The sequence below is a fragment of the Carettochelys insculpta genome, chromosome 10 (genome assembly GCF_033958435.1).
Source record: "Carettochelys insculpta isolate YL-2023 chromosome 10, ASM3395843v1, whole genome shotgun sequence".
NCBI classification, from domain to species: Eukaryota; Metazoa; Chordata; order Testudines; family Carettochelyidae; genus Carettochelys; species Carettochelys insculpta.
Genome location: NC_134146.1, coordinates 49,290,670 through 49,361,369, shown reverse-complemented (window position 1 = coordinate 49,361,369; position 70,700 = coordinate 49,290,670). Strand labels below are relative to the sequence as shown.

Below are 70,700 nucleotides of genomic sequence, written 5' to 3'. Positions count from 1 at the left end.
CCTGCACTTCCACTTATAGGGATACCTCAGCCATTGGGCAGTGTCTTAGCATGGCTGCTCTCTTACTCTGAACTTCAGCCTGGCAGTGTCCACTGGGGCTTCACTGAGTCCTCCCTGGCTGTGAGTTTTCCAAGGTGGTGTCCACCAGCCCCTGCTGGGGCAGCAAAACCTTCCCAGCGAACCAAGCATTTTCTTTATTCCTTCTTGACAGTCGCTATCCAGCCACAGAATTCCACAAACCCACAGTCCAGAACAGAACAGAACAGTTGTGCTTTATGTTAACTAGGCTGCCCCAGCCAGGCTGTGGGTGGCTGAGACTAGTGGTCAAAGCCAAAGTCCACCGGCATGAGTGGGGGGGCGGTCGAGCGTTGGCTGAGTTGGGATGCCTGGAGGTCAGGAACAAGATCGGAACTGGAGATCTGAACCACTGGTCAGAAACCAGAATCAGGCCAATGACGTCAAAGGCAGAGAGAAATTGGAGGTTGGAAGTCACAGGTCAGATGCCAGGAGTCAAACTGGGTCGGGAGGACAAGGAGTCACGCCTGGAAAGCAGGGGCAGGAAGCAGGAGATGATATCACCAGTAACAGTGAGTAGCAGGAAGCACAAGGCACAGTTATTAAGACAGCTTCCTTTTACTGCAGCTGCTTTAATTAGGCCTCGTGGGGTAATCAGCCACTCTGGGACTCTGCCAACTGGACCTAAGGGGATGGAGCTTCATAAAGGGTCTGGGTTTCCTGGGTCTTTGATAAGCTCTTGTCAGCAGTCTGCCTGGTGGAGAATTGACACATAGCTACTCCCATGACCCAGGCTTGAGACCCATGAATCATGAGGTGGACTCTCCATGCTGGTAGCAAACCACTCCCTAGTTCCCTGGAGTTTTCATTGCCTCGGACTTTTTTAACCTTCATCCACAGTGAGAGCAAGTTGCCCCCTTTCTTCCCTTGAAATGATCATCGCTCGCTTGGGAGAATGCTCTTCCACACACTCTTCTGAGAGTTTGATTGCTGCTTCCAGGGTCACTGGCTACTGCCTCTGGAGCCAGACATGGGTGTTTGTTGGGACAGCACTGGAGAAATTGTTGCAGTAGTGTCACACCTATTATTTCCCCCATACTTTGGGGTGGGGTGTAGCCTTAGCCAGCAGGTAACCAGAACTTTTGCACTGAAGCCCAGAACCAAACCCCTCTAGTCCTTCTAGTGACCTGAAATTTCTGTCTGTATCATTCCACCAGGAGAGTTTCTGAGTCACTTGTACATTGGCAAAAATTCTTTGTGTAGAGGCATGGGATAAAGTGCTTTTGCTGACATAACTGATTTGGTTTGCAGACCTGATAGGCATATTGGCCAATTAACTCTTCTGCTGGTATAAGATACATCTCCACTAGGTGGTTTGGCTGGTATACTTATACCTGCAAATCTTTTCAGGAGTCGACTACTCCACACAGAATCCTCACAAACCTCAAGAAGTTAGAAATGGAAATTGTTACAGGTTGAACCTCTTTATTCCAGCACCCTCGGGACCTGACTGGTGCCAAATGAGAGAATTTGCTGAACCACAGGAGGCTGATACTGTCTAGCAGCTTTACCAGCACTTCCACTGCTTACTGGGCTCTTAGAAGACATGTGGAGTAAATTAGAGCCAAATGACAGCCCAGAACACTGAGAACCAGGCCTGGTGGCTGGAAACAAACTTTATGGGACTGCGGGATGCTTGGCCACACTCATAAGTGGATATTCAGCTAGCTGAAGTTATACTGGGCTACAGATTTTGCTGGACGAAAGAATGCTGGATTGGAGAGGGTCAACCTGTGTTGTTCCTTAGATGTGTTTTGGTAGCACTTAGGTGCCCCAGCCTTGGCCCACTACCCAATGTGTTTGGCACAGTGCAAACACAGAACTAAAAGACCTGAGGATATACTGGGCCTTTTTGCATCCCTCAGGTGCCAGGCAGAATCCTTCTCTGGAGTGTATTAGTTCAGTGCTCTGTTCAGTCATCTTGTTTATAACTCAAGCAAAAAAGAATTGTGGATCTAGGCAAAATCTAAGATCAGCCTCGTAGTTGTACTACGTGTATTTAGCATGTTAAGCATGGTTAAATGAAGCCTGCAGCAAAATGCCTTTAATTTCTATGTGGACTTGTCTTCCAAGATTTTTTAAGAGCTTGCAGTAAACACAGCCAACCCGATCACTCAACAAATTGAAATTGCAGCTGTGTGAATGGGGTTACTATATTTGGAAGAAATTTAATCCTCATGACTTTATCTTGTATTCTGGCAAAGTGAACGGCTCAACAGAGAGCTGAGTGGACATTTCTCGAGTGACATCATTCCCGCTGGTCCTTTGATTTAATGTTCGTCCTTGGTTAATCCCTCATCTAGCCCAACACCCACAAGCTAACATTTCCCCTGACCCTCCCTGGCAGGTCAGTTTGTTCTGGGTTTAATAAGCCTAATGAATTCAATGTCCTTTTCTAGGGTTTGCTTATTAATCCCTTCCTTTGCTGCAATGGCTGCTTTGAAAAGGGTTAATATTGCATCTCATGCAAACAAAGGATACTGGTGCCAGCTCTGAGCTCCAGAAACATCCTCTTTCTGCTAGAGTGCCTTTTCTGCCAAAACAAGAAGTCCTGTGGCACCTTAGAGACTAACAGGTTTTTTGGAGCATAAGCCTTCATGGGCAAAGACCTGCTTTGTCAGCCACATGTGCATGTGCATCTGATGAAGCGGATCTTTGCCCATGAAAGCTTATGCTCCGGTAATCTGTCTATAAGGTGCCACAGGATTTCTTGTAGTTTCTGCAGCTACACACTAATATGGTGACCCCTCTGATACTTGCTCTGCCAAAGGATCTGCCTCCCCACTGCTGCAACAGACCGATGGGCATGTCCCACTAGTGGTTGGGTCCATAGGGACCCATTAGACAGAGTCTTGTAGGCTTGAATATGAAAGGCCAAGCATGTAAGTGATGTATTTTTATCCAGTATTTGGGTCTGTAGTGATCAGCACCTGGGTTTTCTTATACTGACCTGATCATTTGGGATCTGGCACCAAATAGCCAAAGCTTCTAGCATATGAGAAAGTGTGTGAGAGGGACCTTCCTCAAGGGCAGAAGGAGCAGCTAGACACCCAGCTCCCTGTGAAAGTCAGTGAGGCTGGGGAGGGCCCAACTCCTGTGTAAGGTTTTGAAAAAATCTCCCCCATGTGATCTGAAATAGTCAGAGTTGCATGACCTAGGCTGGTACACCAGGGTTTCTTAGTAAGCATGCATATATCTCCATGTGTCCTCACCATGATCATTAGATGGCGTCCCAGGTCTCAGCCCACAGGTGGACAATCTACATCACTGCCAAAATTTTCATGCACCAGAATCTGCAGCGACGCCAGCAGAGTTACAATACAGCTGGCCAAGTGAGCCAGGTGTGAGGGCTGAGCCTCACAGAAGTTCAGAAGAGTATTTATCAGCACGGCAGTTTCTCCCAATTATCCGAGTCTCTTGGAAATGTCAAGAAATGCAGTGCTTCAGCCAGATTGCCAGCAGCCACTCTTCAGCCAGGGCTGAACATGTTTTTGTTGAAAGCCCCTCTGGAAGTTTTTCACACCTTCACTTTGGGTCCTGACCACCCTGGGGAAACACAGAGGCAGCAGCAAATAGGGGGTGGAAAAACCCACCCACAGATTTTCAAACTTGCAAAAAGTTTTCATTCTAGTTCAGCTCAAGCAGGGGGCTGAGGTTTGGGTCAGTTTTAGGTTTTAGCTGAACTTAGATTCACCCCTCCCTAGGCAAAACAGTCAGCAAAATTCTGCACAATGGGGCCAACTATACATGCGGTCCGGGGGTCACCTTTGCATCACAGGGGAAAAGGGCTCAGGACAGGTGGGCTGGGAATGTAGTACCAGGCTCATTTTACTGCTTCTTTAAAATCAAATTGTACTTCTTACCCACTGTACCTGTGCAAGCTACTGACTTCTACTAAATAGGTGGGCCTAAAGGACAGGCCACACCCCTCTAGCACCCAGGCCACGCCCCCTGAGGACTAGGGCTCATTGACCAGCATAGTAGCTGATCTCCCTGCTATACAGAGGGAAACTGAATGCTTTGCAAAGAGTAGCACAAAGGCCAGGTATGATGGTGGGTTGCAAGTGATGCGTTGGCTTTGGCCTGTTCTTGCAGGCAGGTTTAAATGGCCTGAATTCTGCCCTCAGCACTTTAGCTCAACCACTTGCCTAGTGCTCTCCCCAGCAGAAGGCTGGAATTCTGTGTAGCTGCTGAATAGGGTGGGTCAGTGATAGGGCGCTGGAGCAATTTGTACAAAGGAGATGCTGAGAACCACCCTGTTAATCCTGTGTACAATGGAAACCACTTTGGGCCAGGGTGTGGTGGTCCCCCTTATCCAGCACCTACAGTCCGTGAGCACTCAGCACCTGCCTCTCCCCATTCATATATCCATGCAGCAAAGGCATGATCGGGCCTCATCCATATTGCTAACTTGCACATCCCATCACCTATATCCTACCCTTCACGTTAACAAGCACAAAGAGAACTGACCTCACATTTCTCTGCTCACTGCAGGGAATCCTTTTGAACAGAGTTTCAGAATAGTCAGAGCCTGGGTTGATTATATCACATAACAATTCCCCACACCTCTGGGCGCACCCCTCAGGAAAAGAAAACTGCTGGGCCTCTGGCAAAGGCGTTGGAAATCGCTCCCTTGCCTCACGTTCTTGCCGAGCTGCAGAGCTCACAAACACAAGGTGCGCAGGCAGGACAGCCTGGGGCAAAGTTTGTACTCTGCTTGAATTCGAACTTTTGTTTACTAAGGTAATAAACCAGTCTCCTCTTCCAGGTGTAAAAGCTCTTCTGAAAAAGCATATTTGTGCTGCGCCCCGCCTCAGCTGTATGGTATGTTCACCCCATCCCCATGGGGCGGGTGCTGCTTCTGAGCCGGGGGGAAAGTAAACAAAACCCCACAACCCTTGTCAGCACAAAGTGAGGAATGCAGCTGTGGGCCCATTGGAGTTAGGGAAACCAACCAGGAACCCCATGGAAGCTTAGTGCACCTCTAATCTAGTGCCTGTACCCCCACCTGTAGCCTTTGAGGCCCAGCCCTCCCCTCCTCCACACTGTTTGCTTCATTTGCCATCAGCTTTGCTGTGTAAATCCTAGTGGAGGATCCTGGGCGGGTGGCCCTCCCAGCCTGTTTGACAACTCTGTTTGGGCAAGTTACGCTGCAAACACTTCTCCTGTGTTCAGTTCTTCACCAAAGCAGGTAGGTGCTCACACTGGCTCCTGTCACATGGTACCCCAACAGCCCCACACATTCGATAATGTGAACAATTGGGTTCACACACACTGAATCTTAAAAAAAATGGCAATGCTTCTTACTCCTTCCCTTTCCCTCCCGCGTTGTGCTGAGATGGTAAGGATGGTCCACGGTGGAGGAGCAGACCTGCTTCAGATAAAACAGGAAATGGTACAAATGCTGGCCCATCCCTGGCAACCTGGCTGTTGGGCTACCATCTGAGCTCTAGAGGAAAATGCCACTGGATTTTTTAATGAGTGAGAACCAAAAGATGGCACACCCTTCAACCTGTACTCACCCATGCTAAGGGTTCAGTGCTCTCATAGGCCATGAGTAGACTGCAGGCTTCGGGAACCCTCTGCTAACATCCTGGTCATCCTCGTTCCACAAGCAAGAAGGGATGTCTCGGCGGAGGGGGTTTTCGCAAATGACGGGCCAAATGTCGAGAAAGCCTATCCCGGCAGAGCTGTCAGCAGGAGATACGCAAATGTGTTGCACAATTTTGCTGGCAGATTGCAGCCATCTAGCCATAGCCATGGCCATAGGGAAGAGTCCCATCTATGGAACAACTGACTTCACTTCACGCTGGGTTTTCCATGGACAGCTCACATTCAGCCTCTGCCCCATTCGGCTTATTAACTCTGTGAGATGCATCTTGCAGGGCTAAGCATTAAATGTAGGGCTTACCTAAACTCCTGCGTGAGTACACACATGGGCTGCCAGTCAGCAGCATGCTCTCCGCTGGGACCTTGTACTCCATTAGGGACAGACTTGAGAGAGCTGCTACCATCCGAACATTTTTATATTGGACCATTTATTCAGTGCAAACCTGCCCACCACCGCTGTGCCTAACATCCAAGCTGCAGGGAAGAAGATAAAGTGTCAGGAACTTTATCGGCTCCAGGTGCTGTCATCTAGCAGGCCACTGAGCTTGGCTGGGTTCAATAAACCTGCCCTGAAGGACTGCCTTCCCTGATTGGACTGAAGGGTCAACAAATCCCTATGACAGCCTGAGCGCAACAGCAGACCAGTGGCTGATCAGTGCATTCCACTCCTGCAGCTGCATCAGGTCTTCTTCTGACTTCCTGTCCAGCCCTTGCACTGTCCCTTTGCCAGCTCTGTGCCAGGCCCTGCCTACCTTGGCATTCTTGACTCCTGGCTTCAATCACTAGGGGTAACTGTCTACACCTCAGTATGTGACTGGGCAGATGCTAGGTATGGCATACAGGAGAAAGGCAATAATCTCAATATACAAACAGCTTGGTAATGGCTAAAGTAATTCAAAGTCAGAAGGCCAGTTTGGTTAAATCAAAGATTCTCCTTTGGACAGAGAATCAGAACCTCCATCACAATCTGAATGAAACTAGATTCTAAATCTTTTGTTAACATTTTAAAACATTAGTAGAAATTCTTACAATTTTGTTTTACCCTTTATTTCTGTAATGTTCCCCCATGTACCCACACAGCCTCCTCTGTGCAGGCCTGAATTGGACTAGAAGAAATGTCCAGAGAAAGATTATTCTTGTCTCTTAAGAGCAGGCGGAGCCAGCACTCACCTCCGGTAAGAGGACCTGTGCTCAGAAGAGTTCACCAGAGCCAGGCAGTTCAGCGGCAGCTCTGGACATGAATGCAGAGTGAATATTTCCACCGTTGGTGGGTTAAGGCAGGATCACTGGAGCAACAGGATCTGTGCTTGGAGGGAGCTTCTGACAACATTGCCATGGACCATTGGATTTTAAGGATCCTCTGTCTATACAGTGAGAACAGCTTCCAGCTGTGTCTGCTCCAGGTCAGAGTGAACTTCCTGGCACTGAGATCCTTGGACAATGAGTAGAGTAGGCACTGGGAACTGATCACAGATTGGCCAGCTTGTCCAAAGACCTGCTGGTGGTTTGAAATGGCGGAGATCCCCTCACACATATTTGAAAGTCTGCAGGAATGGGCCCCATCCAGAAATGATACCCCTGCAATGGGAATGGTGCCCACTTCTCGAGCTGGGAAAGATGGACCCATGGCTGAGCAAAGGTCCAACCTGGTACCTTTGAAACAAACAAGATGTTGTCCCCCCCCACATTGGCATATGGCCATTGAACAGCAAGATCACTTACGAGGGTAAGAGGCTTGGAACTGCTTCTATACGGGTTGTCATTTCATGCCGGCTCAGGGAGTACATTCCCTATCTCCCTTTACTGCTCCAACAAGGCAGTGGCTGAGCCTGGCCTTCCAGTTGTGCTCGTGTAATACATTAATTGGAGTCTTTCAGAAGAGGTTGGGAGTGGCTTCTTATGCAATGTTATGTCACCGGCAGAGTCGATCAAGTGCATTTTTTGATTGCAAAAGTTTGAAGCAGACTTTATTGGCCCTAATTAGAACTGGTAAAACAAATATTTCTGCAAACATCGGGGCACTTTTTCAGTGCATTTGCTTAACCCAGGCTTCTGCCGTTGCGCATCCTCTTTCTGCTGCAGAGATCCACTACCACCAATACTCACCCAAAGGGTGAAATTTGCCCCGGGCAAAAGGCCAACGTAAGGACTGTGGGTATCACTTAAGTGGATCCCATAATGGGCCTGAAAGGGACTTACGTGATTCCTTTCGCTTCCTGTCTGAAATTCATTTTCAGTCAAAGTCACCCCTGTGCAAAGTCACATGGACACAAGAAAGAATAATGCAACATGTGTTGATTTCTTCCTGCTTCCCTGCCTGGGGGCAGAGCCAGGCCTGGGATGGCTCTCAGCTCAGCCAGGCCTGGGATGTCTGACCTCCCCTCCATGTTTTGAGAGCCTGTTGCTTCAGTTTGTTCAAACAGGAAGTGTTTTGGGGAAGTTCTATGTCCTATGTTACACAAAAGGCAGAACTAGAAGCTCAGAGAGTTCCCTTCTGACCTTGGAATTTCTACCCCTGTTCACAGAATGACAACTGCAACGGGATACATGTTGCGTTATTGGAACTACTGAGGACCAAGAGTAGTTTTGGGCATAATTCCAGGAAATGCAGCTCCCGTTCAAATGACCAACCTGGGTGCCTAAGGTGAAGGGCGAAAAACACAGGCCTGACTCTCCAGAGTCCTGAACACCCAGGGAAGGAGGTTGATTGATGCACATCTGTGGTCAGACTTTGGCCTGTGGTGTCTCTGATGATGCCAAGACTTGGGTATGAGTGCAAGGATTTCCATTGAATTGAATCACCCCTGTGAGCCCAATGGGACTCAGGACAGGAGTCAGGAGCTAATTTATCCCTAGGTTCACTAACAAGCACAAAGTGTACATCTGGGCAATGGCAGGGTGCCAGAGCTCTTGGATGGATGCCGTCCCTTTATCACTTTACCAGTCTGAAAAAAATAAATGAGTAAATAGACAATAACCTAAAGCAAGCTCTGATGGAGTTGCGATTAGCAAATGGCTTCTGATAAAATAAGGATCTTCTCAGACCTGAACTCAGTGATTAATTTGTCCAAGACTTGTCAGGACTGAGACCTAGTCCCTCTGGGCCTGGCAGTTCAGATCTTGGCACCTCCGGGCCTGGCAGTTCAGATCTTGGCACCCCTTAGCCTACCAGTTCAAAGCTCTGGCATCTATAGGCCTGACATTTCACAGCCCCAGAACCTCTGGACCTAGCAGTTCAGAGCATGAGCAACTCTGGGCTTGGCAGTTCATAGTCCTGGTACCTCTGGGCCTGGCAGTTCAGAGCCCAGCACCTCTGCATTTGCCATGAAAGTTTAAAAAAAAAAAAAAAAGCCTGATCCCTGGCACCTACTAGTTTTCACCTTGGCAGCTTTTTTGTTACAATTTGAGCACTGTCTGAACCATCGCGCATTGTAAGAACCTGGCTTGAACACAATCAATATTTAAGATTCTGAATTCTTTAAATAAATGGTGGTTGTTTCCCTCCTCCCATTTCTGGCTTCTGGTTGAGACCTAGAATTGGCAAAACACAGCAAACAAAGCTCTTCTGGTGCTGTTTCTGCCTCTTACTAGAAGACAGCCATCCCCTAAGGTGAACTGGGGAGCAGGGATTCCTGGAAGTGGGGAGACGCCAGTCACTGACCCCCAGATGGTGGGTAGGGAGAGTCGGCCTATGTGTGTGGGGGCTGTGGAGGAAAAATGGTTGATGGGCTTCCCTAGAATAAGCTACTGGGGGCAGTACATGAGATCTTCCCTAGGAAAACTTGCAGACTGGTGAGCAGAAGCTGGGGTCCATTGAGGAAGGGGTTTATATGAGACTGGGGAGACAGTCAGGGCCCAGACACAGCTGGGGAGAACACAGGCTCTGAACTCCAGTGGACAGGAAACTGAATCCTCTGTTTGGACGAGACGGTTCTAGGTGTGCTGAGGAGAACCTTGCAAATGGAGAGAGGGGTGCTGAGGCGGGTGCTGCTGGGGAAAGGGCTGTGTGAGCATTAGGGAGGGAGAGAGGTAAATTGGGCAGTTTGCAGTCAGGAAATCTGGAACACCCTGGTATACCCAGATAAGCTTTGGCTAACGAGCCAGGGTGAGTTCGTTGGCTGATGTAAGTTGAGGCATCTCTGTTGGCTTTCCCCAGACTCCCGAATCCTTACCCCTACTGCAGCTGGATTCTGACATTGCTGAAATGTGCCCAGCCCGAGCTGAATTCAGTTTTGTGGGTGTCACGGGAGAGCCACAGCTGTGGGAGGCCTCGTTGAGGGGGACGTTCCGCTTTATGCTAGTCATTTCTCATCCCGCAGCCCCTCCACTGAGCTGCCCCACAAGTCAAAGGGAGCCTGTATGCTGCAGGAGGACGGAGGGAGCAGTTCAGGGATAACCCTTCCAAGTGGTGTAACATACTGAGCCGTAGGTACCATTAGTTGCCGCCTCACACGGGACCCCCTCCTCCAGGCCCTGTGACCATTCCTGCTAACCCCTGGTGCTGGTGCCACAGGAGGGCTGGAAGAAGTGCACAGACATATTGGGGTGCCTCATTCCATGGGCAACAGCCCTGTTCTCATGGTCATTTCCCTAGCCTGCACCCAGCCAGACAGTACCACATACTGATGGAAACAAGGTCCAGCCATGACAGCTCCTGAAAAGCAGTTTGACGCCGACAGTTCCCATTGACATGACCCAGGCAACACATAATTTTCCAGGAAACTGGTATGCGGGACAGTCTTTGGGTGGCCAGCTCTGTAGTGCGAAAATGAGGGACTGCTTTCTTAATCACCGGGGTATTTCTCGTTCCCTTTTGCAGCCCTTGACAACTCCCGGTCTGATTGTACTGAGATGTAATATGAGAGAAGGAATTTTCTATTTAAATCATGGACGTCCCTTGCAATACAGGACTGTTGGCAACGCTAGGCCCACATGATACAACCCTTAGTGCATGAATAGGTAAGAATTCCTTGTGATTCCCATTATGCCATCCAGAGGACAGGAGGAATTCATAGTCTGGGTCCTCCAATGCTTGGCTGTCTGGATACTGAATGGCCCAGAGAGTGGACATGTCTCACGTGTGTTTCTCTCTAGTCGAGGATCAAAGGCTGAGGTAATGCCTTGTATGCCGCTATCCTGGAAGCCAGTTAAGATGAGTGAATCACCCGGCAGGACTGATGGATCTGACTGTAATTGTCAGATGTGTCCCTTTCTCATTCAGCATCTAAAAGTACATACCTTGCTGATGTGACAAATGGTTTCTTTTCAATGTCTTGCATATGTAACACCAAGGCCATGTCTACATGAGCCCCAAACTTCAAAATGGCCACACAAATGGCCATTTTGAAGTTTACTAATGAAGCACTGAAATGCACATTCAGCACCTCATTAGCACGCGGGCGGCCGCGGCGCTTCGAAATTCATTAGTAACCTTCGAAATGGCCATTTGCGTGGCCATTTCAAAGTTTGGGGCTCGTGTAGACGTAGCCCAACAGACCCAGATTGCTAGCACCAGGGATAGAACCTGCAGGCATAGGGGCTAAAGCCCTGCACTCTACCACATGAGCTAAAGGCCAGCTGGCACTCAGTCAAGGCTTCAGAGCAGAGACTTCACTCACCCCAGATGAGGTCTCAGTGCTGCTGGGTACTACACATAGAAAAGGTGAGTGTGGGATTGAGCTGTCACCTAGAGCACTCTGTACCCATTTAGTGCCAGCCCTGACACAATACCATTTGATGTCACTGCATCCTCCCATTGCCAGACAGCGTAATTTAGCAGAGGGAGTGCCAGGCCTGTTTCCCATTTCATTGTTTTTTTCCTAATTTTACACTTGTTTTTGAAAAGCAGAGAGGGCGGCAAAGGGGAATTAACAGGACTAATAGGTGTTAATTAAACCCAACTTTTTAAAGATAAAAGTTTCAAACAATTCTTTAAAAACATACCTGACTTTGGAGTGTCAAAACACGGATAGTACCATAAAGTCTTCATGGAGGTTGGGATTAGGGTTCACATTTATTGAAGTGATGAAACCTGGGAACCTATTGTTTTGAGCTGGGCTTTCATAATTCCTCTGACATTAGTGGGGACCAAGGGCATCTCACAACGAGTCAAAGGATCTCCTCTGTCTCTTTGTAACCCAAACATGAAGACTTGGAGATGCAAAGGCCATTTATGCAAGATGCTGGGTGTTGATTCTCCTTCCCCATGGGAGTATCTTCTAGAAAGTCAGTCTCGTGTTCCAGAGTGAGGGTAGGGAACATTTTCTAAAAATCCTTTGTAAAGATTTGAACTAGATCAGCTACAGCTCAGCCTAAAGTGGATACTTGATGATTGACTCGCTGGATGAAATTCAGTGGACTGTCTGGTACCAAGGATTCATGCTAGACGATTACAATGGGCCCTTCCAACCTTCAAATCTACAAATCTCTGAAATATAGGGGCCAGGAGAGAGCTGGGGTCAAAACATTCTCTGCTGAGAAGATCTGACTGTGGAACAATCTTCCAGAGATCAGTTGAACCTGGAATCTGCCCAGCTTCAGGAAATTTCACAAGGCCCTCCTCCTTTAGAGATCATTTCCACCCAAGGTGATACTTGCAATTCAAATGCCCCTTTTATTCCCAACCTACTAACCTCCCTACACAACCTACTCCCAAAACCTACTCAAACACACTACATCAGTTCCAGAGATTCCCTTATGGACTTCACTATTGCTATCGATTTCATGTGGACGATGCTTGGGTACTGCAGCCATGGGCAGCAGTATACAAAACCCTAAGATATGCAAGATAGATAAAGCTAGTAGGCATCCTTCAGTCTGCATAGACTATGGATCGCACCCTTGATAGTTTCAATTGAGGACTTCATTTACAGCGTCTACTGTGACTATGAAGACCCACACGAGAGTGACAGTCCTTGCTGCATCTCTTGCAGATGTGGTGGGTGTCTGGCAAGTCCTTATTGTGCTTTCTGTGTGCTCGCTTCTCCTCTGCTAACTGTCTGATCCTCATCTCGCCCTTCTGAAGGCCCTTGTGTAACCCCTGACTCCATCTGCTGCGGTCGTTTCATGCTTCATCATTGTTTAGAAATTGTTGGATAGCCACCTCACCTATCTTTTTACTGCTGGTCCAGGCGACCCCAGATCAAGATTTTCCCAGTCAATTTGCTTTTACAAAAGCTGGGGGAGAGAAATACAGACAATAATAGCAATTGCCCTAGGTGTAGAGGCCACCACACTGGAGACGCCACAGCAACAGTCAAAATGGCAAGGTAGTTAACTATTTCACTGCCGACTATTTCACCACAAATATCCAGCTGATATGACTAATGGATTTAAAATGGCAGGTGGCAGCCAGCTTTAGAATATTAAGGGGATTGCAGCTTTTTCCACCCTGAAAGCATCTATGGTCAACTGGAGAAATAATAGGTTTATATCACCAGTGATACCAAGGGGATGGAACCTGGTCTAACTGAAGGGAGGTGTAATTTTTATTCAGTCTTCTTAAAGTGTTGGGTTTGGTTGTTCTGGTTAAGGCGGCCTACTGGACTCAGGGCCCTGCCATTCACCCCCTCTGTTTTGGAAAGGGTCCATCCCTCATCTCTGAGTGGGCCAAGAAGTTTTCCAGCACAAATAGGAAGATAGAACTTGATGTTCCTTGTGTTGCTAAGGCTAAAAAACAAGCAACAAAGGACCTTGTCAAATCTTCTAATGCACCCAAAAGGTCCCATGATTTTTTCTTCACAATTTCCCTGGCCTGTAAGAATTCTTCTGAGCAGAGGAAAGCCCTTAGCTTCAGCTCAACAGAAGAATGACACATTGCCTTGGATGTGCATGGGACCTGAACTGGCAAGGACACAGACTGTGGATACCTGGGAAGCTGGGTGATTCCATTCCCCCCACAGCAACACTATTTCATGGCAGAATAATGAAAGCTCTTTGCATTTGCAGAGCAGGATTCTGAAAAGCAGAACCGTCAGATACTGGGTCTCCATCAGGACGCCTATCTTAACTGCTCTTTTTCTTTTCACGGGCTGCTTCTTGGACAGGAGTCAGCATATTTTGATTCCTGCATTCCTGTTCATTCATGCCAGGTTCAAACAGGGCTGTTTCCCAGATGTTGCAAATGTTACATCAGTCTCTCCCTTTATCTATTTACTCATAAATTTTGCCTGTGCTTAAGGTTGGTGCAGCTGGCATAGGTAACTAGTTCTGCCTTGTGCTGGCAGCCAGCTTTCTAGGTACACTCACAGCTTCTGGAGTCATTTGCTCAGTGTCCTGGGGCATGATCCTTTGTGCTGTTCGGGAGACATAGCACTCATTGACCCCCACTGGAGTATGGCAGGGCTGGCAAGGAAGAAGGTGAATGACTTGTTATTGTCCATGCACTGTGATGATGAAAAATGTCCCCACCCAGCAGGGAACTGACAGCTGCTCTCTTTACATCCTGGAGTTACCGAGTGAGGCCAGCCTCTCTGAAACTGGCTGCCTCTTTCTTTGCAGACTTTCAAAAATGTTGCAGCCCAGCTGAGCTGTTCCCCTCTGGCTCTCAAAAGACCTTTGAAAGGGTTGGTGAAGCGACCCTCACTCCATGTTATGGGGGGAGGTTACCCTATGGGTTAGAGGGAGAATCTGAATGCTAACCACCTACCTATCAGCCCTGTGTGCAGTCCTTTACCCTGCAGCCTTCACTGGCCAACCTGAATGGAGCTGCACTGATTTACACCTGCTGATTTACACCTGAAGGGCTTCCAATCTGGACTGAAGCCATGACACAAGAAGTTACTATTTATCCGCAGTATTTTGCTATCACATAGGCTACGTCTACACGTGCAGCCAACATCGAAATAGCTTATTTCGATGTTGCGACATCGAAATAGTCTATTTCGATGAATAATGTCTACACGTCCTCCAGGGCCAGCAACGTCGATGTTCAACTTCAACGTTGCTCAGCCCAACATCGAAATAGGCGCAGCGAGGGAACCTCTACACCTCAAAGTAGCACACATCGAAATAGGGATGCCAGGCACAGCTGCAGACAGGGTCACAGGGCAGACTCAACAGCAAGCCGCTCCCTTAAAGGGCCCCTCCCAGACACAGTTGCACTAAACAACACAAGATACACAGAGCTGACAACTGGTTGCAGACCCTGTGCCTGCAGCATAGATCCCCAGCTGCCGCAGAAGCAGCCAGAAGCCCTGGGCTAAGGGCTGCTGCCCACGGTGACCATAGAGCCCCACAGGGGCTGGAGAGAGAGCATCTCTCAACCCCCCAGCTGATGGCCGCCATGGAGGACCCAGCAATTTCGACGTTGCGGGACGCGGATCGTCTACACAGTCCCTACTTCGACGTTGAACGTCGAAGTAGGGCGCTATTCCTATCTCCTCATGAGGTTAGCGACTTCGACGTCTTGCCGCCTAACGTCGAAGTTAACTTCGAAATAGCGCCCGACGCGTGTAGCCGCGACGGGCGCTATTTCGAAGTTGGTGCCGCTACTTCGAAGTAGCGTGCACGTGTAGACGCAGCTATAGAGACCCCAGTCTAGACTGGGACCCCATTGATCTAGGTGCTGCACAACTATGCAGAAAGAGATGGACTGGGCCCCAAAATGCTTGCAGACTGTTTCAGGACAAGCTGCCCCGAGTGAGTGTGACAGTCGAAAGGAGGGTGGGGTGAAGGTAAAAGGAAAACGTGAGACTTTAAACAAGCAACAGGAGAGAGAAGGAGCATTACAGCACTAAGATCACCTCCTCACACGGCATGAGGCTGTTTTGTTTATTAACTGTGACGTGGCAGAAATGCATTTGCAGCTAGAACAGGTTGGGGAACAGGTTCCCCCCTTAAAAGAGTAACCAAAGCAATTGTTTATTTTTCATCCAAAGTTTTCAGCACTTTCTAGGTTAGGGATTGGAATGCTGTTGAAAAACCGAAGGTTCTTGAACAGCTTTTGGTTTCTGACAACTGAAAACTTCCACTCGGTGGGGTGAACGTTTTTCAGGACAAACAAACAGTTCAGTTGGATGGATTGAAACCAGGCAAAAAAAAAAGAAAACAACCTTCTTCATGGGTTTTTTGTTTTGTTTTTGTTTGTTTGGGGGGGATGTTTTCTTTGTTTTTCTTTTTTTTAGGAAAATCACAAAAGTGGTGTTCCAAATGGCTATTTACCTAAGAAAATTCTGTTTCACAAAAAAAAAAAAAGAAAAAGCCATTTTTGCAAAAAAAGCCAAAAACAAAAACAAACAAAAACATTTTGTACATGTCAACCAGCTCCGTCTGTAGGTTATATGAACATGAGATGGAGAAGGTGATGTGGAGAATGGGCATGGCGGGGCAGGGTAGCATGGGCGAGACAGGAGTCTGGGGAGAGAAATGAAGGCACAAAGTTACTGGCACAAAGAAAGTTCCTGGGCAGCGTTCCCTGTAAGCTGAGCACTTGGGCAGCTGCCCTGGAGAGCTTCAGGTGCTGCCATGCTGATTAGCAGAGTTCCCACAGCTTCCCACAGCTGGCAGCATGTTCTTCCATTGGTGGTGCACATCCCCACGTGCCTTAGTGCACATGACAAAATTTATTCCACTCACAGATGGCAAAAATTAGAGGGAACACAGTTCCTGGGGACAGGAGACAGGGCAGGGAAAATCCACAAAGCCCTTCAGCCTTCTTTGTTGTAGGTCAGGCACCTATATCACTGTCATATAAATGAAATAAACAAACTACAATGCACAGTGATCTTTGGTGTCACAATGGGAGCTACGGTTGAGGCTGAGACAGAATGAGGAGATAATGATGGATCTTTATTACAAAGAGCAATTTTCAGGCAGGAATGTATCTTAGTATTTGCAGTCTTAGAACACCGATTGCTTTGGGCTTCGTATCAGTGTTGGTGCTGGCATACTGATTTGTTTTTTGTCCACTGAATCTAATGGTTCTGAGTCATCAAAGGGCTTGAATCCAGTCTCCAATTTGTGGGGCTGTGTTATTACACTAAACATCCTACTAGCTGATTCACCAGGATGCTTAGGTTTTGCACTCTCAAAATCAGGAGCCACTTCTCAAAAGCGGCTGAAATTCATCTGGTTCAGGCAATTCCACCTTAATTTTTGCACGTACGTCCTAGAGGCACCCACGTACCCACACAGCCACCCTCGAGCACACACACAGATGTGCCACAATGGTGCTAATTACATTGGCTGACCTCTCTGTCCCAAGATCCAGGAGGACACAATGGCTCGGTTACACTACAGCACCCTGTCAACAGAAGTCACTGTCGGAAGAGATTTCCTAACAAAACTTCTGTCAGCCACACGCAAAACCCAACTGGAAGCAGGCTGGGCTCTGTTGACCGAGCGGCCGGACTGCCTGGCTGCTCTCTCGACAGACAGGCACCTGGAAGCACAGCAGACAGGGCTGCCCATTGTTCTGGATGCCCTGTCTGTTGAGAGAAGGCCCCCACCCCTGAGCAGCCACACAGCTTTTTTTATCAATGGAACCTGTCGACAAAGGCGCTCTTCCTTGTTTGCAAAACCAGTGAGAAGTCCTGTGCACCTTATAGACTAACAGATTTTTTGGAGTATAAGCTTTCGTGGGCAAAGACCCGCTCACATGTGTCTGACGAAGCCGCTCTTTGCCCACGGAAGCTTATGCTCCAAAATATCTGTTAGTCTATAAGGTGCCACAGGATTTCTCGTTGTTTTTGCAGATACAGACTAGCCTGGCTACCACTCTGATACGTCTTGCTCTGGAAGAGGCAGGAGGTTGTTGGCAGAAGTGCCGACTTTTGTCGACAGACTGTCGACAAAACGGATTTTGTGTGTGAATGTTCCACCAGTTTTGTGGCCAAACCCAGGGTTTTGTCGGCAAAACTCGCTGGTGTAGGCGTAGCCAATGTGTATTGCCAGCCTCCTGATGCAACATACCTATTTCAGAACACTGTAGATTGGAACAGTCCTGGCTTCACTTCTATTAGCCCATCTATGATCCAGACTCATAAGAAGTCACAGTCTAATAACTCGCACAGGATCATTTATCCACCATCCTCTTTTCTGGAGGGTTTGTCCTTTTGATAACACTCCCCCTCCTCCTCCCCCAGACTGCACCTACCATCTCTCCCTTTTGTTGGCCAGATACAATTTCTCCCCACGCCTTAGAAAAATGAACTTGGACTCCAACACAACACATTCCAGGCTCCAACAGTTCAGAACCCCTCCACTCACAGATCTCCTACGCAGTGAGACAAATTATCTGCTGGCATGACGTCTTCCCTGGCTTTACTGGAGCAGAGAATGTGGTCCCTTATCTGAAGCTATTTATACAACCTACAACTGAAATGCATCTGACTCTGGTGTAGACCACAGCAGCAGTTTTGCAGCCTTGCAACCGTACAGCACAAAATTCTAAGATAGAAAGTGAAGACTAGAATATTAAATGGAGGTGGTTGGTGATCGGGAGAGAAATATTCTCTGTGGACTATGGCTGTGGCATATCTTACACAAATATTGACTGTCTTTTGATGTTTCAGTCAAAATGAATTGTCTTGAAGGCTGAGCAAAGGAGCCAACAATGGTTTATAAAGCCAGAAGGTCAAGGTTAGGAGCCCAATTGTTCTCTGGAGGTTGGTAGTCTCACCAAGAGGAAACAGTCTTCCGTTAGAAAGAACTGCAAAGACAATACAATAGTTGCCTGGGTTAACACTTTCAGGGCGGAAAGGTTTTATGATGACTTTGACGGTTTCTATTAATCCTTTGGAAGACTGAAGAGTGACACATTGTGGGAAGCATATATCTTCATGCCTGATTTAATGAGGCCACATTAGGGTAGTTTAGGCCTGAATTGCACTTAAAATTTAGGTTGATATTTACTTCTCTCATGGAGGGTGAATGCTGTACCCCCATGACAACCAAACTAAGTCCAGCAATGGATATCACTTGGTCTCTTCCACTGACCTAGCTATCACCTTTCAAAAACAGGGAAGTTCAACCTGTGACTGTAGCAAGGGTCTACACTGTGGTGGCTTGGCTGCTGTGCTGCTTGTAGTGTAAACACATTGTTACATGGGCTACATTTTTTTACATTAATAGAAATAACTCCCTGTGCCAAGGGCCAGCAAAGGCCCTGTCCTCAGGGCACTTAAGTGATCTGTAGGTCTCATCCAAGGGGGCCAGGCGTGTCCACTCCTGAGTCAGTGAGGGGGGGTCAGTCATGCTGTGCCGTCAGCCCAGGGATCTAACCACCTGAGGCAGACGCATAGTCCGGGGCACCGGCTGTTGTTACTGTGTCTTTAGGGATTTGTCTTTGCCTGTATCTATTGATGTTTTATCATAAGCCTCCCCCAAATGCCCACCAGTCAACTCAGCCCTTCCTCTCCCTGCTGCCGCCACTGCCTAGCATGGAAAAATACCCAACACAAGGCCATGCCACCTGCTTTTCTGCATCCCTACCAGGGAGAGGTCACCTTGGAGTCCAGGTGCAGCTGCATCTCTGCTGAGGCTGCTTTCCAAGGGACCTGTTTCACACCAGGCAAGAAGGTGGTGAGGTTGTCTTCCTGTGGGGACAGAGGCTCTAATGCTCAGACTGATATAGTACCCAATTGGTTTCCCCAGTCTTCTGCTGGAAATTATTGGAGTCCAAAATGCAGACTCCAGGAACCAAGGTCACAGGCAGGGCCAAAGCTGAGCCTTGCTGAATTCTGTGGTTCCTGGCTGGATATTCAGTTGTGTAACCCTGGTGGGAAGCCTTTGTCCTGCATTTAGGCCCTGGAGTGGAGAGGATAGAGAGATATGCACTTACCCACTAGAGAGCAGCCTGGGATCTGCCAAACTCACTGCAGATGGCCAACCTATCTGCTGCCAGCTATTTTAAAAGCCTCCCCATTGCTAACTATCAGAGCTGGATTTGAACCAGTGTCCTAACAGCACCACAACTTAGTGCACTCAGTGACCAATCCTTCACTCTGCTGCACCCTTTGCAAATTCTGTCTCATCTGCCAACCCACTGAGCTCCTGGGGCATCATAAATACTCAGGTGTCACTGTGCCAGGCGGAGAAGCTGCTTTGTAGGAGCTGCTGAAGACATATGCACCCCCACTCCCACAAAGCTCAGACAAGCCATTGTACGCCATCACATAGGGGTGGCCCACAGCAAGGAGCCATTGCTCATTTTTCCTCCTGTCCATTCTCCTGATGGTAAGGACAGTGTAGATTGGCTGTAAAATCCCTGGAGTAGATCTGCAGCTTGCAGGAGGTGGATTCCCTACCCTTTTGCCCTAACCATCCTTGGAGATGCCCAGGAGATGCCTCATACTGGGGTTAGGCAGTGCAGGGGAAAGCAGGAGCCCATGTGCTTTCTTAGCTGAATCCCTCCTGCCTGGGAGAAGGCTAATTACTCAGCTCTGGGATCCTGGCATCACCCTAAAGTGAAAATATTTTTTGGCAGAGGAGGCAGTCACAAAATTAGCCTCTGTATTAAACTGCCAAATCCTCTTTACTCCTTTATTAGCTGCATTTGATGATGAGAAGTGAGGTATTAGCCAGTCCACAATGGATCAAAGAAACTATTACATTTCTTTCTCTTTGTGGCAGGGAGACGGAAATATATTTTATTACTGAGATTCCCTTGGAGGTTTGCATTTGACTTTGGGGCATCAGAGATAGAAATGAAATAACATGCAGAGCGCTTGGTGCAATAGAGGAGATTTGCTGGCAGATAATAAATAGACAAGTATCTGGTGAATTGCTAGCCTGAAATATGCCAAGGGCACTTGTTCACAAACTTTTTATATTGGCAACCACTGTCACACAGCAAACCTCTCAGTGTGACCCTGCACTGTTAAATTAAAACCACAATTGTTTTTATATTTAACACCGTTTGGTATTTATAACTCTGTGGTTGAAAATGAATTTACCTTTTCTCACCACTTTTACATTGACTAAAACACGTTTTTATCTAATTACCATTATAAACAGAAGTTATTTTCAACAGTTACTGTTTAATACTGGGGAAAGACTGCAAAGATACTTTGCCAATATCACTTTTCACTGCAGACTTAGTACCCCTTTGCCACCCGGCTGGCATGAAGTACTGCCTTCAGAGATGGGTGGCTAGAGAAGGGTGGTTTCCGGCTGGGTGCCCAGCTCTGAAAGCAATACCGCCAACAGCAGAACATAAGAACGGCCACACTGGGTCAGACCAAAGGTCCATCAAGCCCAGTGTCCTGCCTTCTGACAGTAGCCAATGCCAGGTGCCCCAGAGAGAGTGAACAAAACAGGGAATCATCAAGTGATCCCTCTCCTGTTGCCCATTCCTAGCTTCTGAAAGAGGTTAGGGACACAGTTCCTATCTATCCTGGCTAATAGTCATTGATGGACCTATCCTCCATGAATTTATCCAGCTCTTTTTAAACCCTTGTTTTAATGGTCAATTTCACAACGTCCTCTTGCAGGGAGTTCCACAGATTGACAGTGTGCTCGCTGCATGAAGAAATACTTCCTTTTGTTTGTTTTAAACCTGCTGCCAATTAATTTCATGTAGTGACCCCTAATTTTTGTGTTTTGGGCAGGAGTAAATTACTGTTCTTTATTCACTTTTTCCACACTAGTTATGCCTAAGATACAGCCTTTCTATCAAATGGCAAGACTGGGTCACAAATGAGGAGCTTTGGAACAGAGCAGGTCAAGAACCACTTGACGTTCCAATCAAGAGAAGAAAGTGGGGATGGCTGGGCCACGCTCTCAGAAAACCATCACCCAGCATTGTCTGTCAAGCTCTTCAATGAAACCTGCAAGGGAAATGCAAAAGACGAAGACCTCGGACAATGTGGAGGAGATCTACTGAGACTGAAGGACAATAACTGGGTTACTCCTGGGGTCGGCTGTCCTGAGACAGAGTGAAGTGGAGGAGATTCACAGATGACCTATGCTCCACCTGGAGTACAAGGGTTTAAGTCAAGTAAATCATGATTTTAGAGACCTCTATCATATCCCCCTCAGTCATTTCTTTTCCAAGCTGAGAACTCCCAGACTTATCAATCTCTCCTCATATAACTGCAAGAAGTAAGGGTGGCAATGCCATATCATGGCCCCCAAAAGCTAGCCCTACACCACCCTGGCCTGTGGGTCTGATTAATAAATAAATTTCCTGTCTGTTTGTTTCTTGCTGACCTCAGCATTCAGATTGGTCTGTGATTTAATCAGCTCTTTAGCTGCTGAACAATCCAGATCTTTAATGCTGCCTCCGTCCCAGGGCCGGCGTTAGGGAAAATAGCACTCAAGGTGAATAAACTCTTTTGGAACCCTTGCTTTAGGGATGCAGTGGGGTTGGTGGTGGGGTGAAGCTGGGCTGGAGGCCCTTAGGTTGTCGCCCAAAGTGCCACTACCATGAGACCAACAGCTCACTATCCCCACGTAAAAACCGTGTAGCCCCCCAGGTTGGAAACCCCAGAGGTAGGAGATTGAATTTTTGAATTGGGGTCGAGTCTTTGGTGGTGGAATGAGTTGTTACAATGTCAGCATCAGCCAGAATATCAATTGTGAAGGAGGACACATAAATCTAGACCTACAACCTGGTGGTGACGCACATTTGTGGATCAGTTTAATCTAATAACAATTCTCTTGGCTTCTTTTTAAAATAATATATGGAGACTTTTCTCTTCCTCCTGGTCACAGGTTGAGCTCCTCCTCCAAAATCAGAGCAGGGCCAATTCACCCCAGTACAGGATCTGGCCTAGTTTTTAGTATATTTATCTGGCTTTCACCATGATGAAAACAATGTGCTACAGCATCTCAGAACAACCATAAGCAGCAGGGCTGTCTGACCATCCCAAGGAGAAGTGGTGCCCTCCCAGGCTGATTCAATGCAAATTTTTAGGTCAAACATCCTTCACCCTAAATGAAGTAAAACAAAACAAAACAATCCCCCCAGCTAAAGCAGGCTGCATCCACAGAGCCTTTCTCCATGGCCTCTTTCAGCCTTTCCCAGTTCTTCATCTCTAACACCTTCCTGCACCTGACTACTCAACTCTAGCCAGCCTTTGCAAGGACAAAATGCTTATTTGAGCCCTAACCCCCAAGTCTTGCTGGGAATCAGAGACTTATGTTGTAGCTGGGGCTCCCCACCACCCTTTTACAGTCATCCATGAGTCAAGAATGCTGGAGCAGGCTCCTAATTTTTGTGTAACTCCAGTTGGCCAAAGTGCCAGATTTGGTGCCTCTCTGTGGAAGTTTATCCTGAGTAAGTCCTGCCTCATTGGTGCTTATATCAATTTACTGTTTCTACTTCTGGGTAGCTTATTATAAGATATCTTCCCTGCTGCAGAGTGAGGACTCTCACTGGTTTCGTCATTGTAATATAATAGTAATTAGCAATACTTAATAAAAAGTTAGGTCCACACAGGTGGAATGCTGAAGACAGGTGACATTGAAAACGTATATCCTGCAGGTCAAGTGAGTCATTTTTCTCTGGTGAATTGTCTCACTGGCTAGGATCCGTTTGAACTTTTTTTCCTTGCCTCTTCTTGTACTTTATTTAGAAATAGGATGTTTCTCGTTTCATATGTTTCAACAGATTCAATTAGATTCAATTTCCATAATCCTGCACTTCTCTCCCAGAGGTCAGCATTAGAAAGCAACAAGCCTCAAGGTTTTGTTTAGGAGACTAAGGAGTTCAGTTAGATTGTGTGGCAATCGGCATTGTCAAAACAGCAAAAAGAGGGCAGAAACCTGCAAACCAGAGGCCATGCAGCTCTCACTGCGGTGAGAAGGGCTTTGGCCTGCAGTAACACTGCTACACCAACATAATGAAAGAAGAGACTTGGGTTTAAAGAGGGATGTCTAATCCAACAATTAACGTAATGGGCTTAAAAACAGGCTGGACATCATGTGGTTCCAAATGACCAACAGCAAACCCAAATAGAGCCTGATGGCTGTAAGCTGGCAAATTAAATGATGGTCTAGCAGCTTCAGGGATGCTCTCAGATCTGGGATCTTTCTTGCCTGTCATTACTCACTACTTGTCTCCACCTAGTTGGGCTGTTTTAGGGTGCCTATCACTGCAGTAGGTGGATGCCTGCCAAAATTGCAAAGCATGCCTGGTGCTCTCTCTCCCAGCACCCTGGCCAGCAGGGACTGGACTTCGCTATTTTGTATGTGGGGAATTTTAAATGCATGCCGTTATGTTTTGAGAGATAATTCCCCTGACACCTAATCAGCAAATCAATGCTTTCCCTTCTGCCTTAGCACCGTAGAAATGTCAGGCTGGAACGGAGGTTGAGAAGTCACCAAATCCAGCCCTCTCTGCTCAGGCAGGGCCACGTAACCCTAGACCATCCCTGGCAGCTGTTTGTCCATCCTATTATAACTCTCCAAGGATGAAGATTTCACAACCTCCTTTGCAAGCCAATTCCAGAGCTTAACTACTTAACTAACTACTATAGTTAGAAAGTTTTTCCTATTATCTAACCTCAGTCTCCCTTGATGTAGATTAAGCCCATTGCTTTTTGTCCTACCTTCAGTAGACATGGAGAACAATTGATCACCTTTCTCTTTGTCACAGCCCTAAACACATTTGAAGGTTATTGAAGGTTATTAGGTTCCCTGTACCTCAGTCTTTTCTCAGCGTAAACCATGTCCAGTTCCAAAGCCTTCCCCATAGGGTCAGTAACAGAGAGTAAATCGTGCTAGTCTATACACTATCAAAACAAAAAGCAGTCAAGTAGCACTTTAAAGACCAGCAAAATAGTTTATTAGGTGAGCTTTCGTGGGACAGACCCACTTCTTCAGACCATAGCCAGACCAGAACAGACTCAATATTTAAGACACAGAGAATCAAAACCAGTAAGCAAGGAGGACAAATCAGAAAAAGATAATCCAGGTGAGCAAATCAGAGAGTGGAGGGGTGCGGGGGAAGGTCAAGAATTAGATACTTGACTCAATCTAATTCTTGATCTTCCCCCCCACCCCTCCACTCTCGGATTTGCTCACCTTGATTATCTTTTTCTGATTTGTCCTCCTTGCTTACTGGTTTTGGTTCTCTGTGTCTTAAATATTGAGTCTGTTCTGGTCTGGATATGGTCTGAAGAAGTGGTTCTGTCCCACGAAAGCTCACCTAATGAACTATTTTGCTAGTCTTTAAAGTGCTACTTGACTGCTTTTTGTTCCCATAGGGTCAGGTTTCTAAACCTTTGAGCATATTTGTTGCTCTGTTCTGGATTCCCTCTCATGTAGTCACATCTTTCCGACAGCACAGCGCCCAGACTGGGACACAGGCTGCCAGCTGATCCCTCACAACTGCTGAGTAGAGTAGGAGAATTACTTCCCATGACTTCCATGGTGGCATGTGTCAGAGAGGTAGCTGAGTTAGTTTGTATCTTCAAAAACAACAAGGACTTCCATGGAGGTATACACATCTCGTAGAGCAGGAAGGGACCTTGAGAGGTCCTTGAGTCCAGTCCCCTGCACTCACAGCAGGATCCATCATCATCCCTGACTTTTTTTAAAAAATCTAACCTGCTCCAGGCCCTTGGAATGCTGCCTCAAGGATTGAAGTCACTACTCTGGCTTTACAAGGCCAATGCTCTAACCACTCCTCTTAATAGGCCCAGAATGACATTAGCCTTTTCACTCCTACATGATATGAATAACTCCTATTCAGTGTATGATCTGCGATACCTGCAAATCCTTTTCTGAAGCCATAGACCCCTTTTCATAGCTGTGGGTTTGATTAAGCATAGACTTTTGCACCTGTCTTTATTGAATTGTATGATGTTGATTTCAGACCATTCATCTGTCCTTCAATTTTGTTCTTTAATTCTAATCTTGTCTTCCCAATAGGCCTGCAACTTCATCCAGTTTGGTGGCATTCATTTATTTTATAAGCATTAATTTCACACCATTATCCAAGCTATTAATGAAAATCTTTGGCATACTGCCTTCAGCCTGACTCCTGCAGGGACCTATGAGACCTTCCCAGTTTGAGAGAGAACCATTGATAACTATTCTTTGATTAATAAGCACAGTCTTTCCACCAGTTGTGCACTGAGCTTGCAGCAATTTAATCTTTTCGTCCGGGGTCAGCAACCTTTCCGAGGCAGAGTGCCGAAATTTGATCTTTTGACCTCTACGTACTGGCCATATGCTGGTGATACTTTTTGAAGTCACTAATAGTCCCACTGACAACAGCTTCATGAATAAATAAATAAAGCCCCTCAGAGATACACCTCTCAGTTCAATCCTGTCTCCTTGTGACTAATAAAGAGAGAGGATTTAGAGAGGGGTCTCCCACCGCTCCAGAGTGGGCTCATATCACTGGGCTGTGGAGGATTCTCATGTGGGGCTCCAGAGCTCTGCTGTTGAAGCTGTTCATCTTGGATAGACACACAGTGGACCAGGAAGACAGAGTGACTCATTAGTTCAGTGGTTTGGGTACCCCCAGAGGTGGGAGACCCAGAGTACTCCTGCTTTGGTGACAATCTAATTATTGATACAATTGGAACCACTCCAGCCCAACATCAGAGTACCCCATGGAGAAGCAGGACTGATGAGACACTTGCCCAGGCCCTGTGGGGAGCCACCTCCTGGAAGGGGCGGGACCTCAGGTGGAAAGGTCCTAAAGGACAGAATTTGCCAAACCAGAGGAGTTCCAGGGCTTCTCCCCCAGATGGCCCCAGCCTCCCATTCCCCAGGATCTCCAGGCTCTGAGGGCTGGTATGGGGCTCCAGCACCATGCTCCTGGGCTGCCACAAGTCTCTGGCAAGTGGGGGCTCTGACTTCAGCCACACACTCAGTCGGGGACTCAGGTGGCTCTGGCCCCATGCCGTGGTGGGAACATGTAGCTGGGGCTCTGGCTCCAGCCCTGTGGTGAGACGGGGGCTCCATGCCCGGGCTCCGGCCCCAGCCCCAGACTCCAGACCCATCCCATGCTGTAGAAGGGGCTGGCAGGGACTCCAGCTGTGGCCCCAGCCCGTCACATGGATGCCAGTCTGGTCCTAGCCCCGGGAATCTCTGCATTCAGGGAGGAGGGGGCAGGGCTGAGCTCCCACCTCACATGCCAAGGTAAATCAGCTCACGTGCCACTCTAGGCATGCATGGTGGGGGTTGCTGACCCCTGTTCCAGTCTATGACAATGCCATGTAAGACTGTGTCAAAACCTGTCCTCTCCCTGACCATAGCACTGCCTAGAAAAGAGAGTTACACCCTGCAAAGCCCTGTTGGCTAAGGGGCTTGGGAGCTGATTTCAGCAGATGTGAGCAGAAAGTGGAATGCGCCTTAATTCCATAATGTTTCGATTCCTCCGTCTTTTATTGCAGCAAAAAGCTGAAGTGTGCATAAACAACCTAGGAGCAGGAGGGATTACACACAGTCGTGTCTTGAGGTATAGGTAGGAGTGAAATTAATCTATGGAATAATTTTACTTGTAGTAGGAGGCATCTAACTACCACACTTGTATGACTCACATTATGAACTATCTGAGCATCCTGTAACCTTTAATGTAGTCTTCCCCACAACACGCCTGGGAGGCAGGATAGTGCTTCTGTGCCCATTTTACAGCTATAGAACAGAGGCACAGAGGGACAAAGGCCAAGCTCTTTGAAGGCATTTAGGTGACTATCTCCCATGGGCATTATGCACCTACAAATCTTTGAGGCTTGAGTCCAAAATGACCCGCCTGAGGTCACTTTGAGACCATGTAGCACAGCACAGAATTGCACCCACAACTCCTTAACGCTATGGTCATTGGATCATCCCACCTTGTTGTGTCTGAAGAGCTCAGGTACAAACCTGAGTTATTTAAAACTGGACTGGGAAAAATACCAGAAAACATATTAGGAATCTTCTTGCTTTGGCAGCCCTGGATATACTAGATGACCTGAGTCATCCCTAACCTCTCTCATTCTCGTATGCTACCATGTCTGCTCCCTGAAACCAGTGACATGACAACACAGGGTGGTGTCGACACCGCTTGTGGATCGCTCGCACCCCAGGAGGGGAAAATTTCATAGATAATGCTGGTAATGTGAGCCTATCGACTGGGCTAACCCCTTGCATGTCTCACTTTCCATGTGCAGCCTTCTGGGTTCCTGCAGGGAATGCTGCAGAGACACCCGTGGCCACTCCCTGATGAGTGAAAGGAAGGAACTGTGATATGCACGCACGGAGAGCCTAGGACAGCAGGGAGAAAGCAATCAAACTGTGGCACTTTGCTTGAGCTACTTCCTCTGCTTTGGGGATGCAAGAGGCTGTTTATTAAAAGGACCAGACCAAGTTCTCTTCCTCACATTGGCGTAAATCAGGAATAGCTCATGTAATGTCTGTGAAGCGCAGTGATTAAAGGGAGATCAGAATCAGGCCCCTTTACTCTACGGTAGCCAGGATAAAATGAGTCCCAAGCACAGCCCAATACTTAAAGCCAGCCTACTGGCTATTTTTCTGTACACAAGGTCCTGATTCTGCAACCCTTAGTTATACATAACATCCCTTATTCAGGCAAGTGGTTCCCACCCCACGGGGTAGGCTCTGAAACTCATGGAACTGTGTATGTGCCAGGGTATCAAATTTCGCCTTTTTTGTCCTGTGAAGAGATTCTTTCCATTCAGTGAAGGTACCACTTTGATACCAGGCAATCCAGCAATAGTGTAGTCATGGGGCAAAGTTTACCTACTTCTCTTCAGGAAATATGATAGCTACGTCTACACTAGAGAGCTTTGTCGACAAAACCGGGGTTTTGTCGACAAAGCTCACGGAGCGTCTACATCTGTCAACAAAACTCAGCACTTCCGCCGACAGTGTAGTGCTTCTCCGCAATGAGGAATAACACCTTTGTTGACAGGAGACAGTTGTTCATAAAAAAGCTATGTAGACAGCCCTGTGTCCAGCTTCCAGCTGGCTGTTCTACTGAGAGAGCGACCAGGAAGCCTGGCCGCTCTCTGTCAACAGAGTGCATTGCTCTTTCCATCTGCTTTTGTGTATGGATGTGATCTGTTGACAGAAGTTTTGCTGGAAGATCTCTTCCAATGGCAACTTCTGTCAACAGATCACTGTAGTGTAGATGTAGCCATAGAGTTTAGTTAGGTTCATTCTATCCCATTCTCTTTTTACCACTACACCACTGGGATCTGGTAAGCAATGGCCTTCTGTGCTGGAGAAAGTGTGTGAATTGTCTCTTTAACTGAAATCTGCAGTCACATACTTCAGCTGTTTAATGATTCACCTCCTAACCTGCCCACTTGCACCTTGGTAATATTTTTGAAGATTAACTCCTTGATCCAACCTTGGAGTCTTGCAGAGGCAGAAGATTCTCAGAGACTGGAAGCCAAAGTGGGACACTCTTTTGCACAAGTCACTTCACTCAACTTCCGGGATCTGGGGGAAACAGAAGGGAGGCTTGAAAAGGGAAGGGAAAAATGAGTGAAACTTATACCAAAGAAAGGGAAGAAAAAGCACTTGCATTTTGCTATTTTATTCTTTGGATACAGCTGGATTTTTAATTCTGTTTCAAAAGAATTGATAGCTGAAAATAAGCCTATAAAGAAATATTTTGGGACATACGGAGTTAAAATATGATTGATAACAGACAAACCCTGCTGGAAATATGCATCTTAAAATTAACTTATTCTTATCCCAGCCATTTTACATTCCATCACACAAAAGGAAGCAAATTCAAATCTTTATCAAGCACTTAAAAGGTCTTCATGAATTTCTCTCAATACACATGAATCACTTCATTTTGCTTTACTTAATCACTGACAAACTCAGAAGAAAAGGAAAAAAAACAAAAACAAGCCCCACAGACTTTGGTCTGTAATTGGTTAAATATTGATTGGGGGCAGAGAGGAGAAGGGATAATTTTCTGTGAATGATTAGACACTCATTAGTACTTGGGTTTGAAATTTACCTTTTAAAGATCATTTACTTGTGGCATATATATATATATATATATATATATATATATATATATATATATATATATATATATATATATATATATATACACATACACACACACACACACACACACTGGGTAATTACTATTTCTGGCAGAATTTGCAGGGATAGATAGATAGATAGACAGATACTAGTTACAAGCATTCTACTCTTACACTTACCTGGGTAAAGTAATATTTGACAGACGAGTTTCACTATGACTGTCAGAGTAACGATGGAACAATAGATCTGTCAATTAGGACAATTTCTCAATAATATATGAATGCCATTTTTCTGATAAAAAAATCCTATCCAATTCTTCAAGTCTCATTATCTGAATAGTCCTGTTGCGTGACACTAAGTCACATGCCTTCGTTTCCTTGTGATTACTTTGACAATTGTCTTGATTATTCAGACCCTTGGTAATCATTCTAGATATAGTCTCCAGGATATCTAAAAACCGAGGTTGTACTTAGAAAGAGAGAGAGAGACAGAGAGAGTGTCTGATATGGTGTGTGAAACCAGTAAGACAACTGTTGTGTGGTTTCTTTTTAGGTGGATGAGTGAATAATAACTTCTCCGCTTGAAAGCAAAGGGAGATTTTTAGGCAGACAGACTGAAAAATCTCTCCTGCTCCTCTTCTGCAGCATGTGTCACTTTGTTGACTTCAGGGAAGAGCGTGATGATGACGGGCATCTAAGTCAAAAGGTTGCTGCATGACGGATGAAACAAACAAGCCACACCACCGTGGGCATGTGAATGGAAAAGTACCACTGTACTCCCCGTGCACATTCTTGGACTGTGAGTGAGCTGAGGAGCCTTTTGGTCCACTGTACAGAGGGTGTGTACCTAAAGCCAGGCCTTGCCATGCAAATCAAGTTTTTCCACTTCCAGTACTTTCCCCAAAAGGAAGAACCTTGTCCCGTCATGAATACTCCACTAATAAAACCACTATTTAACTGAATAGGTCCCTCCTGTAGCTTACAATCATCAGGATGTTTCACCCACTTCCTTCCACAACTCCAGCTGCTGCCTTCCTTACTACTGGTACTAGGGGGAAAAAGAGTTTTAGGCATCGGAAGTTGAAATTAACAAATGATCAGAAACAGGGGAAGTTTATTCGGCTCTTGGAGTTTATTTTAATTGCAAGATCGTGTTGTAATGAACACGGCAGTTGCAGGGCAAGTCTGCTGGGGTCAGGCGGAGTGTTCTGTGGGTTTGCCCTGTAAAGAAAAACAAAAAGATCTATATTTGAAACAGTACACTAAAACAGAATGAGATGCAAGACCCAGACGTGTTGGGCTATTTGGTTCTGAAGTTAAACTGTGACACTTATTAATGAGGTTTGCTGTTGTCACAGGATATAATGACAAAAGCGTTCATCCTTTTGCAAGTGCTTCATTAATAGATCCAGAAAGCTGCTAGCTCAGATGCAGCAAGAAGTGGGAAAGATGCATTCGTGCTGACAAGCAGCAAGCAAAAGCAAGCTGGCAATCTGGAGTAGTTTGTTATGATGATGCTGAAAAATTATGACTGGGTGACTTTATGCAAATCAAGTGAATGGACGGTTAAAAAACTAAATGTCAGGTAGATAAGATCTCATACACCTAGAGCAGTGTCATGATAGGCTTTGAATGTTACATTCATACTGGAAACCCAAATGTGTTACAGAAATCAGACACCCACAAAAGGGCTCAGAGATTGCACTAAAGACAGGCTCCTGCAGAGCACCAACCTCTGACAGAAAAGTAGGTTAGATTAGAAAACCAGATAACGCAGCTGAACCAGGGAATACACAGGCTCCCTGCAGTGTGCATTCCACTTTTATTTTATAACCTTGCACACACAAGACTGCCTTTAAATAATGTGTGTTGTGTGACATAAAACTCCCACAGCCTTGCTGACGATCTGACTGTAACTGCCAGAAGAAAGGCATCACAGATGGAGTGTCCTTTCTTAAGGGCCACTTTTCTGTCTCTGGCCCTTTTCTTTAAAAAAAAAAAAAAAAAAAAAAGGTGGCTTTGTCTCTATTTGGGTAGGGAAGATTTATTTCCCAAAGGAGCTAATTTAAAAAAAAAAGAATTTTAAACTGAGATTTATTTAAAATATATATTTATCAGAATGTTGGGACATCCTTCTTAAAAGTGGTGCTTATTTTAGAACATTATGTACTTGCCCATAAAGTTTATTTGATATCCCAGCAGACCTAAGTCTGTATTAAGGGCCTTCTTCCCAAATGCCTATGGCCTGACTTCTAATTATAGAGGGGTATCATTAATAATTATTTACATCTATGTGGTGCCTTTCACCCCAAAGTGGTTTAGATAAGGAAATCAACCAACCCACCTGTGACTTGCCTCGGACTGGTAGTAACTACTCAGCAGTTAGGTTGCACCTGCAGAACTGCACAGGAATTTGGTAGGAGAAGAAAGTGAAGAATAAACTTTTCCCAACCAGAGGAAGATTTTTAAGTGGGCAGAATTACCTGCATTCCAATACAGACTGGAATGCGAGGTTAAGATCATACAATGTGGAACGTATCAGACAGAAGCAGTAGTACCAATATGATGGGTGAGCATATCTTCCTCACTGGTTTGCAAGCTAGGTATTACTGACCTGACACACTCCAGAAGGAGCTTTCCTGCTCTTCCATGTAAATCTCATCTTTACTATTATATTGACATGGAGCATGGACAATATACATAGGTTGATATAATGAGGAGGGCTTCTACATCCTTATATGAATGTAGGGACCAAAAAGGAAATGCTGAGGGAACAGATGGTTGCATGCATCAAATCTGAAGGACTGGATCCAGATTATAAAAGAAATGAATGCACGTGCATGGAAAATGAAAGCGAATAACTTGGTTGTTTATATGTTTTATATCAACTCCCTTGCCTGCCAGATTTCCTGTTAACTCCCTGCTTCAAGGGTCAGTGTTGCCTTCAAACACAGCCAGTTTTTGCACAAAAGGCAAGACATAATATAGTCAACATTATTAAACTTCCTTGCCTTTTTACATGACGTGACTAAAAATCTGGCTGGATGTGTTGTGAAGAAAGCAAAGCTTCCACTACCCAGCAAAGACAGACTTGCTCTGTGGTGAGCCCTCTGGCCAGTGGCTGAGGGGCATGGATGGGATCTGAAGGATATTCTGCTTTGCCTTTCTGCGCAGAATATAGCTGTGCGCTCAGAACTCCCATTTCACCATATGGGGAAGAAAGTTCATAGAAAGTTAATGGGGAGTTTAGTTACACCAGGGATACCCAGGAAAAATGAATAAAATCTGTTCTTTGCTTCCAGGCTGGGAACCTATACCCAGTTCCCGGCCCAAAAGGAATGCTCATGGCTGATTTATAACTTCTTGTAAACAGGGGGCTGATAATGGAAACTCTGATGCAGTCTTCCATTTGGCAGGATAACTGCATGACAAGATTTCAGCTCTGTAAAATGCCATTTGGAACAGCAATCCTGATAAATCTTCAATCACGAGATTTTTTTTAGCTCCTTCCTAACGTTCTGCAAACATTGCATTCAGCCAGTCAATCAATACGTGCAAAACCAAAGATTCAGCCTGCAGAGAGGCACAAACAGAATAGAGATTTTCCTCATGAAGTCCATCTCGTAGGGAAACAAATGCCAATGCCAAGTTGTTATCATCACTGTATTATTTGTTATGAAGTCTATATATCTAGATCTAATCTATATCTATATATAAGATATATATATATATATATATATATATATATATATATATAAAACACCATTAGTTTACACTGCTCTTTGCAAATACAGATAAACAAGATAAACACAGATAAATATGTCTTCCCTGGCCCTGAGATCTTACAGTCTAAGTTAAAGCTATGCACATTCACTTTGAATTATGTATTACTTTTTAACTACAGGGAAGGTGTTTTTAAAGCACGCCCATATCATTTCAAGACCTGACTTGTGATTGGACTATTTTAAATAATAGATAACTAGTGGTAGCAGCAAAGCTCGTCTTTTTTTTTTAACTGTATACCAAATCTGATCATTTCAGCTTAGAACTTTGCTGGAAAAAAAAAAGAAACTTCCTGTGTACAATAATATCTTTGTGTTAGGTTTGCACCCTGCTTGGAATTCATTTGTAATTTAATAAGTAGTTCTAAGTAATTACATTAGCTGCAGCTAGGGCACTGTGACCCTGTGATAGTTACTCTTGTGAACAAATTTCCATTAATTGTTATAAATATGAAATACCATCACTCAGCCACACACTGACTCTTCCCCCTTTCGCTCTGTTATGTGGAAGTACCCAGAAGAGATACTAGACCCTCTTACCCCAAAATGATCAGGGGAAAAATAAATTATTGCAATAGTAATCAGCAGCTATGTTTACGCTCAGAGCAGGCCTGAGTGGATTCACAGAGAAAATAAATATGCTTTCGGGTCCTTATGCTATCTTCATAATCTGCCCCCTTCCCCTCCCGCACACGCAACCCATACACCAGCAGCTCTATCAGGAACACAGATTGGAAAGCTTTACATTTTCACTACCGGCTGAATCTCCAATGGCAAAAGTGGGCCTTTACAGTTCCCCCTGGAAACCGTCTACTATAGTTCCTTAAAAAGAAAAAAAAAAAAAAGAAAGAAAAAGAAAACGCACATCACCATAGCCACACATCTACAACCACACAGAGGCAGCTATATATTGACAGACTGTTTACAAGATATTTTGCAAGAATCAGCAACAATGACAACAACTGCAAAGAATTAACCCACCACTTCAGAGTCCTGGAAGGGGAAGGTTAAAGAAGGACCAAGCGCAAACATAATCCTTCAAGCATTTTTCTTTTCAAGAGCAAAGATACTCCTCACATTGAAAACGCAACGCCATAAGAAAAAAATTAAAAAGAAAAAAAACCCAATAGATCGGCATGGGGAAAAATAAGCTTCTTTCACCAACAGTAAATCCCTCGTGCGATCATGAGAGCCAGAGAGAGGTGGGGAAAAAACAAAAACAAGAAGAGCTGTTCGTTTTTAAAGGATTCCAAGGCGGCAGGATCCCGGGATCTTTTTAAAGGAGAAACTTGCCAAAGCAGATGCAAAAATAGCGCTAGAAGGAGCCTGTTTCTGGTCTCCCTACTGGCTGCCTGGGATTGGCTCTGCCTCCTCCTGCCTTTAATTCGGGATTTTGTTGGGTTTCTCGCTCCGGCTGCGCTGGGACCACCTCTCCCCCCAACACCCTCTCCTGGTCCCTACACTGGCAAGGCTCGGGCCGGGGCTGAGGGGCTGTGGTGTGTTGCGTGGAGGCCGGCGGTGCTTGTGGGGCTTTCACGACCGAGAGCGGGGTGGCCTCAGCCCCGGATCTCTCTTATGTCACCGAATAGCAAATTAGTTCTCAGAATTCCAGGGGCCGAACTCTGCAACATTGAAGCCGCCCGACGTCACAGAAGGCTGGCGGCCACGTGACTCCGGAGACCGGCGCCTACCACTGGCGGCGGGGGGAGCCTCCGGCGCCCGCTGCAAGCCCCCGCTGCCCGCGCCGCTGGCGGGTGGGCGGGGGGACCCGGCGGAGAAGGCATCCGGAGGCCCCCACGACCGGGCGCAGGGGGCGGGCCGGCGGGGTAATGGGGCGGCGCGGGAGGGATAGGGAGGCGGGGCCCGGAGGCCTCCCCTGGGTTGGGCGCAGTGGTAGAGTCCGCAGCTCAAATTCCGAGAATTGAGCGCTGCTGGATTCTTAGAACTGGGGTTCTTAGAAGTGGTGATGCAAGGAGTTTCTAGGAAAGCCCGGAGACCAGGTGATTGCTGCCGCCGCCGCCGCCGCCGCTGCTTCTCTTGCCGCCGCCGCCGCTGCTATTGATGATGATTTTTTTTTTACCCTTTCACGCTGCCGGGGCTGGAAGTTGCCAATGGCCCCGGCGCCTCTCCGGCCCCGTTCGCCTCCCTGCCTGCCTGTCTCGCGTGGCAGGTGTTCGGCGGGGAGCGCCGGGGCGCGCGCGCGCGCGTGGGGGTGGGGGGGTGGGGGTTGATTTTGGGGGGCGCGTGTGAGTTTTTTTTTGGGGGGGGGAGGGGGAGGGGAGGGCAGAGGCATCGCGGCGGAGGGGGGGGTGGGGAGCGGGAATGTTCGCCTGAGGGTGACAGGCGGAGCTCGCCGGCTGGGCTGCGACGCTCTGGCTGCACGTAGGGCTGCTCGCCTCTCGGGCGGCTCTTGCACCGAGCCGTGTTATTATTATTGTTGTTGTTGTTATTACTCCGCGTTGGCTCGCTCGGGGCAGGCTGCCCTTTCTCTCCTCCCCGCCTCTCCCGGGCTGCTTTTCCCCCGCCGCCCCAGACAGGGAGCGGAATCTCTGCGTTGCTGTTCCCTCTCTGCTCGCCCTGCTTGGCAGAGGCTTCCCCTGGCCTGGCGCTCGTCCACCCCTAGCCTCGCCGATTAGATTCAGTGACGGGGGGCAGGGAGCAGACGTTTGCAAACAACAAATGTTCCAAGCGAACACGGGCCGCTGGGCCAGGGCCCCGGCGCGCCCCTGCCTGTCACCCCCTCCTGCTGGTGGTGGTCGGGGGTGGGGGGGCGCTTGTGTTTTGCGTGGCCGTGGAAAGGCGATTTGTCAGTAGTTTCGTGCGTTGGAAGTATTTGAGCGGTCGCTGTTGGGGGAGGAACCTGTCTGCCTGGGTTCTGCACCTGCAGCCGCCTGGATGGAGGGTCGGGGAAACAAGATAGCGGCGAGGAGGGGGCGAGAGAGCGAGGTTTTGGGGGGCGGCAGTCCTGTTGTGGTGGTTTGGGCTCATGCGTTGTGTCCTGACGGCTGGGTGACCGCTGTGCATTTTGTTTTGCTTTTCTCCACGTTGCAACATCCCCGAGGCGGACAGATTCACACGCCCCAGGACTCCGGCTAGACAGGGGTATTGCAAAGCGCAGGAGCAGGGGCTAGAAACAGCCCGACTTCTGTTGCTGTAGAGAAGGTGGTGACAACACAACTCGTGTGTTTGTGTGTGCGCGGTTCCCCCTTCCCCAGCCAGTGCGACTAGATGACTTTGCAAAAGGGCTAGCCAATTTTGCAACCTGTGGCTCTCCAGCCCCGCCGAGCCACGCGTTAGAATGAGAACAGCTGATCATGTTTTCAGGGGGACCCCAAAAAGGGTCCGGAATCCCCCATTCTTGGCTCGGCTAACTCTTTAATTCTGCCTGAGCGGATCACCTGCATTTTTTTCAATGAGTAATTCCTTGGGGAGCGCGGCTGTATTTCCTAGAATAATTGCACCATCCTGGGTTTGGTTTTTTCCAGCTGATAGGGAAATAAAACCTCCCCTTTTTTTTTAACCGAGACTTAAGTGCTTGAAGGAGACTTAAAAAAAATCTGGGTACTGATTGTCTCTGGCTCTGTCAAATATCCGGGTACCCCCCCCCCCGCTGGAGGCGGGGGGACACTCCATCCACCAGCATTCCCGAAATCCTCCTGTTCCCCCAGCACTCGGGTGGGAAGGGAGCAAACACCCCCCATTAGTTGATGGTCCCCCTGGAGTGTGGCGTGAAGCCCCGGAACGGCGAAGAAATCGCTGCTGCGGAATGTAAACACACCAGCCGCGGCTCGCTCCGGAGCAGGGGGGCTGTCTGCAGCGCCCGTGGAGACGGGCTGCCCTCTTCCTGCGGATTGCGGGAGGGGAAGGAAATTAAAAATAAATCGGCAGCCAGGGACAATCCCCCTTGTTTTCCTCGCCGTTTACTACCGCGGCTCGCCTGGCGTGGAGGCAGGCGCTCGTAAATCTGCAGCCCTGGCTCACGTCCACACGCTATTCCTGGAGGGAGCAGCCCAGCAAAGAGAGGAGCCGGAGCAGGCGGGGGTTGTTTAAAAGGGGACGGGAGGGGGAAGGTTAGAGGACAGGCAGGAGAAATCCCGGAGCTTTGCAAAGGTGCACGCCCCCCCAGCCCCCCATCCGCCGTGGTCTCCCCTGTCAGGTGAAATGTGACCAACCTTTTGGAAGGGGTGGGGAGGGAGGGTTAGAAATCCGGGCCTCGGTGACGCATGGGCCGGGGGGGATCAGTCCTGACACGGTGCTGCTGATGTTTTAACCTAATGCGCGAGGAAGCTGGTGAAGGACCAGCAGGAGGAGACAGTCAAACTCCAGGGCCAGCAGGGGGGAGGTTTCAGTTTCCCTCCCACCTAACCGTGTTAATTTCTTTAAAGGATGGCTTGCTCCTTAATGGCAGGAGTGCCTTCTCCCCAGGCGCCGGACCCAAGAGCAGACCTTCCCCTGGAGGAGGCCGGGGAGCTGGGAGAGAAAGTGACCAGTGCAATCCCTGTGTGTTTAGATGGTTTTTTTTTAATTGACGAGTTCCAGTTCGTTTGTTGTGTAAATGACAGCTGTGACTTGATGGCAAAATTCGTTTCCCCTCCCCCAAAACGCGGGGGGGACTTTGTTGTGAAAACTTCGTGGTTTAAGAAGTCGTGTGTGGCGTACTAGCGACCTCTCTCGGTTTTAAGGGGAATTACTCGCTTTTTGGTTGTGCAGGGCTTTGTTGTTGTTGTTATCACAATATTATGAAATAGCTTGGGCTGTTTGGAAGGAAGGGAGAGAAATAAAAACAACCACAACAGATTCCTACATTTTTTGAAAATGTGTGGCTTCTCTTCCATTCTTTGAATAGGGCTTTTAAAGGCCTTGGATCCAAGAGCTGGAGATGTTTATACGTAGGAGGTTAATCTGATCTAAAAAGCAAGTATGCCCCTGCTCCCCCGCAAAAAAACCCCAAAACTGAAAAGCCCCAATCAGTGAGTTCTGCCATCCGCTTCACTGGATGCAGGGTCAGCACTAACCTGGCTTAGGAGTGGAGAAAATGTACACTGATCAGCAGGACCTGCAGCCTCCAACTGGAGCAAAATTCTCAGCAGTATCAGAAGAGGTTAATGCTGAGCCCTCCTGACTCCAGGATTGGGCCCTGAATCTGACACCTGACTCATCTGGATGTTTGTCCAGAGGTTTTAAACCTTAATTGTTATTCACAATATTGTATTAAAGGCTTAAGGGCAAAGTGCTTTCAGCATAAAGACAGGCCATAAGGGTTTGTTTTACGGCTAAGAAATCCCTTCAAAAATATTTGGAGGCAAAACATTTTCTCATGGGGTGAGAACTGTAGTCTGCATTGCAACTGTGTTTTATAAGCTAGCAAACTATCATAGTAAAAAAGCCTTCAAATTTTCTTTTTGTTGAGTAATCATTCATTCAAATATTCAAAGGCTGTTTAAGGATCTTTTGGAAAATTAGGTGTTTTCATTTGTCCTGGAAGAACAGACTTCTTGGCTAGGGAAGTGTTCAATATTGAAGGACAAAATTAAGCCAAAGGTCCCTTGTAATATGTTTCTATTCCAGTTCCATCCTTCCCCGCTCCTGTTTTGACGGTCTGAGTCAATCAGAGAAGAAATAGCATTTCTCTGGTTATTTATTATCCTAAAGAGAACGAACTCTGGAGGATGATTCTCAGAGACCACCAAAAATAGTCAAAAACATGTATGATTTTTTTTTTAATTGTTAGAGTTCATAGCTTGCCTAAATACTGAGGACTCTGAAGACTTCTGTCTGAGTTCTAAAAAAGCCTAGCAGAAACATTTAAGTTTGGATGGAAAAAGGTCATAAAAATCATAATGTTGTTCAGACATGTTTTAAAAGAAACAATTTACATTGACAAAATTATATGTTCTCCAGCCTGGTTGTGGTGGTTTATTTTCCAAGGGAAAATTAGATCTCTACAACACAGCTAAAGTGTGCCATCTAGTGGCTTGCTTTAGAAGTTTTTGCTGACTGGGTGCAGCTAATATTTCAAGCTTTGACAATGAAAAACATGTTGAATACAGCGCCTTTTAGGGAAAAAAAAAACGCTAGCTGGCCAAAAATCAGCGATGAAGAATAGGCACACATCTAGTGCCACAGAAACTAATTGGCTAGCCAAACTGAAAACAAATAAGTACATAATAAAATATTCTTGATACTTCCATATGGAGCTCTGTCTACATATTTTCATGAAATCATGTGTAAAATATTTCTTGTCTGTGGTGTGTTATGTGCTATTCCTGAATCATTGTCTTAATATAGGTTGTCTTGTATCACAAAACTATTCATCCACTTAAAAAAGTTTGTCACCCTACATGGCAGCAAACCTAATTTTTAAGAAATTTGCTATATTGTCAGTGTTATCCAAACACCAGCATGAATGCAGGTGGCAAAACTTAATTAAGGAAATAATGCCAAGTTTGAAAATCCTATTTCAAACAAAATTTTCTTAATGTGTTACAAGCACTTTAGACGAGGAAGATAATTTAATTATCCGACTTGCATGTTCCCATTTCTCCTCTCGGGCAATGAACAATCAAGATGAAATAATTTTTCAGGTCCCAGCACTGCAGTATTTGGGATGTCAATGCTGCCTGGGAGTGTTTACAGTTGTAGTTAGAACTTTAAAAATACATCTGGGAAGGTATTATTTAAAAATGAAATTTGGAGAAAATTTGACTGGCCTGAGTCCCATCTTTCATTCTGCCCTGGAGTGAAGGATGAGGAGTGGTAACGAGATTCAATTCTCATACTTGCGTGCTGATTTTATTTTTAAACAAGTCTTGTGACTGGTAAAATGACAACAAAACCTCTCATTTCCCCCATTGGATGGCTTTTACCTGTTTTGAAGTTTAAAGTTTGGGTGACCCTGAGCATCCAAATGTGAGTAGACTTTCTGAGACTCCACCTTCTGACTGCAAATTTCAGCCAAGCTTTTTTTGATTGTCCTGCCTACGAGACTTTCTCCATTTCCATTCTCAGCTGGACACTGGAAAGGTTGTAGTGTGCATTTCTGACCATTTGGAAACCTCAGTTGAAATTGATTTCTAAGAGGTTGGGGGAACAGTGGTTGATTGGCTTTCTCTTCTGTCTTTGTACAGTAGTAAGCTAGCTGTTTCACTTCCAGTTACGTTTATTACCAGTCACTCAGGCATAATGAAGACATGACTTTTACTTACCACAGAGGGAGAATTATGGACTAATGCACTGCAGAATTGCATAGGGGAGAGAGATTTCTTTTTCCTGAGTCACAGGATTGGTCATTCTGTAGGATAACTTACATGGCATCCTCCCAACTTCACTACACTGATTTTTTTTTTTTAAACCATAATCTTTGCTAATGGCCACATGAAGCAACTGTGCGAACTAAACTTACTTGCCCAGTTGGAGAGCTGCAATATACCTGATTGTGTCCACAGTCCAAACTTGCCATTATGGTAATGTATTCTTTTAAGCTACTTTAAACAGTACATGATTATTTGAGCTAATGGGCTACATATTCCTTAGTGTCACTCCATCGACTTGAGCTGAAATAACATTTCCGTCTGTATGTTAAAAATTAATGTGTGGATTTGATTTATTGGGAAGCACTGAAAAAAGTTTGACTCATCACCTCTGAAGGCAGCTTACTGGGTTTCCATCTTCATGAATGCTAAGCAAGAGCTGGGCATTAGCAATAGGATTTTGAAATGATATTCCCATCCCCTTTTTATTTTTTTTAAATGAAGAGCACAGTAATGGGCTGAGTAGGGCTATTTCCAAGCATTCAAAAGTGCAACCTGTTCCAATCCTCAGACATTTCACATGGGCTGTAGCACCCAGCAGTGCCAGAGGAAACAATGCTGTTTTCCTAGTTACAAGTGCCGATGATAAACCCATGCCCAGCATGTACTGCATTTCCTAGAAGCATTTGTTTGCTGGCAGGAAATAGCACCAGCCTGAAAGAGGCTGGAATGTTTAATAGGCTGCTAGTGACCCAGTCACCAGAGGGGCCAAAGGGCGGGTAAGAGGCTCCCAAGCCTCTTTGTTTGACGCTGCCAGCGTGTCTAAGCCTGAGATTTTTCTGTGATTAAGCTGAAGCCGTGGTGGCCTAGGCAAGAGCGGTTACTAAATTAATGCCCTGCTGGGCAGAGGTAGGACTCTTCCACGCCCTGGGCTCAGGCCCTGGTGCGATAAACTAAAGCCTCAGGAGCAGCGGTTGCAAAGAGGTCTCCGTCCCAGGACTAGGGCTGACTCTCCGCTGCTGAGAAGTGGGGCTCCTTCGGACGGACAAACTGGGTGCCTCGTTGGGGGCGCACCCACAAAATAAAGCAAAGGCGGGGCAGGGCTGCCGCGGTGCTGTCTACACTAGGGCTGGCGCGCTGGGCCGGGCGGGCTGGGAAGGGCTCGGAGACGCTCGCGGCGGGGCGCCCCCTAGCGGGCAGAGCTGTGCAGGAGCCCGGCCGGCTTGCGGGGGTCGCTAAGCGCTAGCAGAATGGGGCCCCCTGGGCTGCCCCCTGGCGAGGTACCTGCGCCCTCCGCTGCTAGGGGCTGCGTCCCAGCTGGGTCTGAGCCCCCGCCTGCTGCTCAGGGGGACGGAGGAAGCAGCTCCCCCGGGACCCTGAGCAGGGCGTGGTCCGTGCGCCCCCGGGCGCCGGGTACTGCCCAGTCGCCGCGCCCACGCGGGGACGGGGAGCCCCCTCGGGTGGCGAGCGGAGGCCGGGCTCTCTGCTCCAGCGCCGGGCACCGCGGGAGGCTGCAGCCTGCTGTGGGGGGAGCCCCGGCTGGCCGTGCTCCGGGCTGGGCTCCCGGCTGCCTTCCTAGAACACGGCTTCTGGGCAGGCTGCGGAGAGTGGGGCCTTCCCGGAATGACAGCGCGGTGACATTCCGGGCGCTAACCTGCCATGGGGGACGGCGGCGGGGGGGTTGGGGGGACGGACACTTCCTCCCCGTCTAAACACAGCCAGCCCGGAGCAGCCCGGCGCTTCACACCGCTCCCGCGCCCCGGCTGGGCTGGGGCAGCAGCGAGCTGCCAGGTACCGCGGGGAAGAGAAACGGGACGGTGGGGGTGGAGGGTTCTTTCTCCTCGCTACGGTCTGCTGGGTTGGGAAGCAGATTTCCCCCCCCCCCCCCCCGCCGCTCCCGTGCAGGACAGGGGCTCTGGGGAAACCCCACAGCATGGGAAATTAGCTTGCGGGTGGGGGGTGGATTGTGTCCGGGCGCTCCCCCCGCCCCTTCTATCAGCCGCCACATCTCTACGGTCTTTGCTGCTGGCTTGTGATCAGACGCATAGGAAGGTCAGGCTGAGGGGGGAGGGGCTCATTTGCATGTGGTTTCCTTGCTAGGGGATATCTGGGGAGGGGGCCCCCTCCCACTGTCTCAGTCACAGCAGCCGATCAAAGGCAGGACCTGCTGCTAAGTGCAGGGCAATTAGCCCGGCGTGGGAAGCAGGCATGTGCCTGCCAGAAGCCTGGATGCGTCTGCTTTCTAGCAGGGGTGTGGGCCAGGCAAGTGGTGGGGTTTGGCAGAGCTGCCCCAATGTGGAGCAAAGTTGGGCTGGGGAGTGGGACAGGATGGGGGCTGCAGATGTGCGTTTGGGTGGCAGAAGGATGGTACAAAACGCTGGGTAGCACTGAGGGCAGGTTGTCCAGTGTTCCCTCTAATTTTTCCATCCATGGGTGGAATAAATATTGTTATGTGCACCGGGCATGTGTGGATGTGCACCACCGGTGGAAACACAAGCTGCCGGCTGTGGGCGCTCTGCTAATCAGCTGGGTGGCACCTGTATCTCTCCTGGGCAGCTGCCCAAGTGTTCAGTTTACGGGAAAACTGCTCCTGCCTCATCCATGTAAAAGAATTCTACCGTTGCAGGGACTTCCTGCATTACATAGAGCAGGCGGGGTTGAGAGTTGGCAGGATTTGGGAAATGAGTCACCTTTTTGGAGTTTCAAGTTAGGGAGACTTGTGTCATTTGAGTGTATGAAATGGATTTTCATGTCATCCCCTTGTCTTAGCATCTTAACAATAACACGCACATTCCTCGTCTGCTCCAGGTCCATAAATCTTTGGGCACATATCTTGGTGTGTCTGGAATGGTTTATGGCTGTTATTGAAAAGCCGAATCATAGCTATGATTTGCTTCTCCCCTTTTTTAAATATAAAGGCCAACTGTGGGGGGAAGTGTAAGTGTGTGCGTGTAAAATTCTCTTAGCATGGGCTAGAAAGGAGAAATCCCTCCATCCTCACTACATTAACTCCTCAAAGCCAGCAGGCGGAGACAAAGAGCATCTTCTAGCAGACAGAGAAGGGACTTATACTGGAGTCTTTCTACCTCTGCCCCAGCTTACTTTGAGACTTCAGTCATGTTACCTAATCTTTCAGTGCATCAGTTTCCTAATCTCTAACAGTTTCCGGTGTTTCATATTTCCAAGGTGTCTGGAAAGCTTTAGAGTAATGGTGGCTGCTAAAGAGAGTGATTTCTGATCTCTTTCAAATTGTTATGAATGAAGGGAAGGGAGAGAATCTCTTGTAGTCCTGTGTGATGCAAGGAGATAAGGGAATGCTGAGGATGGGGGAAAGGCACCTCTGAAAGAAGTAGTGGGCAAATTCTTGTCTGATGCTCCCTGTTCCCTGCAGTCCCTGACTAACAGATAGGAAAGGCTTTCTGGCATACCCCTATGGTTTGAGGCAGAGGGTGTGAAAAGAGTCTGATTATATTCCCAAAACCTGTGGTTGCAATAAGAACGTACTGTACCGGGAGGAACAAATTAACTTTAGTGGAGAGTGGAAGTGTTCTTGCCATCCGCTCTCAGCCTGCTGACGTTACATCAAAACAACACACTTGCATCCTCCCCCAGTCAATTCACATCTTTAAGCTAATCGTCTGTTTGTTTTCTTGTGCTTGCTTTGTAGGTTTGAAAGAAACTTTTGGGCTGTGAATTGAGGCACTGGGTATGTAAATTGAATTTCATGCTTCTTAAAAATGTGTTGAATGAAATGTTTCATTAAGCCCAGCCGGAATTTGTATTCAGGCAAGTGACTGCTCTGCACAAAATTACCCATTCATATCCTACCACCGCCAGTGGATCAGGGGGTGGATCTAACCCTGTCATTGTGCAATTTGGCATTTAAGATTCAAATACCAGTGTGGGATTTCAGGTGGTGTATGATAGCTTCCTGGAAAAGGCTGGGTCAGGAAGGATTCGCATCAGGAGTTCTATAATCAGGAAGAATTTACATGCAGTTCCTGTTTCGGAAGGATTCACACCAAGAACTGGTGAGGGAAGAGGAGCAATGTTCTGGAACAATGCGAGCTAGAACTAAAAGTTGCTGGTGATCTAGGTTCTCTTGTTCGTGATGTAGCCACTGATTCACTACCCTGGGCAAATCAACTCAGAGCCACCCACTGGTTTTTGGATGCCCAACATGAGACCTCTTGGGCTGGATTTTCAGAAGTGCTGAGCAGGGTTCCCTCTAGTTTTTTCCCATTCATGGGCAGAATACATTTTTAATGTGTAGCTGTACACCACCAATAGAAACACATGCTGCCTATTCTGGGAGCTGTGCTCAGCTTACAGGGAACATTGGGGCTGAGCATCTGTAGCTTTTTATGGGATCTTCATGAATCGCTCTACCTTCCTTGGCTAGATCCTGTCGTTTGGCTGCCCATTCAACTGTCTGATCCCAGTGAGAATGACGCAGGTGTCCGAGCTGCCATGAACAAAGCATGAAGTGTGCCATCTGATAACTGCCACAGATTAGCCTGCAGGGTTTGCTTTGCTTTGTCTGCCACTTCAATGACAGCTTCAAATAGCAGCTTCAAGTGGCAGTGAGCAGAGCACGGGTCCTGCAGGCGTGGCCCATGGGGAAGCAGGAGCAGGCCTGGCGGGAGGTGTGATGGGGAGATGGCATAGCCGCCCTCCTGTTCCCGGGAAGGTGCCCTTGAGTTCACCCATCAGGTAGATGGCTGAGACTCCTGCTGTGTCCCCTCCACATCTTGGACCCCTCAGCAGAACCACCTCATTCTCGTGGGCGCTGCAGATGGAAGCTGAAATTTGGTTGTAGCCTAGACTGTGGTCCCTGTAAGCTGTCTGCATGTGCAGCCACTCTGGACAGATTCAGATGCCTCCCAGCTGATTAGCAGAGCCCCCCTCCCTACCCGCTCCAGCTAGGTTGGTTGTTTCTCCTGGTGGTACACATTCACACATGCCTCAGTGCACATAAATTTATTCCCTGTATGAATGGAAAAGCTTAGAGGGAACATTGATCCTAGATGATTGTTGTTTCTTCTGTAGCTGAGGATCTTGTTATTCTAACCAAAAACTGCCCCTCAGGACAGCTCCTTGCTCGGGTAGATCATGGCACCTCTTGGCCTTGCTTTATGATACTTTCTGAGCCACTCCATGATTTTTCTTTTTCAGGCAGAGTCGAGATGGCCTCTCCGGCAGACAGTTGCATCCAGTTCACCCGCCATGCCAGTGATGTCCTGCTCAATCTCAACCGCCTTCGGAGCCGGGATATCCTCACTGACGTCATTATCATCGTGAACCGGGACCAGTTCAGAGCCCACAAAACTGTCCTCATGGCCTGCAGGTGACGAGGGGTGAAAGACACAGCTGCTTTCCCCTGCAGCCCCCTCCCTCCCTGGAACACACGTTCTGGTCTGTCGGAAAAAGCAGCATGTCTGACATCTTGGGTCTAGCCCTGCCTTTCAGAGCCCAGTGTTCACATCCACCGGAAACAGACACGTGGCTGGGACTGGAATCAATTCCATTCAGCTCTTTGGTCTAGCCAGTCTCCATGCTGATGTGGGGCTACATCAGTGTGTTTCTTACAATGCTGCATTGTGTAGCAGCGTCCAACCCCACTAACCCTGTGACCTTGGGGCAGACAGCTGTAGTTGGGGCTAGAGATTACAGCATCCATCTGCAGAGTCTCTCAGCTCTGGTGGCTGTGGTTATCTTCCCAGAGGGCACAGGCTGCAGCTTAATGAATTGTAAAAAGTATATTTCACGTTGACCCCCTCTAGTCTGGCACCCTTGGGACCTGACCGATGCCAAATGGGAGAATTTACTGAGCCACTGGACGGCCATATTGTCTAGCACATTACCAACCCTTCCACTGCTTACTGGGCTCTTAGCAGACAAGTAGGGGCAAATTACAGCTAAATAACAGCACAGAACACTGAGAGACAGGACTGAAGGCGGTGAACAAACTTTATGGGACCACAGGAAACTTGGCCACACCCATGATGAGTGTTCATCCAGCTAACTAAAATCGTGCCAGATTATGAATGTTGCTGGACAACAGAGGCTCAACCTGTAGTATTCTTGCCTTGAATTTACAGCATCAGAGGGTTAGACAGGAACTAATCTAATCGAATCCCCTGCTAAGATGCTGCACTTGTTGAGGCTAAATCATCCAAGACCAGTGGTTATCTAGCCTCCTTTTGAAAGCTTCCAGTGAAAGAGCTTCCACAACCCCTCAAGGCATCTGTTCCATTATCCTACTATTCATACAGTTAGATGAAATCTCAGGAAATGCCCCAACTCTGCTACGTTGTGCTTTGAACCAATGCCTCTTGTTCTGCCCCCTGTGGTAAGAGATGGCACTTTTACTCCCATACTTTTTATTAGGGCAGTATTTGAAAACCTCAGTCAAGTCATCCTCCTGCCACCACTTGAACGCTCCTTTTCCACAATTTGTCCTTGAGGCTTTCTCCGTTGACCGAGACACCCGTTTGCTGCTGTAGATAAAACACCTGCCACTTCGATTGGCATTGTGATGGGGCCTTGTTTTATCCAGTGGTGCCAATGTGGCGCAAAGGAGAAGCTGTTGGCATGGAAAAAATGCGTCAACAAAGCACCTGCAATTTGTATTATGCATAAATGTCTTGTTGCAGTGCAAGATTAGTGGGCAGTTGGAAGAAACTCTGTTTCTCTTGAGGGTTCAGAGACCAATAAGTCACAGAGGGACATAAAACAGACAACGGGAGGTGGAGAGGGTTAGGAGATAGAGGCCTTAGGAGATACGCCGATAAGGCCAAAGTCCCAAGAGAGGTACACGAATGTTTGAAGTTGTGAGGATGTTTGGTGGTTGGAGCAGCAGAAGAGAAGGTGAGGTGTAATTTTGGGGACCCAGTGGAAGAATTTCTGGCTAGCTGAGAGGAGGCAAGAGGTATGGGATGAGTGAGAGGATTTCCATGGGTGGATCTAGGGAGGTCTTTTAACTAAGGTCCAAGTGCTCAACCTTTTCCACACCAGGGCCTCCTTCCCAGCCCTCTCCCCATGTAGCACTGTGGGAAAGGCTGAGAGTTCATGATGTCCAGGTGGAGTAACCCTGTAATAAGTTCTGTCCTATAGACTTCCCTCGCTCTTCTTCCGAAATCTCAAAACATTGGGTTCACTCTCCCCTCCCATCCCTTTTCCCCTTTGCAGCGGCCTCTTCTACAGCATCTTCACCGACCAGCTAAAGTGCAATCTGAATGTCATCAATCTGGACCCGGACATCAATCCCGAGGGATTCTGTATCCTGCTGGACTTCATGTACACCTCCCGCCTCAACCTGAGGGAAAGCAACATCATGGCCGTCATGGCCACTGCACTCTACCTGCAGATGGAGCATGTTGTTGATACTTGCCGAAGGTTTGTCAAGTCTAGGTGAGACACCTGTGGCTGAGTTGGAGAGCTTGTGTTTTTTGGGTGGGCGGAGGGTGGATTTGACAACGCACCTGCTACCTCGTTTTGAAGGCTGGGAATGGGTTGTAATGCCCTCCTTTTTGTCTCCGTTCTTTATGCAGTGAAGCTGAGATGGTCTCTGCAGTGAAGACGCCGAGGGAAGAGTTCTTGACGGGTCGGATGCTGACTCACCCAGAGATGATGGCTTACAGGAGCCGGGAAGTCTGTGAGAACAACATGCCGCTCCGCAATACGCCACTCTGTGATGGGAGGGCCTTTGCCTCCAGTTTGTACGGTGGCCTGTCTGTATCGCCCATTTCCTACACTGGATACAACCCCATTGCAGTCAACGGCTTCCTCTTGGACGATGACCTGCGGGAGACCAGGCTGCCCCTGCCAGATGTCTCGAGGGCCAACCCTTTCCCCAAGGAGAGAGCGCTGCCGTGTGACAGCTCCAGGACAATCCCTATAGACTACACCCGAGCCATCACCGATGTTTCCGCCAGCACGTGCCACACCACCATCTACTCTCCAAAAGAGGCTGCTGCTGAAGAGGCCAGAAGCGACATGCACTACAGCGTCACTGCTGGCCCTAAGCCCGTTGCACCTTCTGTCCGAAACAATCCCTATTTCGCCTGTGACAAAGCAGCCAAAGAAGAAGAGCGGACCTCTTCAGAAGATGAGATAAGCCAGCACTTCGAATCAACCAACACACAAATGAACCGAAAGGGCCTCGTCAGCCCCCAGAGCCCACAGAAGTCCGACTGCCAACCCAACTCGCCAACCGAGTCCAGCAGCAGCAAAAATGCCCGCATCGCTCAAAGCTCGGGCTCTCTGGGTACCAAGAGCCCCACCGACCCCAAAGCCTGCAACTGGAAGAAGTACAAGTTCATTGTCCTCAACAACCTCAACCAGAGCACCAAGCAGGACAGCGCCGACCAGAACGAAGCGGGAACCCTCTCCCCTCGCTCCTACATGTCTTCGTCAGCTTGTCAGCAGTCCATGGAACCGGAGAATCTAGATGTCCAGTCCCCAACCAAGCTGAGCGTGAATGGGGAAGACTCGACAATCCCACAAGCCAGCAGGCTCAACAACATCGTGAACAGGTAAGGCAAACCCCCAAGAGGAGATGGAATTTCTTACGTTGCTGATGGGTCTTAATAATACTTTGGATAAATACCCAATTTTGGTTGATCATCTCACCTCAGTTTTTTGGCAGATGTAAATGGGTGAGTTCAGGGGCCCACAAGAGTCAATAGCAACCGAGGAGCTAGCCAGTAATGTACGTTTCCCAGATGTGTGACCACAGGCAGTGTAGGCTGATGCTTATATTAGGAGCTAAGAATCAAGATTCCGGGCTCACTCTGGCTGTGGACAGGTCATTTAAACCCCAGGCCTCAGTTTACCAGCCCGAGAGAGACATTCAGAAAGTGCACCAAAGCCACTGGGGGATGGGCACTCTAAAAGAATGAAGTGTGATTGGTGAATGCACTGTACAGAGAGTGTCAATGGGGCCCTTGTCCTGACTAGTAAGTGTATTGGTGCCTGGGCTGGAGGAGGCCCTGTGGTTTGTGTCGCTGAAGCCTTTCAATGGGTGTTGCTCTACTTCACAGATCCCTGGATGGGTCCCCTCGGAGCAGCGAGGTGCAGTCCCCTCTCTACCTGCATTCATCCAAATGCAGCTCCTGCAGTTCCCAGTCACCCCAGCATTCTGAGATGTGCCTTCACACCCCTGGCTCGGCCTTCGGGGAGGAAATGGGTGAAACCCACTCCGAATACTCCGACTCCAGTTGTGGTAAGTCCAGATTCCATCCTCCCTCAGTTGCCCTGCCAGCTGGCATAGGGGGTGCCATCGCACCTGTGGGAGCGCCTTCCCACAGTGCCATTGTGCCACGAGAGGGGTGGGGGCAGTGGGCGGTGGGGGGTTGATCTCAACACCGCAGGACTCGGGGAGTGTTTTGGTCTGCATCTGGACAAGCAGGCTGGTGCGGGTCTGCCCAGCGGACTGAATGTGAACGGCCATGGCTTAGGCCCTCCCTTTTCCAAGGGGATCTCAAAGTGCTTTCCAGACCCTCTGCCTGCAGGGGAATTGGCTTGGGCCTCTAATGCAGCATGGGCAGTTTGGTTCATACTGAGTACTCTCAACCAGCCCAGCAGCTTAGGAAAGGAAACAACGAATGTCACACCCAGTCAGAATTGTGGGCCAGGAGGTGGAGCTCGGCAGGAAGAACAGACCCAGACGTGGACATGGTCATGTCCCTTGTCTTGTTTGCCAGCTCTGGGAACTCTCTCTAGTCTGGGAGAGCAGTTTGTCTATAGAGAAGCTTGCAAAACTCAACAAGCACAGGCACAAAAATCTCTTTGCTCCCACTCCTCCGCTGCATGGGGAAAATGGGGAAATGTTATTGGCTGCTCAAAACCCAAGTTGCTCAAGAGCAGAACTCAGAATTCCTGCACAGTGACTGCACCGTTCTTAGCAGCTCTTGTTCTTAGCAGCCCTCACATCTTTTTGCTTCGTATTCACGAAGACGCAACCTTGCGGGGATGGTGGGGAAGTCGGTGGGTTGGCTCTCCTAGGGGGTGGTTATGCTGTGCCTGTAGGAAGGAGAAGGTATCCAACACTAGGGGTGCTGCTGACTTTATGGTCCCAGACTGCTTTCCCCACAACTCTATTGACCCCTTGGTGGAAACAGAGGGTTGCTTAGACACACTGGCTTCGCTTCCCTGCTGGCCCCGACCCGTGCAGGAGGCGACCATGTGCTGCTGTTCTCGCTGACCTCCTTCGTTCTCTGTCCCTGACAGAAAACGGCGCCTTCTTCTGCAACGAGTGTGACTGCCGGTTCTCTGAGGAGGCTTCTCTCAAGAGACACTCCCTGCAGGCGCACAGCGATAAGCCCTACAAGTGCGACCGGTGCCAGGCCTCCTTCCGCTACAAGGGAAACCTAGCCAGCCACAAAACCGTTCACACAGGTACAACCCGCCGCAACGCAGCGAAGCAGGTTCCGAAAAGCGCACGAGTGCTGGGACAGCAGATCAGAGGACGGTTCCGTTCTGCCTGGCGTGCAGGCCTCATCCATAGCCTGCTCTTGGGCCTGCAGGGATGGGCAAAGTTCCCCTGGCGCCTACTAAGGGACAGCCACATCCTGGGAGCCCCTCCTCTTTAGGGATGGCTTAATCCCGGTGTGCCTTCCGCTACAGATGAGGACATACTTGTCTTCCTCCCCAGGGGGACGTCTGCAAAGTACTTAGGGATCCTTGACTCCGAGATGTTCTAGAAAGGCCTAACGTTCGGGGGTTTGCTTCCCACGTATGAGTGATGTTGGCTGTTCTGTTCAGAGTACTAAAGGAGGGTGGAGGGGAAAAGGCCCCTTTGGCTTTTTCATGGTGGCTACAAAGGCTGAGAGAGGTTATTTTAAACCCCCACCCCATGCAAAAACTATGTGGTTCTTTCTCCATTAGGAAATCAAGTGCCATCTAGCCTGGCAAAATCCCTGGTGACCTGGCAAACTCATGAACCAATGAAATGGTCTGAGCCAGCCCAGGGACAGATGAGAAAGGAAAAGGTCTGGGTCTAGTTGCTGCTATGAATTTGTGGGGAGAAGGAGGGCGCTTGTTAATGCTCAGGAAAAACAAAGCCCAGCTAACATTGTGAAGAAAAGCTTGGGTTCAAGATTCGGCCTCCCTCCCACTCCGGTGGGGCTGCATTGCACATGCTGAAGCCTGGGCCTTGCTTTATGCGTAGAAATAGTCCCTTTAAGATCACTGGAGACTAGACAGACACACAGGGTTACACACCTACAGGGTCCGAGCCCTGCAACGCAGGAGCTCACAGACAGCTCCTGAGATTCCCAGCCCAGCGTTCTGGTTAGCCTTCATTTAAAAAGAAAGGCAGGAGCGGGGAAAAGTAATCCTTCTGTGCACTCTTCAGCACATCTGTCTCCAGGGCATGGCTACGCCTAAGAGCAAAGAGCCAGTGGAGATTCTTTGTGTAGACAGCTGGTGAGAATAAGGCCGAATAGTTTGGGGTGACGTTACTGCTGTCTCCTGACTGCGGGGCGCTGAGCCAGCCTCTCCGCCTGGCTCACTTCTCAAAGGCGTGAGCAACAGTGGGATGAAATGCATTGAAAACGCAGCTGATCTCCTCTTCTTGTTGCAGCTCTGCTCCACTCACCCAGCTGCGGGATAAAGTGGGGTAAAGTTGCTTTGTCATTGGACTAGGCAGGGCTGAATCTTTAACCCTGTTCGGGAAAGCAGACAGCCTTGCCTTACGGCTCTGATTTCTAAGGCCACGCTTCCCCGTCTCTGAGTTGTAAGAGGGAGGTCGCCGTGTTAGTCTGTACTCCAACAAAACAAAGCAGCAGAAATGTAGCACCGCAAAGCCGAACAGAATGATTGATTTATTCGGTGAGGAGCTTTCGTGGGACAGGCCCTCTTCATCAGATCAATCTCATTTCCAATACAGACATCTCTGAGTTGTTTGAGTAACTTTCTGGGAGAGGGGATGGGGTCACTTCTGGCAAGGGTACCCTGCCAAAAATATCAGTGTGCCACACAGACAGCAGGCAGAGTCTCCGCTGCACCCAGATGTAGGCGGTAGGCATCCTGAGTCTTAACCCAGCTCAGGATGCGGGTTGGAACAGCCTGAGGGCGGCTCTAACACGAGCTGCTCCCCGCAGGGACCACCTGCCAGATGACGATAGCTGGAGCAGGCTCTTTGGTGGCCATTCTTTCTCCCTGGCTTCTGGTGCCTGCAGGGAAGTTGGTGTAGGACTGGCCCAGGATGGCTCTGCCCCCACTGGGGACTCCCGGTCCTCCCCTCTGACTCCCCATCACATGCACAGGCAGAGGCTTTGCACCTAGGAGGAGCAAAGCAGAACAGAGGGCCTGGAATGCAGCAGAGATTCTGCCCTGGGCTTTGCAGGGTGTCTCCAGGAGGCTCACATGTTCTCCTGCGGATGCTGAGAGCTTTAGTGACGTGGCTGAAGCTTTGGGGAGTGGGGGACGCTGCGCTGACCTAGTGTGTCTCTGTTTCTGGTGGGATGGCAGGTGAGAAGCCATATCGTTGCACGATCTGCGGAGCACAGTTCAACCGGCCGGCCAACCTGAAGACCCACACACGCATCCACTCGGGAGAGAAGCCCTACAAGTGCGAGACCTGCGGGGCCAGATTTGTCCAGGTGGGGACCTCACTTCATGCTCTACCGGTCCCCGTAGGAGTGGTTGGCATCTTCCTGCCCAGAGCAGGGTACAGCTGCATGGCTGGGACATGGGAAATGCCCTGAAGGGGATGCTGTTCCTTGCATAGTGCCTGGCAGTGATGTGCCCGTACTGCTGCAGAGCAAATCCAGGCAGGGGCAATGTGTAGGGGTCACATGCACCCCCAAACTCCACGGGCATGGAGGGCAAGGGGCCTGCCAGCAGCTGCCCCCTTTCCACTTCCGCAGCAGAGGAGGTGAAGCAACGTGGCCCCAGCTGGCTCTGCTCTGCCAGACGTGTCTCGGGGAAGATGCAGCTGGGGGAGCAAAGGAGGTGGGACCACATTGCTCTGCTTCCGCAGCGGCTGTCGGTGTCCCAGTAGTCCCCCAGGCCTCCTCAATTAGGGCAAGAGGCAGGATGTAGCTAGGGCAGGGGAAAAGGAGGGAGGGCAGAGCAAGGGAGAGGCAGGGGCTGAGGCGGAGGGGGTGTTGTCCCAGAACTGGGAGGGATGGCACGTGGCCAGTGGCCTTCTCACCAACGTCCCCTGAATGCAGGCGCCTACAATTTGCTCTGGGCAGGTCAATGCAGCTAGACCACTGGCTCCACCATGAAACACATTTGTGCCTCTTGCATTTCTCCGTGTGCTGTCAGCCACTGAGGCCCTCAAAGGCTATGTTTACACGAGAAGTCTCTGCCGACAGAAGTGACTGGCAGAAGGGATTTCCCAGCAAAACTTCTGTTGACAGATGGCATCTACGCATCAAAACAGATCAAAAGAGCAATCTGCTCTGTCGACAGAGCAGCCAGACTGCCTGGCCCTCTGTCCACAGAACCACTGACCGGAAGCTCTGCAAACAGGGCTGCCCAGTGAACCAGAAGCCAAGTCTGTCGACAAAAGGGCCTGGAGCATCTGCCCAGCTGTGTTGTCAACTAAACACTGTCAAGAGGGGCGTTATACCTGAACAGGGAGCAGTGTAACGCTGCTGGCGGGTGTACCAGGTTTTGTTGACAGACTGTCGACAAAGCGCATTTTATGTGTGGATGCCCTGTGGCTTTTTTTCCCCAACAAAACCCAGTTTTACCTAGAAAAGGCTTTTGTGTAGACGTAGCCCAAGGTTTTTTGCTGCAGATGTTCACTGGCGAATGCCCCAGGGAGTCTGGTGTAGAAATCCGTCCCCAAGAAAGACTGTCCTTTGGGAGGATCTCTTGCCCAAGAAGATTGGACTCAGGGTTACAGCCTCTGCTCACAAAGATGTTGGCTTTTCAAACTCCTTTTGGTGATGCTTGTTGATTAGAGGACTCCATTAGGTTTAGCATCTAACTTTCATACCAGAGCTGCTGCACCAGTCAGTCAGTCCAATCTGGTGTCTCCTCTCCTGGCCAATGGATGAGAAGATTGATTTGTTCTGGACCCCAACTATTACCTCGCTAATGTCCTGAAGCCCGAGGATTGATAGGAGTAGCTGGGGAAGCTTGGTCTGAATGCAGTGTGTGGCAAACATGCCTATGGGGACCCTTTTCTGACTCTCTCCTCTGTGGCAGGTTGCCCATCTCCGAGCTCATGTGCTAATCCACACTGGCGAAAAACCCTACCCCTGTGAAATCTGTGGCACGCGCTTCCGGCACCTGCAGACGCTCAAAAGTCACCTTCGAATCCACACAGGAGAGAAACCTTACCATGTAAGTGACTCCCTGGTGTTGTCCTAGAACACTAGGACTGGATGGGACCTCAAGAGGTCATCAAGTCCAGTCCCCTGCTCTCACAGCAGGACCAAGCCCCATCTCGACTATGCATGTTAGATATTTATGCCACCTGTTCGTAAATATCTCCAGTGATGGAAATTCTACAAACCACCTCGGCAATTTATTCCAGTAATTAACCACCCTGACAATTAGGAAATTTTTCCTAATGTCTGACCTAAACCTCCCTTGCTGCAGCTTAAGCCCATTGCTCCTTGTCCTGTCATCAGAGGCTAAGGGAAATAATTTTTCTCCCTCCTCCTTGTCATGTCCTTTTTGGACTTGAAAGCTGCTAAAATGTCCCCTCTCGGCCTTCTCTTTTCCAGATGAAACAAATCCAGTTATTTTAATCTTCTCTCATAGGTTCTATTTTCTAGATCTTTAATCATTTTTAGTTGCTCTTCTCTGGACCCTTTACAATTTTTCCACATCTTTCCTAAAATGTGGGGCCCAGAGTTATTGGTGCTCATGATTATGAGCCAGAACTTCCTAGCAGCTGTAAGGACCGTATACCATTCTGGGGAGAGAATATCCAACACTGCCAGCTGGCATGGTCCATCCCAACCACCAGGTCAGCCGTAGCACTGGTGCATTCTCACTAGGCCTGTCCCCAGGGTCATGACTCCATCTCTTCTCCATCACTTGGTGGCCTGGGTTGAGCTGTATGTGAAACCAGCCCTGACCTCCCAGAGAGGCTCTGAGTGCTGTTTCTCTCCCTCCCCTCCCCCATAGGAAGAAGGTCTTGTTGCTTTGCATGGCTTATGTTACAGCAGAGGCTTCAAAGGATGTTGCTTCTCTGCTGTAGGTGGGATCATGGAGAGGTTTGTCAAGACATGCCCCCCAAGCTCAATGGCCCCATCTCAATGTGAGGGCTGTTCTCTGGATAGGGTAGGCTGCTGTGCAGTCAGTGGTGTTACCTCAGGGGCGGCCTTGGTTCGGGATGTTTTTATGGGCCTTGGGGCAGAAACACTGGGGCTTCATGGCATCCTAATTTTTCTGCTGTAAAATCTATTGCCGTGTTGAGGCCATGTTCATGAATAATTGTGAGCTCACCCTGACTGCACAGTGATGTGGGGGGAGCACGGAGGAGTTGTGTATATGTGGCAAGATTATATCTGGCTCTGTGGACTTCTGAGCTAACAACACTCCCACCATCCTTTCCGTTTTAGTGTGAGAAGTGCAACCTGCATTTCCGCCACAAAAGCCAACTGCGGCTCCACCTCCGGCAGAAACATGGCGCCATCACCAACACCAAGGTGCAGTACCGTGTCTCCACAGCAGAGCTGCCACCAGAGATGCCCAAGGCGTGCTGAAGGCCAGGCGGGTTTTTCTGGGGGAGGGGAGAACAGTGTGAGTGTGTGTGTGAGAGCTGGGCGTGAAGATATCCAAAGGATACTTGTAACACTTGTAACACTTTAAAACTTTCATCACACGATGGAGTGCCTCTAAGCCCATAGTGCAGATAGGTGGGAAAAAATATTAAAAAAAATACACGGGTTTTATTTTTATTTTTCCCAGTTATGTGAAATTTTAAAAATCTATTTAGAGTGAAAGGCATATAAAGAAATGTCTGTGCAGTGGAGAGTTAAGCTCTGGAGTTTAACATTCACAGTCTGAAGATGAGGAATGTAATGTTGATATATGGGAACAGTTGGGATTTTTTGTTGTTGGGTTTTGGGGCTTGTTTTTTTTTTGCTTTTTTATGCAAAATATATGTTCTTTTAAAGAGAAGAAAAGAAATGAAATGTGTGTACTATTGCAGAGAGGGCTTTAACTTTTTTAACCAAAGGTGAAGGAATCTATGGCAGAGTTGTAAATATATATAAATATAAATATATATAAAATAAATATATATAGACCTAAAGATCTATTAAAATATATAATGCATTAAAGGCTTGATTTAGCATCTGCAGGCAGATGCTGAGTTGAGACACTTTAGTGTGATAGAGCACTTACCAAGGTATTTTAAAGTATTGCATCTGTATAAGTAAGAAAATATTTTGTCTAAATGCATCAGTGTATTTGTATTTTTTTGCAAGTGAAGGTTTACAATTTACAAAAAAGTGTGTATTAAACCAACAAAGCTGCAGAAGGAATCTAAAATAATAATAAAGTGTAATTTTTTTTGTTTGTTTTCAGTCTGTATATATGTAAAATGTTGTTCGCACGGTGCCTTTCTTTTCAATGGACGTTTTCAATGTATGAACTATATGAGCCCAATTTCCTTTTTAAGGTACAGCCTAATGTTGCAGAAGGAGTCCTCTGGCAGAACTGTGTATTGGGAAATGTTTTTTTGTGTTTTTGGTTTTTTTTTTTTTTGGTCATTTTACACGCTTGTGTTATGAGCAGTCTCGGGAGACAGGGTTTGGGCTGTGTCTAAACTGCATTAATACGTCTGTAAAATATAGCTGTACAAATACCAGAATAAAATGATGAAAAGTAAAGTACAAGGGAGCAAGAGGTGTTTTCTTCTGTCTGTTCCTCCGACAATCATAGAACACTGGAACTAGAAGGGACTTTGAGAGGTCATCAAGTCCAGTCCCCTGCCCTCGTGGCAGGACCAAGCGCCATCTAGATCATCCCTGGCAGCTGTTTATCTTACACCCACTTAATGGAATCTCCATCACTGGAGATGTTTCTCTCTCTCGACAGTTGATTACTGTTCTTAACCACCCTGACAAGAAGTTTTAGCTAATGTTTAACTTAAACCTCCCGAGTTGCAGTTTGAGCCCATTGCTCCTTGTCCAATCATCGCAGGTCAAGAACACCCTTTTCAGTACTTGTAAGCTGTTGCGATCTTCTCTTTTTAAACTAAAGTATCCCAGTTCTTTCAGTCTTCCCTCATAGCTCATGTTCTCTAGACCTTTAATCATTCTTGTTGTTCTTCTCTGGACCTTCTTCAGTTTCTCCACATCTTTCTTGAAACGTGGTGCCCAGAACTGGACACAACACTCCAGCTGAGGTCTAATCAGCCCAGAGCAGAGTAGACAAATTACTTCTCGTGCCTGGCTTCCAACACTCCTGTTTATGCATCCCAGAATGATTGATTTTGGGGCGACAGAGTCACACTGGTGACTTATGTTTAGCTTGATCTGAATTTCTCTCACGTGGAAGGGACCAGATGTAATCCCTAAGCACACTGAACTCCATGGGAAGATGCCCTATTCACTGTTGAGACATGTGACCTCAACCCAGCAAAGCTCACACAAGCGGTGCCGTTGATTTCAAGAGCGGATGCTATGTGCACACAGTTAAGCACGACCTCAACCATTTTGCTAGATTTTGACCAAGCAGCAGCCTGCATTGAGTCCAGTGGGTTCTGTGTGAAAGGTGCATGCCTTTGAATATCAGACCACTGCTACTACTGTGCCTAGGTCTGACCCCAGTGTTTTCCAAATTTAGGGGCCCAGTGCTCAGCACTGAAGGGCTGTAGATTGCCGATGAGCTACAGAGTCGATAAGCTAGAGCTCAGCCCCTGAAGATGTGGTATAGGCCATAGAGATTCTCTTGCGAATCTCCACCTCTCCCACCCGAGAAACAACCATCTTTCATTCATGAGTGCAGAGTTGGGCTGGCACAGTCGGGCCAAGGATGTATTTTAGGAGCTGTAAAAAAGGAGAAGCCATCGATCACGTGACAGCCAAGAAATTGTTCGTGGACTAGAGTTTCAAAACCTCTGCTCTGCTTTTGTCCAAGTAGTCTATTAGCTTACCAAAGAGAAAGCTGAGGCAACGCATTTTCAGTCTGAGTACTTACAGGAGAACAAGTATTCAATCCAGGTGCTCTTCATTCTGCCACAGAAAGATTTCACCCATCTCTCTGGCAGGAAGTTGAAGGCAGACAAAGCTTGCATTTTGAACAGGGAAAGTAGCGAACCCTGGGAACAATTCACTGATGGTTTTGGTGGATTCTCCAATCCTGACCATCTTTAAATCAAGATGGGATTTTCTCCAAGAGATCTGCCCTTGGGCCCATTATGGGGACATTCTCTGGCCTGTGCTAAGCAGAGGTCACATAAGACTGGTCCCTGGGAATCTGGAACAAACTGTGGCTGAGAAATCAAACCAAATAGCTGCTGGCTCATGTGACTTGCTGGTTACTATTTTTGCTCTAGTGCGCAAGCAGCACTAGCTAATAAAAGCCCTGTTACATTTCAGTTCTCCTGGAAGCACTGGAGGGGTAAAAGTCCAGTGTCGGCCTAGAAAAGGATAATATTTGTGTAAGGGGGGGAAAAACATAATTGATCCTTTTATAAACAATACCAAGCAGTGTAAAGTAACAGACCAAAATACCGCTCTTTTCTCCAAGCATGTTACTCTCCTGTGAGTTCTGCTCCTATCAGCTATGCCTGACCTTCTCTGCTGGCCTTCCAATGCTCCACTTAGGCTAATGAAGCCTGGAGCATATATTGAACTAAGCAGAGCAGCCTTGATGCTGTGCAAGCATTTAATACAGCTAAAAGGTCACTGGGCTTTTTGCTGCCCCGTTACTATTGAATCATGTCTGCTGCTCTGCTAGCATGGACACTGCCAAGTCTGCCTCTGTGTGCCACAGTGAATCTGAGCCGTGTCTGTAGCCTCCCCAGGATCTGAACGATCCATAGTGTGGGGGTGGGTTGTGTGACTTTGTTGTCTGGGCTGCTTGCCAAAGTTGGGAAAGTCCAACTGTCTGGACTTGCTTCCTCGGTGGATAGAACACGGGTCAGGGCTCATGTTGGTTTACTTAAGGCTCAGGTTTCCAAACTTGGTAGTTAAATAAAAGCTACACAGCAGCCGTCAGTTCCACAGAAATGGACTGGAGCTGCAGGTGGGCTGGGAGACACCTGTCTTTAGGTTTTTAAAGGCATGTGCCGTCTGCTCGCCGCCGCACGCAGCTGGAAAATGCCTGGCCAAAGTGCAACCTGACAGCCTGGGAAGGAGCTGTGTGGGAAACTAAGCAGCCCTGCTGTCTTGTGGCCCAAGGGCTTCACAGCTCAAAACAAGCAGGCGTCTTTGGGGTGGCGTGTGGCCACTGAGTAACAAGGGCCCAGAGAAAGCTGGGATGAGACCTGTAGATGTGATATGGTTCTGAAGAAGGAACCAACCAAGATTTAAAGGAAGGAGAGGTGAGGAAGCAACAGGGAGGGAGGCTGTGACACCCCCTCCTACCATCCACCTTCAGGGCAGAATCCTCTCCTGCATCCCTCCCTGCTTCTGGGCCATGCACTCCTTCCTGCAGCCTAATGCCCTTTTCCAGGTCCAACCCACTCCTTCACCCAAACCCCCTCCCAGACCCCATACACCCTCTGCACCCCAGTTCTCTACCCCAAGCTCCCTTCTGCACCCGGCCGCCATCCCGGCCCCCACACTCCTACATTAATATAGAAGACAGCAGTTCTTGGCCACTCACCAAATTCTTCGAATATGTCCCCCCCTGCCACCAAAAATTATCGCTGAACCCTGCACTAGGTGATCACAAGAGTGTCTTCTAGCCTTGCTCTCTAGTTATCCCTAAGAACAAGGCCTGGGCTGGTTTCCCCATGGACACTTGGTAACTGAAGCACAGAGACACAAAGTGACTTACCCACGGCCCATCAGGAACTCAGTAGCAGAGCAAGAATGTGCACCCAGGCCTCCCAAGAGTGAGCCTAATGCTTGCTAAATGCTGAACCACAGCCTCCCAAGAGGGAGAGGTTGGGTTGGATCCCACCCCCACACAGACCAAGCCTTAAGAATTTTGCCCTTTATGTAATGCAAACCCGATGGAGCTCACACACAGCCCTATTTTGACGCTATTATTTTTATTGTGCTCCTAACAAAAAATATCCAGTGCCTGATATTCCTCATTGGCACACTGAGCTGCATGCACAAAAATCAGTGTTTGCACAAACATCTGGTCAGTGAAACACAGCGAGCCACTCACTCCCATGTGTCTTCAGTTTGCTTGTGCAATCACGGTGATGGGATGCCACACCCAAGTGTGCCCTCAGTTGTGCACTTGCTTTTTAAGAAGCTGAGTAGGCTGTTTGCACTGTATGGGGGAACTTGAGAATGAAGTGCAAGGAGCAAAATGTTTTTTAACTTAGGCAAATGCAGCGTTTCACTGGAGCCAGAAAAAAACCCCAACATTTCAGTTTTCCAGTTTGTGACTATTTTTGAGCGTTTGACTGCTAGTTCAGATTTGAGTTTTAGGGTAGCATGGGGACACTCCATCTTCTGAAGCTGTTCACAGGACAGGAAAGAGTTTTCAACACAACAAGCGTTGATTTTTGCTTTAGGGAAAAATACCTTTGAGACAAAGCAGGCGTTGTCAGCAGGTGATTGCTGATGTGATCAAAAATGGAGGCAGTATCTTCTGCCTCCTCTACTCCCCAATCTGAAACATGTTTTTCACATATGCAGCACCTTTTCCCAACTTTTCTGTAAGCACAGCAGGAGCTTGCTCAGAAATGTGGTCCTGAAATAAAATCACAGAACGCTTTTTAAGGTAGAAAGAAGCAACATCACCTTGTTGGAAAGTTTACACATAGGAATTATCTTTGCAACTTTTCAAATTCGTGGAAAGTGACCTAAATATATCAATGGTTTTGATAATGCCAACATCTATATTTTATTTATTTTCGCAAATTAAAATCTTCAGGCTTTAAGAGGCAGTTTGTCTCTGAGTCTTGGAGAATTCAAATAATATCAGGTATGATTTGTACTTATTATGATTAATAACACCCACCTTTTACATAGCGCTTTTCACCAAGTGACAGCAAAGCACTTTACAGAGGAGGTCAGCAGTGTCCCCCCCCACTTTTTTTAGTCCATGGGCAAAATAAATTTTATTATGTGCAGATGCACACTACCAATAGAAACACATGCTGCCCACTCTAAGCAGCTGTGGGTGCTCTGCTAATCATCTGGGTGGTACCCGATAACCTGAGTCTCTCCTGGGTGGCCACCCAAGTGCGTCACTCACAGGGATATTGGTGATCAGTATCATTTCCTCATTTTACTGATGGGGAAATTGAGGCACATGAGGTGGGGGCGGGGGGGGGTCACTTGCTCAAGGTCATCCAGCGGGTCACACAATCACAAATTGTATCCAGGTCTTCTATATTCCAGTCCTGGGTGTCTATCCACTAGGAAATACTGCCTTGATATGCATCTTGGGCCGACTGGAGAGTAGCGAGACAGAAGTATATCATATGTATCATAATTCCGAATGTCATATAAGACTCTAGCTCAGGGGGTGGGCCAGATGTGCTTAGCCTGTAGTCAGGGTCGCCAGATGGTGCATTGTTCACAGGTAAAGCCACTCACAGCTCCCATTGGCTATGATTTGCTGTTCCTGGCCTATCAGAGGAGTGGGAACCAGTGCAGGCTGTGCTACTACTTCCCATAGCTCTCATTGGCTGCGAACAGTGAACCATGGCCAATGGGAGCTGCATGTGACCATACCTGCAGATATGCCAGTAAATAAAGTGTCCGACAGCCCATCAAGGGCTAACCTTGAATCGTGTCTGGCCTGCTTTACATAGACAGATTATATGTAATAACAACAATAAAGTCTATGGGATAATCCAATTTTTATTTTAATTTTCCTATAAATTAATCAGATGCCCCATACACATACGTCAGTTGCTAATGATTTCAGGTACATAACTTAGTGATGGAGGAACTTTATTGCTGTGTAAACAGTGTGAAGTGTGGTTGTTTTTTGCGGAATGTCGTTGTAATTCGTCCAATTTCCAGAAGGTGGCAGTGTAAGACAACGTTTGAGTGTAGACAACTATGTTACATTTGTTTATCGATACAGGAGGGTCTCAACATTTCAGAGGGTAGCGTGTTGAGAACCCTTGCAAATGTTGAATTTTGCGAATATGGCAGCCCCAGCTGCTGGCGCTCCCTGCCCGGAGCCCTGTGGAAGCAACCGCTTGCAAATAATTGAATTTGTGAACCTTAGGTTGGTGAATATTAAGGTCTTACTGCATATATAAAAAATGTAACATATTCAAGCTATGCAAGGCATGTACACACACACACACACACACACACACACACACACACACAGACAGACACGCATATGCAGGTTGTACCTCTGTAATCCGCCACACCCTTGGGACCTGACCAGTCCCGCATTTGGGCTAGAAGAGTCCCAAGTATTACTACTGGGGGCAGCAGTAAAGGACCTGGGGATTACAGTGGATGAGAGGCTGGATATCAGTCAACAGTGTGTCCTTGTAGCCAAGAAGGCTAATGGCATATTGGGGTGTATTAGGAAGAACATTTCCAGCAGATCTAGAAAAGTTATTATTCCCCTCTGCTCAGCACTGGTGAGGCCTCATCTGGAGTATTGCGCCCAGTTCTGGGCCACCCAGTACAGAAAGGATGTGGATGCATTGAAGCCGGTCCAGCAGAAGGCAACCAAAATGATTCTGGGGCTGAAGCGCATGACCTATGAGGAAAGACTGAGGGATCTGGGCTTATTTAGTTTGCAGAAGAGAAGAGTGAGGGGCAATTTGATAGTAGCCTTCAACTTCCTGAAGGGAAGCTCTAAAGGGGATGGAGAGGGGCTGTTCTCAGTAGTGACAGTAGAATAAGGAGCAATGGTCTCAAGTTACAATGGGGGAGGCGTAGGTTGGATATTAGAAGAAACTATTTCCCCGGGAGGGTGGTGAAGCACTGGAATGTGTTGCCTAGAGAGGTGGTGGGACCTCCATCCCTAGAGGATTTTTAAGTCCTGGCTTGACAAAGCCCTGGCTGGGATGATTTAGTTGGGGCTGATCCTGCTTTGGGCAGGGGGCTGGACCCAATGACTTCCTGGGGTCCCTTCCAGCCCTGGGATTCTAGGATTCTATACTGAAGAGAGAACTTGCCAGAGAGGGGTGAGCCTGCTGCCTGTTAATTTCATTCTTGTGTTAGCAGGGGGGTAACCAGCATGACCCTATTCACTTTCTCCACACCAGTCATGGTTTCACAGATGTCGATCATATCCCCCCTTAGGCGTTGTCTCTTTTCTACACCGAACAGCCCCACCAGTCTTTCTAGCCTCTCCCCCTATGGAAGCTGCTCCAGACCCCTCAGCTTTTGGGTTGCCTAAGCTGTACTTTTTCCAACTCTACTAGAGCTTTTTTGAGCTGAGGCAACCAGAACTGCACACAGTGTTCCTGGTCTGGGTGTACTGATGATTAATATAGTAACACCGTGATATTTACTTCTCAATGATCAATCTCTTCCCTTTGTTTCCTAACCTGTTATTAGTTTTTTGACTGCCACTGCACACTAAGCAGCTGTTTTCAGAGAACTATCCTTAATGCCTCTGAGAGCTCGCTCTCTCCAGTGGTAACAGCTAATTTAGACCCCATTATTTTGTATGCATAGTTGGATTATGTATCCCATTGTGCTGTACTTTGCATTTATCAACATTGAATTTCATGTGCTATTTTGTTGCCCAGTCACCCAGTTTTGTGAGCTCCCTCCATAGTCTGCTGTGGACTTTACTATCTTGAATGATTTAGTTTCAGGGGCAGCTGTGTTAATCTGTAGCTTCACAATCACAAGCAGTCCTGTAGCACCCTGGAGACTAACAAATTTAGTAGGTCCTGAGCCTTCATGGGTACGAGCACTGAACTGAATCTGAAGAAGTGGGTCTTACCCTCAAAAGCTCAGGATCTAATAAATGCGTAAGCCTTTAAGGTGCTACGGGACCACTTGTGATCTGAATAATTTAGTAGCATCTGCAAACTTTGTCCTTCCAGTTTACCCCTTCTCTCCAGCTAATTTAGGAATAACATTAATCCCAGCACAGATCTTTGGGAGACCACAGCATGCACCCCTCATTGTGAAAGCTGCCCATTTATTTCTACCCTTAGTTTCCTGCCTTTTAATCAGCCACTGGTCCATGAGAGAACCCTTCTCCTGCTCCTAAGGCTGCTTATTTGACTTATCAGCCCTTGGTGGGGGACGTGGTACAGGCTGAGCATCTCTAGTCTCACACCCTGAGGATCTGACTGGTGCTGGACAAGAGAATTTATCAGACCACTGGAGGTCAATATTGTCTAGCAGTGTTACCAACACTTCCACTGCTTACTGGGCTCTTAGAAGACATTTAGGGTTAGATTACAGCTACTTAACAGCACAGAACACTGAAAGCCAGGCCTGGTGGCTGTAAACAAACTTTATGGGATTGCAGGAAGCTTGGCCACACCATGATAAGTGGTTTTCCAGCTAGCTGAAATCATGCTGGATTACGGATGTTGCCAAGGAGAGAGTTAGAGATTAGAGAGGTTCAGCCTGTATTATGAGGGTCAGGTATTCACCAGCCATGAGTTTGCCGTCTCTTTCCGCCAGATAATGAGGTTGGCTTAAAATCATCAGAAGTTAATACAATAAATTAGGGATTCTGTATCTTCACCTTCTGGTAATGGAGTCTTTGTGGGTCTTGGGTTCAAGCTTCTCTCTGCAACTATGTGGGCTGGCAATTGACTTCTTTTCCATAACACAGGCCAAGCTGCTCTCACAGTCACTTAAACCTGAGACCTTTAAGGAAAACACCACGTCGTGGTCTGAAATCATGAGTAGGAGACTTCACTCCCCCCAGCAGGTAAGGCAGGCCACCATAGGTGTGAACTATCAGAGGGGTTAGTCTGTTAGCAATCTATCAGTCTATAAGGTGCCACAGGACTTCTCGTTGTTTTCACAGATGTTAACAGGCCCATCTCACCTGGCGTTTCTAGAGTTTGCTGGGATTGTCTGATGAATATTGTTTAACATGCTGGCTGTAGTGTACAAGAACATGACATAAGAACATAAGAATGGCCATTACTCGGTCAGACCAAAGGTCCATCCAGCCCAGCATCCTGCCTGCCAACACTGGCCAGTACCAAGTGCCCCAGAGGGGGTGGACCAAAGACGATGATCAAGCGACTTGTCTCCTGCCATCCATCTCCAGCCTCTGATAAACAGAGGCCAGGGACACCATTCCTACCCCCGGGCTGATCACCTTTTATGGACCTAACCTCCATGAATTTATCTAACTCTTCTTTGAACTCTCTTACAGTCCTAGCCATCACAGCCTCCTCTGGCAAGGAGTTCCACAGGTTAATTAGGTGCTGAGTGAAAAAGAACTTTCTTTTATTAGTTTTAAACTCGCTGCCCATTAATTTCATTTGGTGTCCTCTAGTTCTTATATTATGGGCACAAGTAAATAACTTCTCCTTATTCACCCTCTCCACACCTGTCATTATTTTATATACCTCTATCATGTCCCCCCCCTTGGTCTCCTCTTTTCTAAACTGAAAAGTCCCAGTCTCTTTAGCCTGTCCTCACAGGGGATGACAACAGACTTCCATTCAGATTTTTTTTTTTTTTTTTTTTTTTTGCAAAAGCAAGAACACTTGTGTTTTCAAACCTTGGTACCATCTGTGTCAGTTCGCCGGGAAACATCTTTCCCACCAGCATGAGTGTTTGTGTATGGGGGTGGGCGGGGGGGTCATCAGGCCCTACGCCCCATCCGTAGTCAGAGGAGGCTGTCGTTCAGAAGGGTTATTAGTTAGCAGAACATAGCATAGAATGACTTGTCACCACAGAAGCCGTCAGTACAATCCGTTTTAGGGGGAGGGAGCCCAGAGGGGGTCCCTGACCTACTTCCTCCCTCTCCACCCAGAAGAGACTGCCTTTCCCCCAACTGTCCAGTTCCAATTCAAACCAGCCAGGCACCTCCTCCCTCCTTTGTTCCATTTCCTAGGGAAGAAAGGTGTCACCTGGGTGCCTAGGTAACAAAGAACCCCACTGGCTACAGGCTATGTCTACACTACAGAGATCTTCTGAAAGAAGCACCCCCGGAAGATCTCTTGTTAAAAAATCTTCTTTCGAAAGAATGTGCCCACGGAGAAAAGAGAGGATCAAAAGAGTGATCTGCTGTTTCAGAAGAGAGTATCCCCACTCTCTCGAAAGAGCAACCAGGGACTGAAAGATCAGGTGCCATGAGGACTGCTCTTTCAAAAAAAATAGGGTCCGGGGAGCATCCACACACATTTTCTTTCAAAAGGAACATTCAGAAGAAGGTGTTCTTCCTGAAACGGGAGAAGAAGAGTGGTTTTGAAAGGAGCACCACATTCTTTTGCTTTATGTTCGAAAGGATCCTTTTTGTGTGCAGGCGCCTCTGTGGGATCTTTGAAAAAAGCCTGGGTCTTTGAGAAAAAAATCTTTCAGAAGGACTTGCTAGGGTAGATGCAGCCTCTGTGTGAGAAGTCATTCCACTGTAACGCCCATTGCCACTATGCATTGATGCTGTGCCTAGGGAAACTGAGGCACCCGCCTGGTGTTACCACAGGGCATCAGGAAACACAAGCAACTGAACCAGGGGCATAAAATCCTCACACACCCCACTTTGTTACACCTACCAAGTAACACACTTGGGTTTTTTCCACCCCTTCAGTGTTTGAATTAGAAACTTTAGACAAGGAGTTTTAATTAGAGAGGGATTTGGTGTCTTAGACGAAGTGTTTCTGCCACAATGCGGGGGAGAAATAGCGCTCAAGTTGTCAGTTGCTTACTACAGAACCTTGATTTCATGAAACAGCAACAAAGGGTCCTGTGGCACCTTATAGACTAACAGAAAAGTTTTGAGCACGAGCTTTCGTGAGCACAGACTCACTTCATCAGCAAGTCTGTGCTCACGAAAGCTCGTGCTCAAAACTTTTCTGTTAGTCTATAAGGTGCCACAGGACCCTTCATTGCTGTTACAGATCCAGACTAACACAACTATCCCTCCGGTACTTGATTTCATGAGAGTCTGAACATGAATTTCTCAAAAAGCTGAAAGTCACTTGCAGTGTGGTCACCTCAGGCCTTGATTGCTTTGGGATTGCGATATAATGACTTTGTAAAAGCAGAAGCAGTGTTTCCTAGTGGACAGTGCACAAGGACACTGGGGTTCTAGCCCAGACTCTTCTGCTGGGTGACCTCGAAGAAGGCACTTCTCCGTTCTGTGCCTCAGTTTACAAATGGGGACAACGATGGTGTTTTGAGCTCTACTACTATAAAAGTGCTGTGTTGTGAGGAGTAAAACTCTTGTGTTGTAGTTGGACAGTGGTGGTCATGAGTAGCCCCAGCCCAGGGCCCAGGGCTCCATTGTGCTAAGCGCCAAACACACAAAATCAGTGAAGAAAGAGCCGTGTCCCTTTAAGACTCATTTTCAGAGAGGGGGCGCATGTTGATCTCCCAGTAATAAGAATGCATTATCTGGAATATTACAACCAACACTCTGGTAACCAAAAATAAGTTGCCAAGAGAGTCCTTGTCCTCTAATCAGTGCATTTGAGAGTCACGCGCCCAAAGGGAATCCCTTCCGTTCTTGTAGTAATTACACATTGGCACACTGCTTGGGCTCTCACAGAGCCCTTCTGTGAACCATCTCTCCAGGGGATATGTCGAACACCAGCCAGAACGGGTTTTCTATGTCTTTTTTTGAGCTCTGACTGCTCATTATCTTTCAGGCGGAACCAGCTGCTCCGCTGATGCCAGCGTGTGTGTCTCCCCCCAGGCACAGTCACAGAGCTCTACAAATGAGAGGCTTGCTGTGCTGTATTCTAAAGGCAAGCTGCAGGCAAGGTGGTGTTCCACCTGGCTTCTCACTTCTCCCCAGAGCTGGCTGCATTTCAAGCGAGTCATAAGAATTGTAACTTATCTGTGGCCACTTATCAATTCATAGTTGGCATCTTGTCGCACGCTGTGGCTGCTTGGTGTTTCATGGCTACAGTCCACATATTTTACAACTTCAGAAATACAGGTTTCTGGCAGCTGAGATGAAGGAGACTCTCCACTTGCTGCTAGCAGTAGAGGGCCCATGACAAACAACAGAGCAGTTGTGATTAGCGGGTGACCATATAGATACAACCTAGGCATTCATTATAGTAGGGTCTGTGAAATGCTTCAGGAGCATTTGTGATGAAAGCCAACAAATACGTGCAAGATCTGACCATCCTCACAACAACTGCACACTTGCTCCAACACAATATGGGGGGAACAGTGAATTTTGCACAGCTGAGTGGCCTGACCAATATCCCTGATCCCTTTAAGGTCATAAATAAAGCCAGCAAAGAAACCAAAAAAAAATGTTTTCAGCTTATTTTCCATGAGGTTTGTGAGTTTCTTTGAAGTTGACATTTCAAACGTTTCAATCAGGTCTGTTGTGTGTCCAAAAAAGAGGATAGTGAGGGGGGATTTTTCATTTCATTTGCAGCCCCTTCTGGGGTGGAACAAGGCAGACTGTTCCACTGCCCAACCAAATTCAGGTGGGATCCACCTTGACTGCAAAGTAAAGCTTCACCAAGACACTCGGCCAGGGTCATGCAGCTGAACAACGCTGCTCATGTCTCTGCTGTGACAGCAGAGGGCAAACTTCTCCTGCCTGAGACCTGCACTTGCAGCTGCAACAGACTGATTTCAGTGATGCTCGAAGGATCAGCTGAATAACCCGTAAACCTGAGATGGGAATGACCATGGGAACTGGGGCAAGAGGTTGTCACTTAGCCTGTCTCCAAAACCACCTCTCCACCAACTGCACTGCTGAAATAAAGGAGCAGAACAGCAGCAACCCAACAAACAGAAGGAGAAATGTCCCGGTAGTGGATTTAACTTCCCTCCCTGGAAGAGCTTCAGTGCTGCTTGGGCAAATCTTACAGACCATGTCCCCAAGGCCAATGAATCTCGCCAGCCAGACACACTGCCCATTCACCTGCTGCAATCCCCGCCTACAATCTAGGGGAAAAGGGAGATGGTGCAAGAATGGCCAAGTAGAGACATGGAAGCAGCTGCTGTAACTTACTCCAAGGAATAACCAGGTCCTGGCTGCCCCAGAATGTGGCATGAAGCCCTGCTGTCCTCCAGGGCCCCCTCACTTGGGCCCTGTGCCAAATGTAGCTCTTCCAGGTGCAGGAGTCGGACCTTTATGGTTAAAAAGTCCCACCTGGGCACTGCAAACCCCTCCCCAAGGAAGAGAAGGAGACGCAGGGGCAGTGAGGCCTGGAGAGCTCAGGGGTCATGTGGAAAGAGCCCGGGGCTCAGCACATGCCATCCAGCAGACACTAATGAGCTCCCTTCTCACGGCACTGCCTAAATGGGAGTTGTGTGAGTAAGGCCTGATGCATGACTCAAGAAGTGGTGGTGGACAACACAGCAGTCTGAGAATCAGGAGGCAATAGATCAACTCTCTGTCTAACAAGCAGAGGAATCGAAGCCCCTTCTGGACTGTGATTGCAGAGGGATGAGAACCAGAATTCCCTCTAACTTTTCCCATCTCTGGGTGGAATAAATTTTGTTCTGTGCACTAAGGCATGTGCAGATGTGCACCCCCAATGGAACCACAGGCTGCCGGCCGTGGGTGCTCTGCCCATCAGCTAAGCAGCACCTGACTCTCTCCTGCCCAAGTGCTCAGCATACAGGAAGCACTGCCTGGAACCAGGGAAGACATGAACAATCAGCGCGCTGCTCTAACGTAGGCGGGAAACAAACCCTCACCAAAGACTCTGTGTCGCCTCCAACTATTGTCTTGTGGGAAAGAGGTTTTTCAGGGCTAGTCTGCAAGGAAATCCTCCTAGGTCTTGTCTGGCTGGAGCACCCCTGTTAAGCTGCTGAATGCAATGAGGCACTGGTGGGGGTGTGAAGGTCACCCCCAGAAAAACCCCAGACAAAGCCCTTGCAATGGTGCACCCCTCAACATGGGGCCTCCCTGGGGGACTT

At 47.9% G+C, this 70,700-nt stretch overlaps 1 protein-coding gene and 2 long non-coding RNA genes across 12 annotated transcripts in view; 1 reads left to right on the top strand and 2 right to left on the bottom strand.

Moving 5' to 3' along the window:
* LOC142018569 (uncharacterized) overlaps window positions 1-3,471 on the bottom strand; it is a 16,812-nt gene extending 13,341 nt beyond the window's left edge. Inside the window, exon 1 of the long non-coding RNA XR_012646856.1 lies at window positions 3,288-3,471. This is a non-coding gene — a long non-coding RNA (uncharacterized LOC142018569). The remainder of the gene's footprint in view (window positions 1-3,287) is intronic.
* A 21,339-nt stretch (window positions 3,472-24,810) lies between these two features.
* LOC142018568 (uncharacterized) lies at window positions 24,811-35,181 on the bottom strand. 2 transcript variants are annotated; one of them, XR_012646855.1, is made up of 3 exons: window positions 31,936-35,181; window positions 29,772-30,812; window positions 24,811-29,049 (listed from the first exon to the last, which is right to left on the bottom strand). It is a non-coding gene; the product is annotated as an uncharacterized LOC142018568 (long non-coding RNA). The 2 variants fall into 2 exon arrangements; XR_012646854.1 differs by having other exon boundaries at window positions 34,355-35,175.
* Window positions 35,182-35,279: 98 nt separating this feature from the next.
* BCL6 (BCL6 transcription repressor) lies at window positions 35,280-57,434 on the top strand. 9 transcript variants are annotated; one of them, XM_075004486.1, is made up of 11 exons: window positions 35,702-37,529; window positions 37,759-40,836; window positions 44,291-44,329; window positions 45,799-45,970; window positions 47,815-48,036; window positions 48,177-49,160; window positions 49,668-49,849; window positions 50,857-51,024; window positions 53,101-53,231; window positions 54,793-54,930; window positions 56,160-57,434. In XM_075004486.1, the coding sequence occupies exons 4-11, from the start codon at window positions 45,810-45,812 to the stop codon at window positions 56,301-56,303; spliced, it is 2,130 nt and encodes a 709-aa protein (XP_074860587.1). In that variant the 5' UTR covers window positions 35,702-37,529; window positions 37,759-40,836; window positions 44,291-44,329; window positions 45,799-45,809; the 3' UTR covers window positions 56,304-57,434. The 9 variants fall into 9 exon arrangements, with proteins under 9 accessions (XP_074860585.1, XP_074860592.1, XP_074860590.1 ...); XM_075004484.1 differs by lacking the exons at window positions 35,702-37,529; window positions 37,759-40,836 and adding an exon at window positions 35,280-35,373; XM_075004491.1 differs by lacking the exons at window positions 35,702-37,529; window positions 37,759-40,836 and adding an exon at window positions 35,343-35,373 and having other exon boundaries at window positions 45,803-45,970.
* The last annotated feature ends 13,266 nt before the right edge of the window (window positions 57,435-70,700 follow it).

Excerpts from the sequence above, each read along its gene's own strand:
- BCL6 (XM_075004484.1), top strand. The coding sequence starts at position 45,810 with ATGGCCTCTCCGGCAGACAGTTGCATCCAGTTCACCCGCCATGCCAGT. Across the intron at positions 45,971-47,814 it reads ACTGTCCTCATGGCCTGCAG|CGGCCTCTTCTACAGCATCT; the intron begins GTGACGAGGGGT and ends TCCCCTTTGCAG. Across the intron at positions 49,161-49,667 it reads CTCAACAACATCGTGAACAG|ATCCCTGGATGGGTCCCCTC; the intron begins GTAAGGCAAACC and ends TCTACTTCACAG.